This window comes from Melanostigma gelatinosum (genome assembly GCF_949748355.1).
Source record: "Melanostigma gelatinosum genome assembly, chromosome: 12".
Lineage (NCBI taxonomy): Eukaryota > Metazoa > Chordata > Actinopteri > Perciformes > Zoarcidae > Melanostigma > Melanostigma gelatinosum.
The window spans coordinates 4861950-4934038 of record NC_136645.1 but is presented as its reverse complement, the minus strand read 5'-3'; the positions used below and the strand labels follow the sequence as shown (position 1 = coordinate 4934038).

The following is a 72089-nucleotide window of genomic DNA, read 5'->3' as shown; positions in this document are numbered from 1 at the left end:
ATCAAAGCAAGCTATCTGGGACAGCGTTTCTCCCCCCTAAAGGTCCCTGCAGCAGTGAACACCTCCCACCACGCTGAGGGTTGAGGTGTTCACTGTCCAACAACACAAAGACAGAAAGGTGGAGGTATATATACCCTGTTTTCTCCAGTGATTGGCTGCAGGCTCGCAGACCACAGAGTTGTTCTCCATGCCGTCCGATCAGCAAACACACATTCCAGACAGAGTTGTCGAGTAAGAGGCACTAAATGTGGGCGAGTAAATGTGTGCGTGTTAGGCTGCAGGAGGAGGAGAAGAAGGAGGAGGAAAAGGAGGGAAGGAGGAGGAAGGGAGGAGAAGGAGGGAGGGAGCAAGGCTTCCTTTGAGGAAATGACTGCAGCGAGCGAATGAACTCCCTCCTGTCAGCTGACTGTCTGCTGCCAGCACTCTGACGCAGCAACTATAAACGTCTGCCTCACCCTCCTCCCGCTCGGATCAGCCTCTTTGGCATGCTTTCCCTCCCCCCCCCCCACCACCACCACCACAATCTGATCTCCCCCCCCCCCCATCTTCATCCCTCATTCTGCTGACGAAGCAGCATGACAGACTAGATAAACCATGTGAAAGTGATTCAGTTGTATTCACTGAACCAGGCAGCATCGACAGAAACCTACACGTGTTTTAGATTATAAGAAGTGAAAAACAAAAGCTAAATATTTGCCACAGAGGTATGAAAATACTGCAATCACTACCAAACAGGATGGCTGATCACCTGTAGGGCTGAGTCATGTTTTGATTGACCAACAAAACCCATATATGGATGATATAAAAACGGCGTTAAAGCCAACTCATCAGCTGATCGTTTGGTCTGATTTAACCGTATAGAAATTTTTATTTCAGAAAGTTTAAGTTAAATCTGTTTAGAGCCATTTTTGTTTCAATAAAAAGTAAAATCCTTGGGAGTTTGATTTTTGTCCTCATCTCCCATGAGGCAGTAAAGCAAAGTAAAGTGCAACAACAGTAAAAAAATGACAGCAGGTTTGAGGACAGGGAGATACAAATCAACTTGCATGGCTTTGTGTGTTACCAGCGTATATCTGACTTATATCCGACAATGGGACAGAAGCAGGGAGTTAGACTGAATCATCCAGGTTGTAGTCGCTGACGTCTTCCAGTAGAGGGAGCTGGTCTCATTTTATAAACCCCTCTACTTCATTCTCTTATGGCCCAATTCAAAAAGGCCCTTACTCATCAAAACACAGACATATAGATGCGTGTGTCTGTCTGTGTGTGGCTTCAGTTAAAGGAGCAAAGACCTGATGAATTAACTATCAAAAGCTAAATAGATTGATTTGATACGACTTAATTTACTATAACTAGAGGACAGGTCTACATATAACATGAAGCAATGATCGACCGATAAGTTTAAGAGATCAAAGCTCAGCTCTATGGCATTATAATAAATGTTCCGATTGATGGTAACTTGATGGATTTGTCCCTGGTAAATGAGACTGTTGAGGACGGCGTGTCCTCCCGCCGTGTCCCGGCTCTCTTATCACTCGGTGCTCTGCCATCAACAACGTGAGACCTCCAGCTCATGATAGGAGACGTGTTGAAAGAGCCGGTTACATAAAGAGAAGCACAACGTGACCTTTCACCGGGATCACTTTGCTCTGAGTCACAGACGACACGCCCCAGAGTCCCCCCCCCCACACCAGTTAGATTATTGATGGATTTCATTATGTTTTTCTAACATTTCCATGGTTGGAGGTTTCACCTACTTGAGTCACCACAGCCATCTTCAGGGCGTCGTCACACTTTGATTTATTGTGATTTCTTCAACATGTTGCTTTAGTCACGAGTCAAGTCTGAAGTATTGCTAAAACAAACGCTCATTTGATAAATAAATACAAAATTAATAATTTAAATAAGTTAAATTTTGACGATTAGTTTGAGGTAGCTTTTTAAATATATGTGTTCAATCATATAAACTTAATGTACTATATGAAACATTGATTATGTTAATATCTAATTATTGGTCATTCTAAGGTACTTTTGCCGGGTCGTTGATATCTGGTTTGCATTTACCAGACATCAGGTGCTGGACATTGCAATGACATTTAAACAAAATTTATTTTCAGTTACTGTAAAAGTAGTTTTGCTGTTACGAAATATACGAAAAGTAAAAACTACATAATTTACCAAATTACATAGAAGCAACAAAGCCCCTTTTACCACCAACAATTAGGCTAGTCAACAGAGACAGAAATCGATTGACAGAACTGACATTTCTGTTCAGATGGCAGCGCTGCACCTCCAGTTGTGTAATGAAGAACATTTGCAGAGCGGTTTCAGGGTCGGAGAATCCTTTGTGGGCCTGCCAGTGTCGCAATGCAGGGAGGCAGCGGCGGCTTTAATTAACAGGAGATCCCTCCAAAACACAGTTAAAGCGTCGCCAGCTCGTCCCACTGCTCCAGTTACAGTCTGTACCACTGTGGATGGCATTAATATGAGTGTGTGTGTGTGTTAACTGATCAATATCAGTTTAAATACAACCGAGTCATCCATTAAAATGAAGAGTAAGCGGTTTGTTGTGTTCAGAGAGACAGCAGAGCCCCGGGGAACATTCATCACTTTCTAAAAGCCCTGAAGAAAACTGCTCTGCATACGGCCTCTGAGAATAAATCTGTGATGCAATGATGTTTCAGTTACCTCAAGAGCACATTAAAAGTCAGCTACTGCGGTTTACAACGATGGCCGATTTTAAACTTGCCATGGATGTTAGAGGGGGCACCACTAAAGTTATCAAATGCACTTCAAAAAAAGCCCACATATTCCTGCTTCAAGCTGCAATTGACGATTACTTTCAGGAAATTGTTGTAAAAATGGTGATTATAAATTCTGAGGGCTCACTAGGAAGTCTTCAAATGTCTCAAGTTAATTCCAGAGCAGAGAGAAGCTAAAACCAGACGAACGTAAATCAATTTGACAGCAAAGATGGAAGAAATTAGAAAGGACTTTACGAGTGTTTGTAGGTGATAAACGTCTGTTTCACAGGACTTCTTATTTCTGCTCATCATGCATAAAATATCTTAAAATAGACTATAAAGATGGGCTCATGTTTCCAACAGAACAGAAATAAAAATGATCACATTTTACTTACCATATCTTAAAATGCAAAAAATTATAAATGACGTTATGTTAAATCTAATGAGACAGAAATGCACAAAATGCAGCAAAAGCAAAAAGAACTACAATGAGAACACGCAACCACACAAATTAAACAATGCAAAGGGGTTAAATATCAAAGAAAATGCAGAAGGGTTGATGCAAGAAAGGAAAACGGTGACACTAACGAGGAAGTGAAGGGATCTGAAGTGAATACTGGCAGCTGGTGATGGGGCTGGGAGAAAATAACTGAGGAGAACAAAAGAGTGAAGATGAGAATTATGGCGATGAACATGGACGTGCCAGTGATAACTGGGTTGGATGTGGTGGTGGTGGTGGGGGGGGGGGGGGGGGGGATGGTTTCCATGCCGGGACTAGTTTATTTTACCTGCTGTTATGTTCACGTTTGGCATCTTAAACACTTTGCCGGCCTCCGTGCTCTTCGTAGCGACCGCCTCGTCTGGTTTGCGGATGGGGGAGTGGACGAGCGGAGCTTGGGATGGGGGCTGCTGGACGTCGAGCTTCTCCAGCTCGGCCTTGCTCTTCTGGGGGGAGGACTGGGTGAGGAGGAGGTAGGAGCTCTGACTCGGAGCCTCCTCTTCCACCTTGGGAGGTGGGGCTACTTCGGTCACAGGTGGCGCTGAAAATGGAGGCACGTCTTTCTGCCCATAGCTCAGGTCATCATCCATGGGGATCTCTGGGGGCTTGGAGGAGGCAAACTTGGAAGTATCCAGAGCCTCGAGAAACTCGTCGATAACGCCCCTGGGTGGGCGCTCGATGAACTCGAACTCCTCAGAGGAGATTTCATGCTCGGAGACCTCCTCGGCCATCTCTGGCTCCTCCATCTCCATCTTCAGGTCCATCTTCTCGGTTTCCACCTGGAAGCTGGCGGGGTTCTTGGCCATAGCTTCCAGGACTGGAGACAGGGAGTCCGCTGTTGGCGACTCTGAATCTGAATCCTCAGCAGCGGTCTTCTTGCTCTGGAAGACAAGAGGCTCAAACTGATCCTTCACTTTCGGAGAATCGTGGCTTGAAAACCAATCTTTCTGCTCAATCTTGACTGGTTTCTCTTCCTTGACCATAGTGGGGGAGGTTTCCTCCGCCTCTTTGATGAGATCGAATGCGCCAAAGCTTGTGTCGTCTTCGACTTTGTCAGTCACTCTCACTTCCAACTGCTCAGTCATCTCCTTCAGCAGGGACACTTTAGCGTCAAAGGCAAACGGGTTGTTAGCGGACAGATTGATCGGAGGGTTGGGCGACTCCATCATCCTCCGTTCAAGGATGGGACTCTGCTCCGGACTTCCCTCTGAGGAGCCAGAGTCCATTTTGTCGGGGTTGAGCGGGGAAGACTTCAGGATGTCTGGAAGCGCCGGTGGCAGAGGAGAATCCTCTTCCTCATCATCATCGTCGTCTTTCAGACCAGATGAGAACTGGTTCACTGACTGCATGAGCGAGTCGGCAGCCATCTTGCCCGTCTCAAATGTTTTCCCCTCGTCTAAGAAAGATGGTGGAGCCTCCTGGGATTCTCCAGTCTGGCCATACTGAACCAGATCCGGAGTGGGACTCTCTGATATTTTTGAGGCCCTGTTGTCGGACTTGGAGTCTCCAAAGTTGGAGTAACCGCTGTCCGCCAGTGGGGAAAAGCCCTCAAATGGGTTGTTATTCTTCTTCACCTCATACATCAGGTCATCATCTTCATCAGAGTTGTTGTCATGGTCTGGCTCGTACCTGGAAGAGCTAAAGGGGGCCGTGTCCTTAGAGAAGGTATCCATGGAGTCTTTGGAGTCGTCTTGAGATGCTAGGAATGGTGAATCCCAGGGCTCTGTTAGGTTAGAGGCGGCAAGGTGAGACTCGGGAACCTTCATCTGGGGATTCACGGGGGAGGGGCCAGTGGAGGACCTGTCTGAGCTAATCAGCTTCTCCTCAGGTGAAAAGGAGACTCCACTGTCTTCACACGGATTATGAGGCCCTGGGTCTTTCCCTAAACTCAGGTAAGGACCAGCTAATGGATCTTCCTTAATCTTACTACGGCCCGGTCCGGAGCCGCCTTCTTCACCCACCCAAGCCATGTCCTTGGAATGAGTAGTGGGGGGTTTAGTGGAGAAGGAGGAGCCAAAGGATGCGGCAAATCCCAAAGCCGGTGGCTGGTTGGGACTCTCGGTCAGAGAGAGCTCCTCCAGAGAGTCGGGGGAGTGAAGAGGGGAGAGAGGAGAGAGGGGAGCAGGGGAATCACCCTTCTGCCCAAGTACTTGAGTAGAAAGGGAGGAGGGAGAATGCAAAACAGCACATATCAAAGACATACTCCATTCCTTACAGTGCCCACCACACCCGGGTGGAACTGGTACCACAAACATTTTAAGGAACGCGAGACCAGACAAGTGCTGCTAAGAGGTTGGCTGTGGCTGGTAGATGGTACCAGTTCTAAAAATCAGTACGAGTATAGAAAACAGTAAAGGGGTCACAGAGAGAAACCGAAGATTTAAAATCAATACTGAGGCTCATCTAATTTGGGCTGCTATCCAGATAAAGTTAACCTGTTCACTCTCATCCAGATAAATTGGTTATTGGAATGTAGTTCAGAGGACTGATCTGTTAATCCTGTATGAAGTTCGTTCAATAAAAGCGGTGGATTCTAATTTTGAAATAAAGGCCAAACGAGTAAAGAGTGGAAATCATGATCGGCACTCATATAGGGCAGGGTTTTTGTTTTTTTTTGAGGAGAGGTGGCCCACCTTCATTGTCTAATAGACTGTTATGATGGACATATTTTCGCCTTGAAATTTTGATGTCCAATTGTTGCTTGCCCTACTTGACTTACGCTGCTCCGTTTTCAGTTCCAAACAATCAAGTTTGAGTAAAATGTAAAAGGCCAAACCTACAAAATAAGACCCTATAAAAACATAGAACTATCTTTTGAGTGCTGGAAAAGCTAAATCAAGCAAACCTCAGGTAGGGAAGGAAACCAATTTGGCTTTAAATTACTTTTTTTGGACTACAATATGAAAGTTTCCAATGTTGTGTTGAAGACTACCTTCCACAGTCAGGAGTTGGCAGCATTTGTCTGGTGGTCTGCATTTACCACCCTGGTTTGTCCCCAGGTCTGGTGCCAATAAACTATGCTCAGTCCATCTTACAAACACAAACTATTTAGTGATGGTAGATAATGATTCCCCTCAAAGAACTCACAAAATATTGTTAAATATAATGAATCAATATTGTTTCTGTCAATCACTGAGGAGAATAATTATTCTGACTATACTACTTGTGTTAAGTTCATGGCAATCTACTCTAACAACAATCACGTGTGAGTCACAATGCAACACAAGCAAAGTCAAACATCCAATTTAGTGTTTAAGATATTAACCCACAAGCATCCGATGCAAACGCTAGAATACGTGACAAAAACCTACAGCTTCTTACATGCAAAGGGTTGTTTTTGCCACTTCATTGAATAAGGGAGGGAAAGTGAACCGAAGAAGTGGTGAAAGAAAATAATTTAAAAAAAGGAGGAACCGGTGGGGAAACAAGAAAGCAGAGAGAACTTGCCTGCAGGGAATTGCATCAGAGGATGAGGCTGAGCTTTAGAAGGAGAAGGTACATCTGTGGAGGAAACAAGAGAAAGCAGCAGGAAGTGAGTTTAGTGAGCCCAGAAGAGAAAAGACTAGGGGAAGGACAGATGGCGTCTTCATCATCAAGGAATGCAGTTAGTGATGTTTAAAGTCTAATGTGGAAAACCAGGTACAACATGACGGTAGGCCTACATGCCAGTAAGTCTCAGCTGGGACGTCTTAATTAGAGCTTCTGAGTGTAGTTAAAGAGGGAGACGTGGGTCCCCGCAGGATATTCTTCACCCCATTTTACGTTTAAAAAGCGCAACATTCATTGAATGTGATTCTGTATGTTTACATTGCTTACTCAACCCGTTCTCTCAGGTGTGTGAATATTTGTGAAAGGTTTCATTTGGTAGTGACGGGGAGGACAGAGCATCGGTGTCACAGCAAGACTAAAACAGACACGACAGCTCGCTGTGGAGAACGATAAAGAGGGCTGAAAGCACACAAGAGGACAACAGTCACGAGGAGACAACAGAAAGAATTCCCCTCTGATCAGGTGGAAGTGATTACGATAACTGGTTTGCAATCCTCCGATTTCACAGCAGTGAGCAACAAGAAAGAGGGCAACGCCGGCAATTCAGCTGCAAACGAAACAAGCTAGGGAACAGAATTGTAAAATAAAATCAAAACAACGTGAAATACTTTCATCGCGTCAACAGTGATGTAACTAACAGCACATTTTGACTCGTCAACAACAGGACTTCAGTAATATGATCAGTGATGTTACCAAAGTGAGAAAACTTCATTCTGCGCTCTGTAGGTTTAACCAAACAACAAATAGTTAAAAACGAATTAAGCTGAATCACATGAAGGAATGTTTCTGGTTGTGTCACCAATTTAACAAAACTGCATGTAGCAGGACTGTAAAAAATAAAAAATAAAAAATCCAGGTCCGAAGTGAGAGGAAATAAAGATGATAAAGAAACTACTCGTCAACTATGTGTACAGTTTTCCACGTCACCGAGAGAAAGCAAGAAGTCACTGTTGAAAAGGGTTTTAGATTCAGTGCTATTAACCCTTTCTGAGAATGTCGTATCCGTGTCCAGTGCAAGTTTACGTCCATAACTCTGCTTAAAACTCACAGAAAAGATGCTCCTTATGCAGAACCAGCCTAAGAATCATCATGTTTAAGTTTTCTTCAGTCTCAAAGTTAGTTACCAGCCAATTGGCGCTCTGATCCATAAGTAGAAACACACTTGTTTGGTCAGGTTTTCCACCCAGAAGGTTGACAGTTTACTTTTGTATTTACAACATTATAAATCCTGTAACATCCACGGCCTCCTCTCCTTCAACCACAAAAGTCATTAGAAGTATACAGAGGTAAGTGACAATAACCAAGGAAGTGCTCTTAAGCAAGGCACTAGATCGCCAAAGAAGATGGTAGAGAGCTTCGTTTGCGTCGAGCAGCTCCCACTGTGAAAATAAAGCAGGGTGGGAGACTCATATACTGTATGTATATTAATTATATCATGAGTGTGGATTAAAATCAAACTTTGACAATCACAGTCAAAAATCTGCATAAATGATAAGCAGTAGTGCATCGCGAGTTGATTATCAAATGTATTGGATTCACGTACATCAGAAGCTTCAGAGAATTTGTCTGCAATACAATTTATGCTGATCTCATGATCTGATCATCATTTGGCCAAATTGATTGTTCATGTCAGGCCTCTTTGTTTGGTTACCTCTGCTGTCAAGGTTTAAGTTCCAGCCATGAAGAGGATCTGTAGGATTGAACCAGACAAGGTTAATATTAAACGGGTTGCAAGTTTATCAAACATCAGATTAAATGGGAACCAAAAGGACCCCAAGATCTCTTCCAGTGTAGTTCAACATCTGAACCGGAGTTCTTACATTCAGTCTGAATGTGACAGAATGCCTCCGAACAAAGTGGTTCAAGGTGCTGGCGTGTATCCCGTTAAGAGTGAACAGACTCTTAAGATGTAGACGACATGTAACGGTAACTGGGCACCGTCTCAGCAAATGTTACCAGATTAGAGTCAGCATGACATGCCATCCTAAACATAGCTGGGAACAATTGCACACTTCTTCTGGCTGGAGGCCGTTACAGCCTGCAGCCGTTCAGGTGACCAACTAAAGGCCCAACTTCTTAGGTACAACTTAAAAACTGTGTGTTGGCCACACATTACAATTGTTTTTACATAAAGTAAAAAAAAGTATTTAAACAAAAAGGAAGTCATGTAAATTCAGAAAACAATTAACATCAAGAGATAAACCTCTACTGTTACCGTACATCTTCAGGAGAGATGAATACTTCATCACAGTACCATTAAAGCTACAATTCTCTGGTTCAAGCTTGTAAAATATTAGCATACAAATGTGTATGTATATACATATATACACACACACACACACACACACACACGTATAAAAAAAAAGGTTCTAGTGTCCTACCAGCTATGTACTGCAAGGACACAGCAGACACCATCGTCTTTATTTGTCTAATTATATCGGTTTCGGCTTACAGTGAATGTCGATAAACAAGTAAGAAATGTCAGATATGATTGAGGTCTCATTACATCATCACTTTTAACACCCTGTAACTCACTCCCTACCTATATTATGCTTTAATCATCAGATTTTAAAAAGGGACCATCGTCAAAAATGTATTGCAGATAGATTACTTTTCTTTTTACTCTCAAATATCATTATTGATCTTTAAATGAACGTGCTGGCAGTTTCTGTATAAATCAGTCTCAATTACAAACAACCTGGTGATTTGACCATTGTACCAGGCAAAGACGCCATGTGAACAGCATTTAAGGACATAATACACTAAATAAGTGTGTATAAGAACGTATGGAAGTAGTGACAGCTTAAATCTAACTCTTGCTAATATTGGATCAAGTTTCATTTCGGTAAAGATCTTGTAAAACTGCTTGTTCAGGCACATTTGAGAATGATACCTTCCTTTTTTACAGGTTTATAGAAAACTATATTTATTATCATTTTTCTTAGAGTAAAAAAAAAGTACCAGTCTCAAAAATAGAGAATATTTTCAATATTTCAAAGCCATAAAATCAGCTTTAATGTGATGAATCAGCACAACATGGGTAAATATCATCAGCTGTGGAAATCTCTCTGCTTATCACAGCGATAAGAGGCCTGATTTAAAACAGACAAACATGTGGTTCTCATATTATTCTGGAGTTTGACTCACTTCTAGACTCAGAGCCAGCTGCTGTGCTGGCAGAATAGAAACTACAGACAGAAGCCACCCAGTGTGGCTGATTTAGGTGGAGGGGGGGGGGGGGGGGGGTCTGACTCTGAGGCCTTCACCAGGATACAGAGGAAAACAACACTGGACGCTGCACATGGAGCTTTAATCCTCAGTGACTTGTTTGTCCAGAGCCTCCCCTCTCCATTTAATCCACCTGACCACTTCACAAGCTCTTCACAAATACACACTGACGGATGTGGGTGACCCAAAAATAAGATGTAGGCCAACGGAGATCGTTTATTAACCATCCTGTGAGTCACGCTGTCGGACAAGGCCGGGGGGGGGGTGGTGACAAAGAAACGTTTAGGGTGACGGGTGTCAGAGCGGGGCTCATCGAATGAGAGTCATGTTCAGGGAAGAGAAGATGGATTAAAGACAACAAAGGAAAGAAGTGTGTGGGGTGATATCTGAGTCATGTTCATCTAAAACACAATGATATGGTGCTGGTTTTTGAGTTTGAGCCATATTGCACTCAATTAAAATATTATTATAAAAAGTGAGTTCATGAAACGGCCTCTCGTGGACAAAAACATGATGAATGCAGCTTCTGCATCTCATGTTGACACATTTAACTTTTCGGCATCATATAATTACATAGAGAGATGATGAAGGAAAATATTTAAAGAATGTACAACCAGCCTTACAAGCCGTCACACGTCAAAAAGACCAGAAAGAAAGAACGAGAGTGATAAAAGCTGCGAGACCATCTCAGATGAAAAAGAGGAAACTAATTTAGAAATGAACAGAAAACTTAAAGAGTCATTATCCTGAAGTGCGGGAAAATAATAATAATGTTTTTGTCTTTTGTTCAGACTTGTGAATGCAATGCTTTGAGCTGCTGGCTTGTTCACCTAAACGGGCCTCGCCAAGCAGCCCCACCCTATCTCTCTGCTGCCTGGAGGAGGCAACACGGGCCTGTTAACCTGCTATCTGACACATCCCAATAAACAACAACAACAAAAGCATCAGCTCGCAATACACACTTCCTGAAATTAAGTCCAAACATTAACAAAAACGCCACTTGAAGACCATTCAGACCTGTGGTAGCAGCATTAGAGGAGACACAAGAAGGCCTCACGGGCTGAATTGTTTTTCCGGATTTAGGGTGTTGGTTTGGGAGGAGGAGGAGATGGTGAATGGCTGATAAAATGCCTGCGACACAGCGACATACATAACACAGATTGAAGGCGTTTGGAGGTTTAGTCTGGAAGTAATATGGGGAAAGGAAAAGAGCCCGACAGGGAGTGAACGCAGAGCAGATTCCTTTGTTGTGACTAATCTCTAGGTTACAAGCTTCGGTACACCGTGCTTCTAGCTAACGTGCTTCCATTGTCGGACAGGTCCCTAAACGTGGCCGCATTTTTTTTCCTACTTCATTCATCCACCATGATATTTAAAAAGTCCATCTCACGTTTGTGTCATAGCTATTTTTATTCCAACCTCCTCGTTTCTCTAGATGTATGAACTATACATGTTCTGGCGTTTAGCCTTACTAATGTTACCGTTAGCAACAGCGGACACGCAACGGGTAGAGTCACATAACAGACGCTGTTCAGTCCGGCACGATACTGACAAGTATAACGGTGGAAAACATTACATATATTCATGTGAAGTGTTCAATAAAAGACGATTGATGTTTGTGCAAAAAGGAGCAAGTTGTCAACACATCGTTGAACGCTTAAAAAAAAATGGTGCAATAAATGCACATTATGCTTCATGTGTGGAAACAGGTGGGCCGCATCTCTACAACACAACCTGAGCTAACCTGTTAGCTTATTCAACGGGTATATATATATATATATATATACACACACACACACAAACAATATAGGTAATATCGGACATGGATTTATTGATAAAGCCATGTTCTAATGTGCATAAAGACGTACACACGGCTGGTTAAAAGTGTGTTGTAAAAGGACATCTTTAGTGTCTGACAGCAGGTTATAGCTTCATGATGAATCTGCTTAAAAGGTAGCGCCGCTAACCGGCCAACCCCACTTTTAACGGAACATGACAGTTAACAAATCTGTGCTAACACTTCAATATGATTTAGTTAACTTTAACTGGGAATAAAGTTGATTAAAAGGGATAAAATGTGGCGCCACACCCCATTTATTTATATCCATTTCGGCGTCTGGACGAGCAAACAATGCTAACGTTAGCCTACAGAACTAGTGTTAAAAGATAGAAAATACAGGTTTAACTACACTTGACTCATAATATACCGGTGATAAAAATATATATGCATCTATTTAAATAGCTTTAAATCGCTCCAGTATTGAGTTATTTCAGTTTCGACACTCACAAGATGCTGGAGCTGGTGGTTCCTCTGTCACCGCAGGTTGCTCTGCTGCTTCTTCTGCGGAGGCTGGAGCTGCTTTCCTGGGTTCAGCCGCTGGGAGGACGTCGATCTCCGGAGAAGGTTCTGGCTCAGGGACCGCCTGTGGCTCCTGTGGCTCCGGCTCGATCTGGGAGGACTCGGGTTCGACTTTCGGGGCGACAACTTCGGCAATTAAAGAAGGGATGTCATCGGTAACGAAGGAAGAGAAGCTGGTAGAGTCCGGGATGGCAGTCTCCTCTGCCTCTGGCACCGGTCCCGTTACGCGCACAGTCTCCGGCAACGTTACCAACTCTTCCTCTTCTTCTGTGAACTCGTGTGGCGCACTATCTTCAGCTAAGTGGCGGTCCAAGGCGTCCTGAGCCCCGCCGACCAAGTCCACAATATCATCCACGCTGAAGAGGTCCTGTTTGGGCTGGTCCGGCTCGGCCTGGTAGTGGTGCACCTCTCCCCCGAACAGAGGAGTGGTGGAAGAAACGTGTTCATTGTCTGCCATTTTTCTTTTTATGTTTTTCCCCCGAACTGTCTTCTGAGGTGGGAAAAAAAGTTTCCAATCGGTTCGTTGTATCGGGCTCGGTTTCCTCGTGTGACTAAACTTCCACTGAAACCTCACCGGTGACTCTCTCCGGTACGTCTGCTCGTGACACCGGACAGAGTTGGACAAGTGCGCCACACGACAGCCGAGTCGGACCCGAGTTCCCAGATGAACAGTGAAGTTGAGAAGGAGTGGAAGAGGAACTCCACTGACCAATTACCTGCGGGTCAACCCCTAAGTGACGTGACCTGTGGCCAATCAGAGCACGTCTAAGGAGAGGCGGACCACGCCCAACAGAGTGGAGGTGTAACGGGACACCTCTACAATTTAGGAGCAGAAAGTTCAGTCTGTTCTCTGACATAACTTTAACTTACTTTTTTTTCTTTTTACTCCAACTCCTCTGGCTCCTGTACAGCCAACACGTGTCACACAGTAGCCTGGAATCAATACACAGAGGTTTTTTCTTCAGCAATACCATATAAATAAATAAAAACCATATAAAACCATGTAAAAAATAATTCCAGTAAACGTAAGTCATACTTCAAAAGTATAACCAGCAATGAAAGTATCATAAGTTACACAGAATGGCTCTTTCTGACCTATAGTTCTGACATTTATTAGATTATTACCTTTAAACTCCATGAAGTATGGTAGGGTGAGTAAAAGAAGCAAAATACTCTGTTACAAATAAAAGTACAGACGTATTAGCATCAACTACTAATCAAACATGACAGTTAATGTTGGCAAATCAATGTAGTACAATATTTTCCTCTGAGATGTAGTAGAGTGGAAGTATAAAGTATTGTAAAATGGAAGGACTCAAGTAAAGTACAAGTACCTAAAAATAGTACTCTTTTCTTTCTCCACCCTCCATGTGCAGCCAACCAACACATGTCACACAAAGACGAGCAGTACTGGAAGAAGTATTCTTAAGTTTTACTTTAGCAATATATACTTAAAGTATCTAGTTACCTCTAGGGACCATGATCTCTGTATTACATATTGTTCCAATTCATTCAGTAGATGTTGCACAATAAGTGAAGACGCCGACATCCAGCCATGACACTAGAAAAACTCGAAGCAGCCTCTCACTTCATTTTTTAAAATGCATTTTGTTCTGCAAATTATCTCCCTCTGCATTTCTTTAAATATTATTTGCTGTTTCCTGTTCCTCTTTGCTGCAAACAGAGATCAATAAAGTTTCTTTAAAGATCGTTAAAGGAGAAAATGAGTCTTTTTAGTGGGGGAAGCATGACGCTAAGGAGCAGGGGAACATGCTCAGCTTCAGTTTGAGAGATATAGAGTTACACCACATACTGATGACAGGCCAGGGTTTATATATAACATGTGGACGTGTATGTCTGTAAGCATATACACGACTCCTTCAGACTCTGGTGCTGTTCAACATGCTTCTTCAATGCTGAATGCATCCGCTAACAAGTGTTGTGTGTGTATCAAAGCCTGATTTATCTTCTTCCTCGGTGCCATAGAGCTCCATTGTTGCTCAGAAACTATCAATGAGAGGTTTAGGTTTGAGTAATAAAGAGGAAACAGTTTGGAGAGTCACAGGTTTAACCAACTCAACCACAGAGAAACTTACAGGTGATGCAGGAAGGGGATTTTATGAGTCAAGTCTCTCTCATAAAGATAGATATAAATGACAGAATCTGAAAACTTAGAAATATTGAAACTAGTTTAGAGTCTGAAAGTTTGAGGTTTCATGACAAAGGGAAACTGAATACAAACCTCCATGTGTCAGTATGAATATTAAACATTATTTAAGTTGATACACAGTGATATTAAAAACAGTTTTAGTTTTAGTTGAGTACTACATTGTATTTAAAGACACAGGAAATGAAAGTGTGACAGTGTGAATATTGGACGTACAGGTGTCAGGTGGACACAAACACAAAGACTCCTCATGAACGATCATGTTGCTCTGTAACTGCTGGAGGTGCAAATATGTAGGATCGGCGGGTCGATCCCCGGCTTCGTTAGCTTCCGCTTTGTCCTTGTGCAAGACGCTTAACCCCAAATTCCCGGAGGCTGTTCTGGCGGTGAATGATGACATGAAGTGTTGAAGCGCTTTGAGTGTTTGGAAGATTAGAAAAGTGCTTTACAAGTACAAGTCATTCACTGAGGGTGTCACAGGAGTGGACACCAGGCAATAGGACTGAATACCCAAAATAACCGAACACTGAGGCAGAAAGGGTCAAAGAAAAAAAAAGGACTTTACCAAATTAAGATTCTAATCAACAGCACGAGAAGCAAGCAAACAAATCCAGAGGAGCAACAACACTGGAGGCAGGTATCAGGCACAGAATCATGTATGGCTGTAAGTGGACAATAGAAAAAGGCTGGTTATACACACTGATGTGATGCTGTAGATGCAGGTGTGTCTGCAGGTGTAGGACTGAAAAATAAAACAACATACGGTACATACAGAGGAAATACTACACGTACAAACAAACTGGTGCTGTTTTACTTGATTGGTGACCCTAAAAGGATGTAAACACTGGAGGGATGTTGCCTCCGTGTTGCAGCAGACGGTTTGTTTTGCAGTGTGTTGTGTTGGAAACGGCAGTCAGCTGACTGGAGGACCCTGCAGCATAGTCACTGTCAGCACAACGGTGAGTCACGGCACATGACGCGAGCTCCTCTGTCTGTCTCACACCTTCCATCAAACACTCTGACTGCGCTCCGATCGGCCGAGGTCATCTCTGCAGTCGCTCCTTCCTCAGAGTACGTCTGCTACTTTTGTGAACGCGTCTTTTTCTCTGTGTTTCAGCCCTCCGTCCAGACTAACAGAATCTCCAGAGCACATTCATCTTGAGTCAATACACTGAATGAGAACGACTAAATGGTTGAATTGTGGTGTGTTTGTGTGTGTGTTGACCCAGTTGTTGCAGGCCGCTGACACACAGAGTTATCTTTAGTCCTCTAGCGGGGAGGCTGGGGATGATGGCAGCGGCTCGGTGGCCTAGCAACAGGTTTGGACTGTTTACAGTGTGTTTCAAGTTAACAGACGCCTGCAAGACCAGAGTGTGGGTGACATAAATACTTGTTAACGTTGTGCAGCGTGCAGATTTATACATGTGCTGTTTATATGTTGTTCGTGTTGTATAAAGACCCAGTGATGGAATGTACTTCAGAACAAATTTGAGTTCCTTGTACTTTACTTGAGTACTTTCATTAAACTTCTAATAATTATCTAATGATATAATAGTGGCTTTTACACGTTAAAGTTTCACAGTGTGGTCATCGTACCTTTACTGCAGTAAAGGATCTGAATACTTCCTCCACCACTGCAGCAAGTGAAACAACAATGACAGAAAGTATCCGGATGTGAAGACAGATCATCAGAAAGCATCCGTTCATTATGGTCTTTAATAAACGGTCAGTCAGTTTGTCCTCCCACATTCTGTTTATCACAACAACATGTTGTTAAAATCTGAATCGTTCCATCTGAAAGATGATTCAATTTACTTGCAGCACATTTTCAAGAAACAAGCTTCAGCCTTTGCTTCCATCTGAGCCTCCTTGAGGATAAATGGTACAAACATATTAATCATTTTGTCATTTAACAAGTTACAAATCTGTTTCCCAACTTTGATTGTTTCTATTTTGTGCTCCTCTTCTTTTTATTTCTGTACTTTCTGCTTTTTTTGTTTTTAGGATGAATTGCATTGACAGTGAGAAATGTCTTACTCTCCTCTTTAGGAGTGAGATAGCTTATTGATTAAACAAACGAGAAACACGGAACTCTTTACAATTGTTTTTCAGCCTTACAGTAAATACCTGAAATCAGCCTGTGAAATACCATATTTAGGTTTTTAAATGAAGAATAAACTTGCCTCAGGTTCCTAAACCTGAGGCAACCTAAACCCAATTCTGAAACTCAAACAGAAGAGGTGAGGACGGGGAAAAGTTCCTCACTTTCAAGGTCTGACACTCAAATGTCCTCACAAAAAAGTCCATGAATACACACGCTGGGGGACAGATGACGGGGGATTACACAGCATTTTTTACTTTTTTCTACTGATGCCAGAGTATTTATAACACTCGCTCGCTCGCACACACACACACACACACACACACCCCCCCTCCGGACTGGGAGTATTACATCAGGAATGGGCATCTGTTGTGTGTGTTGGTTCCAGTTGATATTTCCATGGATTAAAGGTGTTGTTGCTGTTGGTTTGGTGGAAAATACTCTGCAGAGCTGACTGATGGGAAATATCTCTGCGGTGTGGTGAGGCATGATGTTGATGATGTTGATGGTGTGTGTGTGTGTGTGTTATGATTGTTAATTAATCCATATATATGTGAGGGGAACGTCCAGGTTTATTTATATGGCAATTGTAGGCACATTGATTATTATAATGATGACATTTTACAAACGTTTGCATAGTTAAGAGAGTTTGGTGAATCCCAGTGGTGGAAGAAGTACTCAGTAAAAGTACAAACACTGTAAAAATCCTGCATTCAAGACCTGAAATAAAACGTATCATCAGCTAAATGTACTTAAAGTAAAATTATTCATTGTGCAGTAAAACGTTCCCTGTCAGTGTTTCTGCTGCATTAATGTGTACGTTGCATTTTCCACAACAGTGCCTCATATTTTATGGAATCATCGTATGTTTGTAGCACGTGCCTCTAAAAAGTTAACTTTTCAAGAACTCAGGAACACAGCCCTGTTTCCAGCTTTGTGATGACGCCTTTTCCATCTGACCCAAGAGGCTTTTTAAACAGTTTACACAAAGTGTTCACATAAACGAACACTTTATCCTTCAGTTCATCACAATCACTCAACATCAACACACCTGGAATTACATGGTTTTCACTGGACAGGAAGGGGATGAAAAACTGGCATCAGAACAGAAACTACAGCTGTCAGATAAATGTAGTAGAGTAAAAAGTACAGTATTTACCTCTGAAATGTATCGTACAAGTAAAAATGAGCTTCAAATGGAAAACCCAACTAAAGTACAATACCGTGATTTTGTACTTAAGCAGTGCTTGAATAAATGAACGCTGGAGAATCCGTCTTGAAACACTCGTACAAAAAAACAAAGATTAATATTCAACAGTTTACAATAACAACATGAAAATGTTCGTGCATGAGACCACATGCTTCTATGTTGAGCTGCAGTGATGGGATTGAAACACAGAGAGGAAGTTTGATCATAAAACCACAATATACAACAATAACCCTTAGACGACTGTGGATTCTGTCATCCATCATTTCTTTCAGAATAAAAATATGGAATATAAATCTACAATACATAATGTGTAATGTAGACTTAAAATGATGACGGATCTATCTATCTATCTACCTGTCTGTCTGTCTGTCTGTCTATCTACCTGTCTGTCTGTCTATCTATCTACCTGTCTGTCTGTCTATCTATCTACCTGTCTGTCTGTCTGTGTCTGTCTGTGTCCATCTATCTCTTTTGATCTGTGGATGGTTGTGAACGTATCCTTTAATACTATGGGAGACAGGAAAAGGTGTGGTTTGAAAATCAAAGAAGCTGTGTCATGCTGGGCCAGCATCACACACACACACACACACACAGCAGGAGATCAATATGCTGTAAATGGAGCCGAGCGGTTGTGAGTCAGCACTGAATCTTTGCATCTCTTTCTCTCTTTCTTCTGCTCTTCAAATATAAATTTGTGTGAAAATATTTCTCCTCTTTGAAAACCTAAAGCAGAAAATACAAACATAAATTGAACCGCTGTGTCTATAGTGAGCATCCAAAACGTCCAAAGACTTTGTTATAAATAACACTTTAACGACATTTTGTACTAAAATAAAGTAAATCAGTGGTGGAAGAAGTATTGAGATCATTGACTGAAGTAAAAGTAGCAGCACCACCGTGTAGAAATTCCCCGTTCCAAATAAAAGTCATGCATTCAACATCCTAGTAAACTTAATTTTACAATTACTCAATTACAAGTAGAAGTACCTCAAACTTGCACAAAATGCTGTTTGTTAGTTTTTCCGTGTCTTCCACACAGATCTTTACCTGGTGAGGACGATGACTTTTTACCTGTTGGGTTAGCTTTAGCTCAGTCTGTTAGCATATTCAAGACTCTCATTTTAAAACAAAGAGCTGGAAACATAAAGTCACCTTCGATTCTAATTTATCTTTCTGGTAAACTCCGACACCCTGGCTTTCTTTTAAGACCTCCGACTGCTTCATCTTCACGTTATTGGTGCCGACGTGGACGACCACCAGGGTTGCAAAGGATCGTATTTTATATCTTGGAAGGGGGGTCATGGGGAATGATTTTTGGTTGTGGTTCAGTGTAAGTTCAACACAGTGTTAAATGAGTTGGCTCAGGAGGATGCAGGCCAGCAGGACTATAGCGAGGGTTGAAAACCGGTTTGGAGAGGTGACTGCGGACCGGCCTGCCAGTCTTCCCACGCCGCTGATCAGAGATAAACTCTGCATCCCCTCCCGACTACGGCTGTTTCATCTGTTGTGAGCTCCTCTGTGTTTAAAGCTAAATACAAGCTTAACTTCCTGAATTTCACAGGCGAGCAGAGAAGAGCTGGACAGAGAGGATGCTGGGTAAACAGTCAGCCTCAGTTTATAGACTAGTGAGTGTGTTTGCTCAGTGTGTGTGTGTGTGTGTGTCTATGTGTAGCTTCATTCACAGATTGAGGCCTACAGACGACACAAAGCCTCTTCTGTTTGACCTGCCGAGAGTGTGTGCTGTCAGGTTCGTTGGACTTGTGAGGACTCGTGGCCTGCTGCTATTCTTATGAGGACATTTTGGGTCAGATTACAGTTAAACTGGGGCTATGTAAATTAGATTAAGGCTTAAATCTTTGTTTGTTATGATAATCCTCTAGGATTTAAGTGTTTATTTAGTCAACAAGGGATTTTAAATACAGACTTTTACTTGTGACAGACTATTTATTATTTGAATGTCGTATTTTTACTCATGGAAAAGATCTGAACGCTTGTTCACTGCTCACGGATATAAGAAGCAGCTTCAGCAGCGACACAGTTTAACAGGATATATCTGATGTCTGCTCTCTGATCTGTTTGGTGAGGAAACCCTCGTATCTACCTGCTCATTATCTCTGCTCCTTATCTGCCTCGTTAAACACACTGCAAACGGTCTGTGATTCAAAGCCACACTGTAACAGACTCCAGCTGTAAACACCTTCAATAAAAAGCATGTTATCAACCAGAGGCGAGGGCGTGGGGGTGGCAAAGTTTGTAAGCAGTTGTTAAAGTAATAGATAAAAGAATTGTGAAAGGTAGTACCCAGTACATGCAACTGAGAATCTTATCTTCGCTGACTTAAAACAAATACATAACATCTCTAAGCCACAAAGAAATATATGGAGACTTTACCGTCTTGCATTAAAAATGATATTTAAGTATTATCACAGACGCATTATCAGCTAAATGTACTTCAAGGATCAAAAGTACTTACTGTGCAGAATCCTGCTCCTTTCAAATGTATATAAAATATTATATAATTCAGATTTCCTCTTCAATAAATCAAAAAAAGTATTGCATCATATCTTAGAAGCATATCATATGTTTTATATGATAAAAAATAGCTAAAGCTGTGCTACTAGTTTTTACTCTTTTGGAGTATTTCATTCATAGAAGGTTTCTTTCTTCAAACTCTGGAACAAGATCACAACACGATCCTAAAGTTTCCTGAACTCATGAGGTAAATTAGGATCTACAAGAGGGTAACATCAGTAACACTGTAATTTTAACAGTTACGTGCTTCTTTGCTTTAAAAGTGCTCTTTGAATAAACTATGATTATAGTTGCTCCACCTGTATATGAGCGTTTGAAGGCCACTTTAATCTCAGTTTGTGAATTTGTTCGCCACCTGCAGGCTGTCAGCCGCCACTACATCGGCTTTTTACCTGAGTCATCTCACTGAAACAAAGCAAAGATCAAAGGTCTGCTAGATAACTGAAGGATCACATGTCTGTGATCAGGATGGTCAAAATGGGCACAGAATAGTGGTGACAAACGTCTCGCGCCGTTCCAGATTATTGTGATTGTTTAAAGAACGGCAAACAAGCCACAGCATTATTTTTGCCCCTACACCAGGATGACAATGTGTGGAGCCGGACCTTTCTTTAGCGCTGACACGGCGCTGTGGAAATAGTTCTGGCTATGCGAGACTATTCTGGCTACAACGCGAACACACAATGATTTTAAAAGTCTTTAAATTTCACCACATAAACATTCAAATTCATTGAAAGGTCCTTAGATTTGATATTTGAGTGTAAGAGATTCAGATATTACAAATGGAGTGAAACTTAAAGAGCTATTTGAGCTTTTACACAACAGTTACCAGAACTTGAGTGTTTTAAACAGGTTTTGAAGGTTTTCTGCCACAAACAGAAGAAGAAGAAACAGGTTATTAACAGCTGATGTTTTTTTGCTGCGTGGGATTTAGCTTTCTGTGATTATTCTACCTTTCAAGTTCAGTTTTGACAGGAAGACGTGCTCCGTGAGCAGGGCTCCCTCCAGGCCCGGGGTCATGATTCGGGTCCCGCTCTGGTCCAGCAGAACGGACAGGACGGCCCGGCTCAGGTCAGCCCGGTTCAGCTCAGAGCACAGAGACGCCACGACAGACCAGACGTCCACTGAAGAGCTGCTGTCCTGCAGGATCGCCTCCTCCACAACCCCTGAGAGGACCGAGACACACAGCGAGACCGAGACAATAATTAATAATTGTTGTGAGAGGATGTTTTTTAAAGCACAGAACATATAAGTGGACTGTGGCACATTCATATTGGGCTCTCACAAGCTGTTAGCACTGGTGGTTAAGGCGCTATCGACAGACAGACAGACAGACAGACAGACAGAGAGACAGACAGACAGACAGACAGACAGACAGACAGACAGACAGACAGACAGACAGATAGATAGATAGACAGATAGATAGATAGATAGATAGATAGACTTTATTTCAGACTCGGGGTCCATACAGGCAGATACATAAAAAAACAGACACAAACAAAAAGTACGGAGGCCTAGCAATGCCTTACAAAGAGACAGCTGTACCAATGTCGTCACAGCTGGGACTGGTAGCGTGTGGTGCTAAACCTTATGTTGGTTAAAACAAGTATGATCCCATTTACAGAGTCATTCAGTCGACAGATGAATTTGTACATGAGATTTCTTAAAACTGTTTGGAAAGTGTTGACTCGTGCAGCCACAAACATTTCACTGGCACTGCTCCATCTCGGTCTTTTTAAAAGTATTCTCATGGCGTCATTGTACGCGACTTGAAGTCTCTGTAGACTCTTTTTTTTGTAGTTTGACCACAAGTGTGCAGTGTAGAGTGGAGTACAATATGCTCTGAACAGAGACATCTTCACTCCATCTGTACACAGACCAGACTTGCGTGAGAGACTGTTTGCTTGTGCAGACATCATACCACATTGCCTGGAAATGTCGTTATCATTAGACATGTGTTCTGTTAAAAAATGACCAAGATATTTTACTTCACCACAGACACCAAGATTATTGTCAGACAATTTGAAGTCAGGGAAGTTTAGACATGTGTCCTCTTTAGTTGGACAGATCAGGATCGCACTCTTACTGGCGTTGCATTTGATGTCATGTTCCTATAAATAGCCACAACCGTGCAATGTCATGACAGCTGTTCTGTTGGAGTGTCTGTTGGAGTCTTGTGGTGGTGCTGCCAGTTCCACCATGATTTAAATTCATGAAACAGAATCAGGAGCATGTGCAGCTTTATGAATCAGGCTAAAAGCAAGGTTGTGTGTAGATTCGTGACTCAAATATGGCTCCTAAGTGAAAATGTGAAAACTATTTCATGCCAAAATCAGCACTGAGGAAGAACTGCATAAGAAGAGGCTTTGTGCCTGCTGACAGTCTGCGTTTACCTCGTCCTTTGCTGACAGCGCTGTCCAGGAGCTGCAGAGCGAGCTGCTGCTGCTGAGGGTCAGCCAGCAGAGTGGAACAGGCCACGCCCAAAGACAAGATGGCCGCCCGGCCCTGCTGAGGCGCCGTCAATAGCTGGAGGAGGGAGAGGCTGGGCGAGCGGTACAGAACCCACATACAGTCCTCAGAGAGAGAGAGAGAGAGAGAGAGAGAGAGAGAGAGAGAGATTATTGTCTGAGTTATGAAAGAAAACACACATTTGTCTTTCGATATCTGTGAGGACCCTGTTTGACGATCAAAATGTTGTCCAATAATAACTATTTTAATGGAGATAAAAACAGTATAATTCAGACAGCAAATGTATTGTTCAAACCAAACAGTCCTTTAAAATAGTGACGACTGGACAAAATGTCCTCACAATGCAGGAATGTCATCACCATGATGGTAAAACAGGTAAAACAAATACACACACACACACACATACACACAGACAGACCAGCGGTGAGGTCACAGCAGTGGTTCATGAACTCGGCGGCGCTGTGGATGAAGCCTCTCCTGCAGAGGCTCAGGGTGGTCTTCCTGCTGTGGATGAAGCCTCTCCTGCAGAGGCTCAGGGCGGTCTTCCTGCTGTGGATGAAGCCTCTCCTGCAGAGGCTCAGGGCGGTCTTCCTGCTGTGGATGAAGCCTCTCCTGCAGAGGCTCAGGGCGGTCTTCCTGCTGTGGATGAAGCCTCTCCTGCAGAGGCTCAGGGTGGTCTTCCTGCTGTGGATGAAGCCTCTCCTGCAGAGGCTCAGGGCGGTCTTCCTGCTGTGGATGAAGCCTCTCCTGCAGAGGCTCAGGGCGGTCTTCCTGCTGTGGATGAAGCCTCTCCTGCAGAGGCTCAGGGCGGTCTTCCTGCTGTGGATGAAGCCTCTCCTGCAGAGGCTCAGGGTGGTCTTCCTGCTGTGGATGAAGCCTCTCCTGCAGAGGCTCAGGGCGGTCTTCCTGCTGTGGATGAAGCCTCTCCTGCAGAGGCTCAGGGCGGTCTTCCTGCTGTGGATGAAGCCTCTCCTGCAGAGGCTCAGGGTGGTCTTCCTGCTGTGGATGAAGCCTCTCCTGCAGAGGCTCAGGGTGGTCTTCCTGCTGTGGATGAAGCCTCTCCTGCAGAGGCTCAGGGCGGTCTTCCTGCTGTGGATGAAGCCTCTCCTGCAGAGGCTCAGGGTGGTCTTCCTGCTGTGGATGAAGCCTCTCCTGCAGAGGCTCAGGGCGGTCTTCCTGCTGTGGATGAAGCCTCTCCTGCAGAGGCTCAGGGTGGTCTTCCTGCTGTGGATGAAGCCTCTCCTGCAGAGGTGTTGAGAAAATTAGCTTATATACAGCTTTAATCAGCAATTAGCTTATATACAGCTTAATTAACAGCTAGTTTATATGCAGCTTTAAGTAGCAACTAGCTTATATACAGTTTAATTAATAGCTAGCTTATATACAGCTTTAAGTAGCAATTGACTTATATACAGTTTAATTAATCACTAGCATATTTGTAGTTTTAAATAACCATTAGCTTATGCAGCTCTATTAACCACTTATACAGTGCTCACAGCACACACTAAGGCCAGAGAGAAGCAGGAGAAAGGTCACTGATTTAACTGCGACACAAGGAACAGGACGCCATCCTTAGAGAAGATAAGAAAGAGACAATGAGACAGTGAGACAACGCCCCCAGCTGAGCCCGGCTCTTCATACACATTCTTTCTCAGGTCTTGCAGCATGCATCACCTCACTCACACTGATGGAAACCAACGCCTACTGGGAGGGGCCAAGGTGAATGGACATTCACGGCTTCCAACCAGGTGTCATAACGTACAAACGTGCCACGCCTGCATCTTTGACTTTGGCCAATGTGTAGCAAGGGGTGGAACCCCTATATTAAGTTTCACGCTGATGTGTTTAAGCGTGTCTCATGGTGAATCTCTGCGAAGTTCATCCATTAGCACCCAAGCTTGTTTTTGATAGCTGGGCTGAATGACTCTGTTGATAAATAAATCTATTGCTTTGATTTAACTATACGCCTCTGAGAGCTTCTGTTTCATTCTTAAACCTGCTCTAAGTGTGAAAGACAGCTACAACATTTTTTTTCACAACAATTTGGTGACCCCGACGTGATAGATATGATACGGAGCTTCGGGTTGGAATGTTAACAGACCTCTCTATCTGTGTTTCAGAAAACAAACTGCGAGTCTCCCTGGAGGCTGGGAGCCCTGGTATTTGCCACCAGGTCGTGCCTGCAGTTCGGGAACAGTCTGATAGTGTCGACACAACTAACAAGGTGAGCAGAAGCCTATTTGACTGAATTCTGCGTATTGTATTATAGTCATAAAACTAAATTAAATCCGACTGTCCGAACTGTAAGTATGACATAGTCATTAAAAGTATTGTAAAGAATAATCAACCGAGCAGCAGGGTTGTTCAGCCCAGCATTTGGGGTTTTTTGTACATATGCGTGAATGAGTCCAGCAGAAGACGTTAGATAAAAGGCGAAAAATTATGTTTTTTGTGGCAGCGTGGAGTGAAGTAGTGTGAGACGCGGTCGCGCGCCTCTTCTGTCGCGGTCACGCGCCTCGCATTGAGCGCTCAAATCCTGCCACAAATAAAGCGTAATCTTTAACGTAATTATAAGACGTCTTGGACTACGAAGAAATTGCATAACATGACGGGGATATATGTATATGTTATTGATGTCATTGATAAACTGTATTGAGAAAAAGTGACTGCGGAATTCCCGTATTAAGAGCATCGAGTCTTCGGACATTAACTCGTGAGTAGCGATCCAGTGAAAAATAATGTTACTCTGCTTAGAGTTTCCTCGACGGAGTTTCTGGACGAGAGCACAGAAGTTGATTATATCGGTGTGTTGTTAATGACGGACGAGATTAATGAAAATGGCCAGAACGTGTACAGGTCCAGAGATGACCTAGGATAAAAAGCAGTTAAATTGTATTGTAGACGTGCTACCCTGATGGAGTAGTGGTTAAAATAACGGTCTTCGACGCGGTAGGTCCGGGATCGGCTCCCGGCTGTAACATTGTTTTTGACAATAAGCAGCGGCCGTGTGATGTATTAAAGAGCAGCGCTCTTTGATATGTGTGTAGGATAGGGACAGAATTGATTATAATTTGACTGATTGTTTGCTGAAAAAGCATTTGTTTTTCATTTGTATCGTGGTCGAGAGGTCAGCGGTACACAGTCTGTTTGATGAGGTTGAGAAAAAGAAATTGCTGTTGGAATATAAAATAGTGTGTCTAAAAGAAAAAGAGCTGTTTTCTGCGCTTCTGACTGATTTATATTTAAAGAGACAGCCGTGTATGTTCTAATGTGTGTTCATTGTTTCACTGCATTTGTAAAGATATTAATTTCCTTCTAGACCGTACTGTGTTTGTTTGCTGAGAAGCAGTTTGCTTAGTTTGAGAAAAAGAGCTGTCCATCTCATTTGAAGACAGCGCGCTTGTGACTTATTTAACTTCAGAAAATGGCAGTGCCTGTTTTAATTTGTGTTTATGATTTTACTTCAGAGAATGGCAGTGTACGTTTTGAGCTTGTGTTTATGCTTTGCCTTCAGAGACACAAGAGCATGTTTTAACTGTGTTTATTAGTTGCCTACAGAGAGCTAATGCTGAGGCGTACGTTTTAACTTTTGTTTATTTGTTTGACTGTATTTCTAAAGATATTCCTTTACCGTATTGGTGATCTCTGCGCATTTCAAAAATGGCAGTGTGTTGCAATTTTGTTTGAATGAGAGTTGATGTTTGAAGCGTAAATATGAGAGAGAGAGAGCTGAGAGCTGAGAGCTGAAGCCGAGTTGATTTGTGGCTGAATGTTCGTGCGTTGTTTCAAAGTTTGGTGTCTAGAGCAGGAAAAACACACATTATACACAACTGTTACATTCACACACACACATAAATCACTAGAATATGCTGAGAGACAGCTGAGGGTTAATATAAGTGTCAGTTTTACTGGCGTAGTTAAATTTATTAGCAAATTGTGTTCCCCAGGGACTGTTAGCAAAGTGTAATGCGGAAACACAGCAGTCACTCATGTAACCAGAAAAAAAAAAGTTTTAAAGCTGATACACAGCTTCTATTCTTCCAGCCAGACAGACGCTAAAAATTAGGAATGTGAAAGGTTTAAAGCTGATACAGACCTTCTATTCATTTAGTCAGACAAACGCTGGTGGGAAAATAAGGGAGGAAAAAGCTTTCCTGATAAGAAAGAACAGTGCGGCCTTAGATTGTGTCCACTGCAAGGACAGAGAGAAGACAATTAAAAAGGTGGGGGCTTGGTGCACACTAGAGGCCTTATAAAACATTTAGTTACATCCATTGCATGTGTAATTAAAACATAGACGTTCACACCTAGCAGGGGTATATAGGGAGATTTGTAAATAACATATATTCATACACTGTTAAATAATATGCGTTATACTTGTAAAGCTATATTGCGGAGTTGTGAGGTCACTGTATGAAGGTTTAAAACGCCGAGAGGAGCACTCCGTCATCCTTTCGTACGACAGGAACAGATAACAGTAACCCTGAAAGTCACGCTTGCTAAAACCATCAGATTAGGTCAGAAAACTGCCACCTGAACGCAGGAACAGAGTGTTCTGTTTAACTATTCACACAGAGACTTCGAAATATGTTTAGAACATTACTGTTTTCGTCTTCTTCACCCTAAGTGTTAATAATAAAATAGATCATCATTTCACACACACACATTCCAGAGAAAGCAAGGTTGTGAACGAGGGCCAGTGTGAATTCAGAGAGCAAACATGTCAATTGAAGGCATAAGAGGAGGTTTGGCTCCCTCTGCTGGCACTTCACAACCTGGGAAGAAAAAACTGTGGCCACTCCAAGAACTGCAACAGGAACAGTGGATAGGAGCTTTGGCTCCATCGTGTGGACATTTGGGAATACTGATTTCAGACTTTCTATTGATTATTGCAGAGAGGGACATCATGGCTGCGAAATACACCTCTTGTCTGTGCAACTTGGAGAATGATGTCCAGGATCAGAGCAGGATGAATGGAAGAATCAAACATTGGCCGGTGAAACAACAAGCGTACAAAAGAATGATAAAGAGATGGAAAGATAATGACATTTGGGATGGAGAACTGCTGAACTGTCCTCTCACTGAAGAGAATCTGCAACAAATAAGCGAAGAACACACTTATGATGAATACAGAGCTGCTGTGGAAAGAACAGATATGGAGCTCGAAGCACTAAAAGTGTCAATACAGCTGGCAAAGCTTGACGTGGCCCCAAAGCCTGCTAAAAAGAAAAAGAAACAGCACGGACGAACTTTCTACTGCTACAACTGTGGAAAACCTGGTCACTATTCACGAGACTGCCGCACGCGTGGTCAACAACAACAAGGCTCACCACATGGAAGAAGAGGAAACTATCAGAGAGAGACAGGCAATCAGCATCCAAGAAGCCAGAATCACGCTGAACAGCAATATCTTTCACATACCTGGCAACAACAGAGACACTGCTGCAACTATTAGCCACAATACCTGCGTCATATCCAGTTACAACCCACAGCCCACAGCCCACAGACAAAGCATCCTCCATCATGAAACACCTCAGCCCCCTTTTAGTTTGAACACAAGAAACAGAAGATGTGTTCACCATTCTCACATAGACTCTGTCACATGCATCGGCACTTCAAGAATTGACTATTAACTCCCTTTGCACCTAGAGGTTTCTGAACAAAAAGAGGGATGTTAATGCAGTTTTGTATCAGAAAAAAGGGGGAGAAAGAGACTCATCAAAGAATCCTCCTAAGAAAAATTCACGTTTGGAGCTGCAAGAAAATCGAAAAGAGAAGGAGCTGCATCAAAGAATCCTCCTAAGCAAAGAAATTCACATTCGGAGCTGCAAGAAAATCGAAAATTCAAAAGAATGCACAAAAGCACATATTGTCTATGAAACAGGAAGAATGTTGCTACAAAGGAGATGAAGGAAACACAGCATCCTATGCTGTGGTGAGACAATTCGAAGATATGGAACACTCAATAGTAGCATCAGGTATCCTACCTCAACCAGCATCAGCACAAATGGCAGATGAAGCTGCTAAAGAAGAAGAGGATACAGACCAAAACAGATGGTTCTGAAAACAGCCATACAAGAACCAGAAATCACTGAAGAAACACTGATTGAGATACAGAAGAAGGCTGGACCATACGAATGGTCCGAATGGCAAAGAAGAGGAGCAACAACAGGAGAAAGTGGACTTTGTAGATCCCATGATGGTAGAGTGGTAGCACCAGCAGAATTGTGTGTCTCACTGATATCAGAGGCACGCACGAAGGAAAGAAAGGAACATTGCAAAGAATGCAAGCACTGTGCCTCTTCTGCGACGAATGCACCACCTGTGGGGATCATAATGTGAAAAAAAAAACCGTACAAAACACCTATGGGCTCTTATCCTGTACCATCAGCCTGCTTCCAAGACATCAACATGGACTTTACTCATCTGGGTAATGGTGGACAGATTCTCAAAGTGGGTGGAGGCAATCCCAACTAAAAGAGAAGACGCACAGACAGTAGTGAAGTGGCTGCAGACAGAGCTGATACTCCGATAATGGTTCACATTTCAGTAATAAGCATTTGCAGGTAGTAGATATGGATCAGTGTATCATCCACAGTCACAAGGACTGGTAGAGAGGGCAAATCAGACGCTAAAATCGAAAAATAGCGAAGACATGTGTAGCATCAAAGCTGACATGGGTTAAAATTTTACCATTAGCTCTAATGGCAGTGAGGAGCGCACAAGGAAATAAGACGCATCTTTCACCACATGAGTTAATGACAGGGAGGCAAATGCCTGGTCCTCCAAGAGACGGTAGTCATATACATAGATATACATAGATACATAGATGTACATATACCTAGATGTGCAGCAAGTTGAAATGAAGGCATATGTGACTGCATTAATCATTCTCACGGAGGCTCTCTCCAAACAGGTCCAGCGAACCAGTGCAGCTGACCAGGAAAAGGTAAAAATCTCATCCGAGAGGGTGACTGGGTCAGGGTCAAAGTTCATAAGAAAAGTGGACTGACCCCAGGTGGACAGGGCCGTACGAAGTGAAGGAGGTTACTTCACACTCGGTCCAAGTCATAGGTAAAGCAGGAGCACCTTGGCACCACCTGTCACACTGTGCCCCAGCATCTGAGCCGTCCAGACCTCTAGCAGAGGTCCGAGGTAATCTGACGCAAAATGCATAATTTGTTTTGTAATCTGTAATTTGACTTTTCAGCAACCACCAACAGGTGATCCAATTAGCTACAGGACATGGAAACGACAATGTTTGGTTAAATTGAATTGTTGATAATGCTATAAAAACAAAATGGGTGGCTGTATAGCTTGTGCTGCAGCTAGACCAGCTAGGTTCACCGAACCAGCACCACTATATCCTGAATCTGACCCAACAGGATACGCATGCATGACAAATATGACTAAAATGGCTACTCCACCAAATTGCACTACTCTGGCATCCATATTTAAAGTACAAAACCTGACCCAACGCAGACGCAGACATATCTTAGCTAAAAGAGCAGCTGGAGCTGAGTTCAGTCTGGACAAAGGTCCAACCTACATAGATACAATCGGAGTGCCCAGAGGAGTGCCTAATCAATACAAATTGGTATATCAAATTGCAGCAGGTTTTGAGAGTATCGCAAGTATTATTCCATGGATAACTGTGAATAAAAATGTTGATCGTATCAATTATGTGCATTACAATGTTCTTCGTTTGGCTAATCATACTAGGGATGCAATAGAGGGTCTGGCTGAGCAGCTGGCCCCCACTTCTTTGATTTCTATGCAAAACAAAATGGCTTTGGAGCTTTTGCTCAATGTTTGGAGATCTGTGTTGCACTAACATCCCCAACAATACTGCGCCGGACGGTTCAGTCACAAAAGCACTGAATAGTCTGAAGGTACTGTCAAAAGAAATGCAGGAAGCATCAGGTGTGAATAATCCATTTGGAGATTGGATGGAAAACATGTTTGGAAAATGGAAGCACCTGATCTTGTCAATAGCAGTGTCAGCGGGAGTGTTCATTGCAATACTGGTCTCATGTGGATGTTGTATAATACCCTGTATTCGTTCTTTGGTTGGCCGTCCTATCACCACTGCCCTCTCCAAGGAACCATTACCACCCCCTCCTTATGGAGCTTACCCAGTAGGGGAAGAGCAGAACAGCCTGGTAGGGTCAGGAGAGGCAGAGGAAGACACCAGCGTGAGAACAGGGCAGGAAGGTAAAGAAAGTGACGTCCTTCAGACGTCAAGAGAGGGATTTGTTGAGAAAATTAGCTTATATACAGCTTTAATCAGCAATTAGCTTATATACAGCTTAATTAACAGCTAGTTTATATGCAGCTTTAAGTAGCAACTAGCTTATATACAGTTTAATTAATAGCTAGCTTATATACAGCTTTAAGTAGCAATTGACTTATATACAGTTTAATTAATCACTAGCATATTTGTAGTTTTAAATAACCATTAGCTTATGCAGCTCTATTAACCACTTATACAGTGCTCACAGCACACACTAAGGCCAGAGAGAAGCAGGAGAAAGGTCACTGATTTAACTGCGACACAAGGAACAGGACGCCATCCTTAGAGAAGATAAGAAAGAGACAATGAGACAGTGAGACAACGCCCCCAGCTGAGCCCGGCTCTTCATACACATTCTTTCTCAGGTCTTGCAGCATGCATCACCTCACTCACACTGATGGAAACCAACGCCTACTGGGAGGGGCCAAGGTGAATGGACATTCACGGCTTCCAACCAGGTGTCATAACGTACAAACGTGCCACGCCTGCATCTTTGACTTTGGCCAATGTGTAGCAAGGGGTGGAACCCCTATATTAAGTTTCACGCTGATGTGTTTAAGCGTGTCTCATGGTGAATCTCTGCGAAGTTCATCCATTAGCACCCAAGCTTGTTTTTGATAGCTGGGCTGAATGACTCTGTTGATAAATAAATCTATTGCTTTGATTTAACTATACGCCTCTGAGAGCTTCTGTTTCATTCTTAAACCTGCTCTAAGTGTGAAAGACAGCTACAACATTTTTTTTCACAACAGAGGCTCAGGGTGGTCTTCCTGCTGTGGATGAAGCCTCTCCTGCAGAGGCTCAGGGCAGTCTTCCTGTCCAGCCTGCAGGCCTCGTAGACGGTGGTGGCCAACGCCAGACACAAGTCAGCCACGCCGGGCTTCTTCTGAGCATGCTCAGTCAGGATGTCGCCCACATCCTCAGAGACGGTCAGTCTGGATAAAGGAGGATAAAGACTGTTAAGAGCCGAGCAGCAGCAGCTGATCATAAAAACAAACACTTGTTGTGTTTACTTGTTGTTGTTGACAGCGTGGGTGATGAGCTGCGTGGCGCCCTGCTCGAACAGTTCGGCGTCGATGCTGCGGCCTTCATCCTCTGTCACTGCAGGACGAAGGGGAAGATTAAAGGTGTTTAAATATAAAATAAATGTAATGGGACGCCTTCACTTTACCTAAGAGGTGACACACTGAATACCCCCGATGATAACATTTAGATTGTTACATGCTGAAATATAAAGGCAGGTTATGATAATTATGAAAATAACTTTTCGCAGTAGAAAATAACCTATTTTTTTTAACGCTATCTTTCTTTCTTTCTTTTTTTAAGCATTTGGTTGTTTCCTTTTTACATATGCCCCAACATACATTTAGACTAATACCAACTTAAATAACGATAGTTATCAAAAAAGACGTAAATCGACCACAACATAAAACATTTGGACAAACTAGGATTGCTCGTCTACCGCGTTGTTATGGTTACAGTGAAAGTGTACCTGGGGAATTATGTTTTTTTTATATATATTTCAGTTTCCTTTTTAATTAGATACAAATTATGCGCGGTCATATACATGTTTAGACCAACGTTATTACCGATACGTTTGACAAAAAGGTCACAAAAAAAAAAGAATGTGTTGATAATTTCGATCAGGCATTGTTGACAGGCTACCCACCCCGTGCAAACTCGGGGAGAAAACCCCGTCGCTGGCTTTCGGAAGCCCTCTTCTCATGATCCGCCATTAGGAGTGAGCCTGTGGTAAGATCGTGCTCCGTGTGTAAAACCGAATGATTACCACAAAATAACGATTTTAACGAGCATTTCTTTGCAGCAGCAACACCTCATAAGTATTGTGTGTTTTTCCGTGTAGGTGGGTTGAACGCCAGGATGCAGATTTTCGTCAAAACCCTCACGGGGAAGACCATAACCCTCGAGGTGAGCGAGCCGGGATGTGGCGTTCAATGGCTGCAGTTACCTCAAGTTTTATTTACTTGATTGTCAAATATGCGAATATTTACACCTATAATTAACCCCAGTAGTACTTAAAGCAGCTGCTACGGTGCTTAAACGTATTCAAACACCGCTAGAGTGGATGGTGTTCACTGTCGTAGCTTATAATTTAAGCGAAGTGGCTAAGCTAGCAGTTACGCATAGCACCGTAAACACGTGTGGCTGAAGCAGACTTAAAATCACCGTATTTCCACTTTTTAACATATATATTGATGGGAAAAGTTTTGGGCCTTATACCCCAAATGTGATGTCAGTATTGACTGGAAGAAGGTGTCATGACTGACATGTCTCTTTACTCGTTCACAGGTTGAACCTTCAGATACTATCGAAAATGTCAAGGCCAAGATCCAGGACAAAGAGGGTGAGTTACTTTAACTATTTATTTTTGTCATATGTGACGTTATTGCTTTGGTGGCAGATTACTCACTGCTGAGTTACTGTAGGCAGGAAACCAGCGGTGGAATGTAACTAAAGTGCAACTTTACTACGCATGTGTGGCACTTGTACTACCACAGGGGACATTTATGTACATCTATTTACATACATTGTTTTGTTTGTTGTGCAACTCACTGAAGCTACATGTTGAGCTGAGATATATTTGGCTTTTGAAACGTTGAGGGCTCCACTAGAAATGAAAATACGGATGTGTGTGTTTGAACAGTCTTGCTCCTGAGCTGTAATTTGTTATAAATTAAATAACTAGAAATTAACAAATGTCAGAACAAGAGATTTTCAAATATCTGATGTCTAATTGTAGAATCAAGCAAAGTATATGTATGTATGTATGTATGTATATATATGTATGTATATGTATGTTTGTTATTAAGGTGAACATTAAACATGCTGTGCTGCATAACTTAAGTATTTCCGTGGATCAGTTTTTACCTGAAACAGTCAAATTTGAGGTGTTAAGCTCAGCCAGGAGTTTTGAAATAATTGGATGTAAATCTAATTTTTCTGGCGCTACATTGGTTTTAATATTTAAATACACATCTGTCAGAGTCGGACTATCAGTGTGTTCTGTTTTCTTGTCTGCAGGAATCCCTCCTGATCAGCAGAGGTTGATCTTCGCTGGAAAGCAGCTGGAGGACGGACGCACGCTGTCCGACTACAACATCCAGAAGGTGAGACAAAAGTCCAGATCGGACCTAAAATATATGTTTTTATCTCTTATGAAAAATTGTTTTTGAAAGACCAACAAGCTAACTTCTCTTGTCTTCAGGAGTCCACTCTTCACTTGGTGTTGAGGCTGCGTGGTGGTGCTAAGAAGAGGAAGAAGAAGTCTTACACCACCCCCAAGAAGAACAAGCACAAGAGGAAGAAGGTCAAGCTCGCGGTGCTAAAGTACTACAAGGTACAAAATATTACATTATTTAAATAGTGTGTAATGTCATTCAGGTTAAACTACGTCATCTGTTTTGATCAAGTGAGGAAGCAACATCTGAAATACTGAGTTCGATCTTTGAAAACAACGTTTTACTAAGTTTATTCTTTCTGAACTAAAGTGTTTTTCGTTTGTTTCTCCTCCAGGTTGACGAGAACGGTAAAATCCACCGCCTGAGGCGCGAGTGTCCCGCTGACGAGTGCGGTGCCGGTGTTTTCATGGCGAGCCACTTCGACCGTCACTACTGTGGAAAGTGCTGCCTCACCTACTGCTTCAACAAGCCCGAGGAGAAGTAGACTGGTGTTAATAATAAAATAAAGACTCAAATGTTTTGACACATCTCTCAGTTTTCACTGAAGCTTTTCCATCCTATCGTCTTTACAGCCATGACTATACATTTCTAACCTGGAATCTATTCCCAGAAATACCATAAGTATCAACTTAAAATAATTTTGCAGTCTTAGATTAGAGCAAAAACTACAAATTTCCAGCGAGAAGCTGTGCAGCCTCTTTTCAGAGACTAAACTGAATATTTTGGCATTGGACTTCAGGAAATTAGGTTTTGTTTTGCCTTTTTTATTTCATAAAAAATATCAAATTTGGTTACATCTGGAAAGATCATATACAGAGGACTTAATGTTCAAGATGATGTTTAAAAACCTTAATACTGGGTCTATTCATAAAGCATTAACCTGACACGTAACCTCATTTACCTGTTTGCACTGATGCTGCATCAGACCGAATTTAAACCTAAGTTTAGTGGACGACCTGCTCACCTCAGTTATACAGTTGTTGCACGTCTGGAGTTCAAACATGACTGAGGATGATTACGGCATTTAAAGACAATCTTGGGCGCAAGGAAATAAAATTGACATTCCTCACTCATTGCTGATTATAGGTAAATGATTTGTGTCCTTTCGGACTTTCCCACCTTGTTCTTATGTTTGTAAGTTGTAGCAGCAGCTTCTGTCCAGCAGGTGGAGCTGTTCAGTGTTCAAAGGTCTGGAAAAAAAACCTGCAGAACAAAAGTAAAAACAAAATGTTCCACATTCCTGGTTTTAACTGTTTCAGGTATGACAAATAACTCCTGATCATTTCTGTCTTGTCAACATTCCGCTCCAGATAAGGAAATGTTGAGGAATCTAAATCATTTTTAAAGTAAAAAAAAAGTGATTTATCAGTTTAGATTTTCTCAGTCTTTACAAATTGACATTTTAAAATAATTTAAGTCACATCTTAACTTTGACTTCCCAGTCAATTTGTCTTTTCCTGGCATCTTATCAAAACAAAGCTAGGTTGTTTTGCCAAACATACTTTTCCCAGTCAATTTGTCTTTTCCTGGCATCTTATCAAAACAAAGCTAGGTTGTTTTGCCAAACATACTTACAATATGTATATTTTGGGAAATTGTTAATCAAAGCTTGACCATCTGGTTATTTTCAGTTTCATTACAAATTGCTTTGAAAATAAATAAAGATGGTCTGTTTTGTAACAATTCCATATGTCATACCATATTTGAATCTCTCTTCCTGTCAGAAACAAGCTTCCATGAGTCAAAAAACAAACCACAGGTGAAAGAGGCGTTTGTGTACTAAAATAAGGTTATTTACTTAAAAATCGTTACATTGGACAGACTGTATACAGAGTTTATCATTTCCTTGGTAAACTCACAAGGCCAGATGCTGTACAAAACAGCAAAACATTACAGATTTACATATTAGAGATTATTCCTATATACGTTGTCCTGCATATTTATTACAGAGAAAAACACGAAAGCCACTGCTCTCAAATGTATGATCGGTTAGCTTCATTCACGCACACGTGCACATCATCCGACCGCTGAGGAGAATAAAGGAACAGTTCAACATTTCAGGTCTGGACACATTCCAGTACAGAGATAGGCCCAGGGTGCATTTAGCCTAGTTTAGCACAAATACTGTCAGCATGGGGGATCTGCTAGCCTAGCTCAAGTGCTAACTGCTACTAAAATGTTACATTTTGTATATTTGTTTCTAAACTTGTTCAAAAACCAGATTAAACGCATCAATCCAAAAACATTTAGAGCACTTTATGGTGCTAAGCTAATAGCTTCCCCCCGCTTCCAGTCTTTGTGCTAAGCTAGGCTAAACATTCTGGACTAGTTTCCCAAATATTATTAGTGAGAAAGTCCCAAACTGCAACTGAAGTAATGCTTTTAATTATTGAAATAAATCAGATTGAAGAGTGAAACCTGAGTGGGAGGAGCCAAAGTTATTATAGCAACAATTTCAAGAGCAACTGGTTTTCTTTTATTTATAAATAGTCACGTACTTTTTTTTAAAACCATATTTAAAAATGTTTTGAAGTTTTAACGTCCGAGACTTCATTTTTAGACTTCATCTTTCCTTTTACTTAGTAGCCTGAAATGTTAAAAACAGCAAATTAAGAGATGTGGGCGTTGATCCAGAGGTTTTTAGGGAGTCAGAACGAGCTAAAGCGGAGCAAAAAGGACGTATTTACTTTGATATTTCTGCAGTTCTTGTTCCGGTGGACCACCATGGGACATTATTTCAGAAAAAATATGTATGGTAGTAAACTGTTAGAGACAGAAATCTTTGATCATGTTTGAATTGTGCCATGAATTACACACGTTTGTCCATTTAAGGGACCTCTCTATTGGTCCTTTAGCCTCCACCCACTGAGGTTTAACTCAACCAATCAGGTTTCTTTGTGACAGCGGAGCAGCTCAACCTCTTCATAACTGATCAAACCTACAGACAGACGGACAGACAGACAGACAGGACGGTAGACGTCTCTGTGGTGACTCATCGTCTCCTGGAGTCGGCTGGACGTCATCACCACTGCAGCACAGTCTTCTGTTGTGTTTTAAATCCTCTCGTGAGGAGGCACGGCATCTAATGACAACATTTATTTACACGTTAAAATTCACATGTTATAATCGTACCTTTTTTTATAATTAACTCTACTTTTTAGAGTGGAGATATATTTCAATATGGCAGGAGAACTCAGTCCTGAAAGTAACAACAAAAAAATCTGCTTTTTTTTAGCATTTTGAAACAGAAGTGGAGGAAGGTGACGAGGGTCCTTTAAAAAAAAAAAAAAAATAAATCTGTGTTCATTCGCAACGAGCATCGAGAGCTCTCCTTCTCTTCCCTCCATCAAAATTATCTTTATCGCCTCGTTTGGCTTTCACAGAAAGCGTCAAACCCGGCAGAGAGATGAGGAAGAGGAGGAGGAAGGACTCCATGTTTGTTTCCAGACAGACTGAAGATGGAGGAAGGAGAAGGAGGAGACGCACAGTTCAGCCCTGAAATGGGTCCATTATTGTTATCTCCCAACTTCTCCTCCTCCTGATGAAGAGGGGCTGCACTGAGCCTGAGCAGGTCGAGTGTGTACAGGTGGGACGAAGAGGAGGAAGAAGAGGACGAGGGCGGTCAGATCTTGATGTCCTGGGACTCCACCATCTTGGAGAGCGTCTTCTTCACTCGGAGGATGGTGAGGCGGGAGGCGGGGTTAGGAGCCCAGCACTCTGACATCAGCTTCAGCATGGCCCGAAGGCACTAAGGAAGGAAGGAAGGAAGGAAACACACACAGAGCGTTAGGAAAACATGTTTTTGTAGTTTTACCATTTTAATGATACATTTTCTATTTGATTACTTATTTATTATACTTTAGTTTTTTTACTGAGGCCTTTTGTTGTTTCAATCTCCCCTTTGCTGCTGTAATAATACTACTACCAATACATAATAATATAATAATAAAGGATAATCTTATGTTTCAGCAGTTTCAATTTCAGTCATTTTCTAGAAAAACAAATGACAAAATGTTTTTCTCCGTTTTATATCTCAGTAAAATGAATCTTTGGGCTGTTGGAAGTTATACCATTTTTCCCTGACATTTCACAGACAAAAATGTCCAAATTTGATGCTTTCTATCATCATATATGACAGATTTTGGAGTATTTGTTGCACAAAACAAACTTTTTAAATAAATCTCCTTAAGCTGTTGAAAGTTTTAACATGATATTTAAAATTATCTTTCTGTTTTATGTCACAACAAATGTAATATTTTTTGGGTTTTGGACTGTTGAAGTCTCACCTCATCACTGTTCCAGCGGTTGGACACTGTCGGCCGGAGTCCTTTCACGCAAACCACCTCCAGCATGTCTTCATACGACGGGTCAGAAGGAACCATCTCGTAGTACGGCAGCTGGTAGTCCTCCGCAATACCTGAGACAAGAAATACATTTCATTACACACATCTGGATCACGTCTGTTCAGAAAAAGGTAAAGTTTAGAGAGTATATTAGAACAAAGATATTGTCTATTAACATGCCAAATACTTTGTTGATTAATCATTTAATTGTTTGGTCTATAAAATTTCAATTTAAAAATGTATTCAAATGTTTTTCCCACTAATGTTTTAATACTATTTTGGTAAAGATGGAAGATCCTCTGAACTGTATGCAGTACCGTATTTTCACCAGCAGGTGGAGCCTCTTCATTTAATAAAGAAACTAACTGTAGTTCTGCTCTGTGCTGATTTCATTAGACAGGAAGCAGCCGACTTTAACTCAACAAGATTAAAGCTTTGAATGTTTTCACTGACCAATCACAGCCGAGCATCAAACCAAAGAACATCTGCACTTGCAGAAAATGACAGAAATGGGTTCTGATATTAAATTAAGGATGAAGCCAATGATGATTCCCTCGATTGACGACTGACGATTATTTTCTCACTCGGAACAGAAACTATTTGTTTACGAAAGACGAATTGGCAACTATTCTGATAATTCAGCTTCTGAATCTAAAAACAAAAAGTCATCGTTCAATATTTCAAAGATTAAATTAATAATGAAAATGATCGATAGATGCCTGTTCTCAACTAATCATCCAATCTGTAAAATATTAAGAGTTCTTTTAACTCGTTTTGTCGGACTTCAAGTCCAAAACCTTCGAATATTCAATGAAAAAAAAGCAAATCAGGACACCTGAGAAGCTGAAACCAGAAAACTTTTGGCTTTTTTGCTTGAAAATGACTGAAACAATTTAAAGTTAGTTACATTTCTGTTGATGGACTATTTTTAATTAAGAACAGACTCAAAATAATTTGAATTCCTCGTTAACAAAATTAAATACAGACAAACCACTTCATTTGGAAAACCTGTACATTCTAATGCAATCCAGTACAACACAAGAGTGTGTGTGTGCGTGTATGTGTGTGTGTGTGTACCTCCGGTGACGCAGCGTCTGGCCATCTCCCAGATGACGAGGCCGTAGCTGTACATGTCGGCCATGATGTAAGCCTGGAAGTGCATCTTGTTGAGGCTCTCGTCCAGGACCTCGGGGGCCATGTAGCGCCTCGTCCCGACCCGGGTGCTCAGGGGGACGTCCACGTCGTTAGTGTCGCTGAGCAAAGGACAAAGAGAGAGCGCCGTCAGTCACATGCCGAGGTCACAGAAGTCCGTACAGTGGACTCAGAAACGCGTCCGTCTACCTGTTGAACTTGACGGCGAGGCCGAGGTCGGCGATGCAGCAGGCGCCGTTCTTCTTGATCAGGATGTTCTTGCTCTTCAGGTCTCGGTGGGCGATGGCCGGCTTTCCCTGCGTGCCGTAGATCTCGGTGTGCAGGTGACAGAGGCCGCAGGCGGCGGAGTACGCCAGCCGCAGCAGGGTCTGCGTGTCCAGCGTGGTCAGCTTCAGGTAGTCGTACAGAGAACCGATCTCGTGGTAGTCGGTGATGAGGAAGAGCTGCGTGAAGGCGCCGGTGCCTTTGATGTCGGCCGCGATGAAGCCTGCAGGACGGAGAGAAGGAGAGAGAGAGATGATTGACAGGTCAGATCTTCACTGATAATGAAATATGGAAAGAAAAATGCAAGGAACTGTCGCCATGTTTACTTTCCTCCTGACACCTTCAGCTAGAGCTCATAATATATGTTTCTCCCTCTACACTCCAACATTAAAACGTACCAATAATTATGATAAAGAAGTCCCAAAACTGTGGAACTGCCTTTCAAGAACCTGTTGTAAAAGTGAAGTATAAATGTGTTCAGTATAATTGAGGCTGTGATTCGGTACCGAGGATGTTTTCGTGTCTCATCAGGACCGTCTGGTAGATCTCCGTCTCTCTGAACCAGCTGGCTTCCTCTCGGGTGAAGAAGACTTTGACGGCCACCTTCTCTCCCCTCCAGCGGCCGAGCCACACCTCTCCGTACCGCCCCTTACCGATCTGACGCACCATCTGGATCTGCTTGGCGATGGTCCGTTGCACCTGAGAGGCCGAGAGAGGAAGAAGAAGAGTGAGAGAGTGAGAGTGAGTGAGTGAGTGAGTGAGAGAGATAGAGACACACACACACACACACACACAGAGTCTTTGTTAAATGGCATTGAAAAAGTAACATTTTTGGTTGCATTGTACACGTTTAACTTTAGAGTCTAAATTCTGGGGAAACTTGGATAAACGTGTAAATACTGTTCCTTTAATTTTGAATGTGCATGTTTATGTAATTAATGTGATTGTCCTCCAGGTGCAGTGCTGTGTTCCTACCAGCAGGGGGAGCCCGGAGCCGCTGCCGGAGCTCTGTGATTGGTGGATGAGGTCTTTGAGGGACTCTCCAACCGGGATGAAGACCTCCTGCTCCAGATCCTTGTGATACCGCTGACGCTCACTCTGCCACTTGTACCTGACACACAGAGTTATATCAGTAAATACAGAATAACAGGCAGTTTATTTCAACCGACAGTCACTTCTACCTGAGAGACCACCTTCATTCAAAGGTTACATGGCCTACAAGTCTTAACATGATGATATCTTTCGGTATACGAGGTGCTGAGGATGACGTCCTACCTGTAGTAACAGACCACGGTGACACAGATCAGAGTGCAGCAGCAGACCGCCATCGAGATGAGGAAGGCCAGCCAGTGAGGGCTGCCGTCTGGAAAACAAAAAAACACTGGAGGTTAACTCTACGATCGCCTGATGAACACCTGAACCTCTCCGCTGTGGGGGAGTGTGGATGTTACCGGGGGGAGGCTGAGGGGGGAGGGTGGGCTGCAGGTCTTTGTTGCAGAAGTCGGTGTCGCAGCACTCGATCGTCCTCCTGGTCTGAGCGTTGGGAGAGTCCTGTCGATCACAACGATCACACGATCGATCAATTAAACATCGTTTTCTGTCTCACAGTTGACAGGAACACTGTCACAGTGACACAAGTGTGCGTGTGTGTGTGTTAAAGGTATTGTGTGTGTATGTGTGTGTACCTTGCACTGGAAGTGTGATCCTTCATACTTCATGCAGCCGGAGGTGAGGACGGCCTCCCCGTGCTCGTCCTCCTCGATGATGGCGAAACACTGACCGTTGGTCCTGAGGATCAGATCACAGATCAGTCATACGGATCAATAACAATGACTTTAACCGTCCGTGGCTGATCGGCTGTCAGTCTACCGTCCTTCAAGGCTGGACTGAATGTTTTCGGGGCCCTTGGTCAGATGTCGTCTCTACTCACTGGCAGGTGCTGTTGATGGCGTCCTCGGGACAGTGTCCGGAGCACGAGCAGCTGAGGAAACGGGCGGCGTCCTCGGGAGCAATCGTCGAGTCCTCGCCGGGCCGCCGGGCCTCAGGTTTCACCCCCGTCCCCTGCAGGACGTGGTCCGGGTTCTGACCTGCAGCTGGAAGGAGAAACACGGACAAGAAGTCAGAACCAGAACCAGGTTTAGAGTTTTATTGAATGTTTTAAATGAAGAAAGACAATAATTCTTCAGTCAATACAATATCTCATTTGATGGTCTCAATTTAAACTGTGTTAAATACAGGACTCATGAGGGGAGAGCTGAGAGATCAGACCTATCAGAGTGACTCCTGCAGGAGGTGAAACATTCCTCTATCAGCACAGGAGGAGGACCATAAAAGGACCACAGGCTATTTATACAACTGTGACTGAATCCCGTTATAATCTTTACATTTTAGGCATTTTTATTCTCCTTTTATTATACGCATATGAAATCATTGGCTGTACACGTTACGATGATTATGATCCCAACTAACAGACCAATTACCCTCCATGTTGGACAACGATTATGTTCAACATCTGCCGATATTTTCAGATGAATTGGTTCGTCTGTAAAATGTCAGGATATTGTTAAAGATGCAGATATCGACAATTAAGTTTCTGTTTAAAAATCACACAGTAAGCACATTTAAAGGGGGCCATTGGCTGCAAACACTTGGTTAAGGAGATAATATTCCAGAGATGTAAAGAGGTCAGACAGACTTAATCCACCTTAAAGGTCTTTTGTTTATCTCCAGTCCTCCTTTAATCTCTCCGTTACTTAGTATTTATTTTGCATCAACCTCACGTCTCTCCTCTCTCTCTCTCTAAGCTCAAAGTAAAAACAGAGTGAGGTGTGCAGACGTGCATGTTGTCATGTCTGGACATGAACTACCTGCACAGCTACACTTTGAGCTGCCCGTCTGTCTGCACGTCTCTCTCTCTCTTTTCTCTGTTGCCACCACAGAAGACATCGACTGTGACTCTGCAGACTGGAACGCAGGCGTAAGAGTGAGAAAGCAGAAGAAGAAGAAACGCCTGATTTTGATGAGCTTCCTCTTATTAAGCTGAGTCGGCACATTAGGGCTGAGGGCAGCTCTGATTGGCTAAAACAAAATAAAGTTATGCGTGCCTGGAGCGAGGAGGAAGGAGACGTGAAGGGAATGGTGGGTGTGCTGAGGCTGGAAATGGCTGCTCCATACACATGTGTGCTTAATTGTACCGGCAGCCAGAGTGGAGACTGAGGTCTGGCAGAGAGCACGCTGGGTAATCAGACTCTTAAAGTCACAGCGTCGTTTCAGGCCGACTGTTTATTTACAGCAGAGTGATGAAACACTCTGATCTGAATGCGCTCTCATCTTAAAACACCGAACTAGAGGAAGCTGTGAGCACAGACGCTCAGTTCCGCGTCGTAGCCGTCGGTGAGGTCCGCAGACACAAAGTGAACGGCTCAGCTGTCACGCAGAGAAACGTTACGACTGTGAGTTAGTCAGCAGTGACTCACTGTCTGCTAATAGGAAGCGGATGAACGTTTATAAAACTAAAACAGCTGAAAGAATGAATCAATCGAAGGAAAAAGAATCGGCACCTCTCTTGTTAATCAAGAGATGTAATTCAGTTGAAAGATTTGCTGTTTTTCTCCGTCACATCTTTAAGTTTGTATAATTAATATCTTTAGGTTTTAGACTTTACAACAGTTAAAGACATCCCCTTGGAAATTAAGCAGGTTTATGGATGAAAGTATGAAGTTAGGAATGTGGGTGACAGCAGACTGGGGAGCGTTTGTTTCAGCCGTTTTATGTTCCAGTTGCTGAATTTGCTCAGTTTTGGTCGGTGTGGTCTGCAGACGCAACGCTATCTGTTCTGCTCTCCTGCAGAGAAACTTTACGACGCTGAGCGAGTCAACAATGACTCACCGACTGCAAATACGCAGAGAAATAAAGATGGTTTGATCAAACTCAATGGACACTGTAAACGAATGGAAATAAAAGAGGGTAAAAGAATAATTAAGATGGAGACAACAAGAAACAGCACTTTGGGAATATAAATACCGTACTTCAGTCTATGAACCGTTCCCTCTCTTTGGTAACAAAACTGTGGTGGAGGAAGTATTCAGATCCTTTACTTCAGTAAAAGTACAAATACAACACAGTGAAAGTTCAGTGAATGTGGCCGAGCTGCTGGTAAAGCAGGCCACAGAGCGCTTGTTTTACCACCCGGCCCGTCGCAGTTGCTTGTTTTTTTTAAGTGTGGCTGAAGGAGAGGAGTTAAACGGTATCTGAAAGTCATCATCTCCTCTGTGTTGGAAATGTACCAGACTCACTCCGAACTACCCCGAGGTGATAAACTCCACCCGTCTGGTACGGCATGCTTTCTAAAACAAACAAATGATCTGTAAACACTGTGACTTCACAGCGGGGCTGAGGACAGGAGTGTTATTGTTGTTTGGGCTGAATGAGTGGCAGCTGCGACACGTTAAACTCGATATAAACTATCTGTTTGGGTTGTGGATGATATGATCAGACGGAGATATTTAGTTGTTTTAAGTGTGATGATTTTATCTGTTTTTGGGATGTCCGGCCTCTTATAAGACATCACTGGACTCTTGTTTCAGGCCACAAAACGTGTCAAAACGGTCAAGTAGTGAATATTATTTATAATCTTGCAAGTGTTTTCTTAAAGAAATGTGTTTGTAAGTCTGCTTGTGTTTATGCAACATTTAACATTTGACAGCTTTGGCTATAAAAAGGCGTTTTGTAGCCACATGTATACTATATACACTAAAGTAAGATATGAAAACAGTAACGTTTTGGTATCAGACACCTTTTAAAACAATTTTTTAATTCAAACATTAATTAAGGTTAAAAGGTGTAAATGATTTTACTGCTCGTCCAAACAGAGACAAATAAGACAAGAGGACAGAGAGGAAATAAGGACAGAGAGGACAGAAAGGAAAGAGAGGACAGAGAAGAAAGAAAGGACATAAAGGAAAGAAAGGAAAGAGGACAGAGAGGAAAGAGGACAGTGAGGACAGTGAGGACAGCTCAGCTGTCGACCACACTGAAACCCCGAGAGGATGATCGGTGTCTCCTCCCTCTGCCTCCTCTGACCTTGGACACAGAGGGGGAGGAGGAGGAGGAGGAGGAGGAGCAAGTGTACGAGACGAGAAAGAGAAACGGGGACAAACTGCCTCTGAGGCTGAGGGGGTGAAAACGATATCCTGCAGGATTCACTTCACAATCAATTTCCGATCCACTAAACAGAAAGAACTGTTTGTGTGTTTCTTGTTTAGTTCCACTGCAGCACACCGCTGACTCGTTCCTCCTCTGAAACATAACTGGTGCTTAAGCTGAACGGTCCTGATGACGGTCACCGTCAGAAGCTGGGAACAGTGTAACAGCACACATCTTCTTCATGCATTGATCCGAGCGTGTTTCTGTTTTCTGACTGAGAACAATGAAATAAAAGTAACTTAATGACCAACATCACAGGTCCATTGTTGTTTTTGTAAAAACAGAAGTTGGGTCTGAAGAGAGTAAGGAAGGAAACAGTCAGTGGTCCGTTTAAATTGTTCTGTAGGCGATGAGTACAAAGCATTCACACAATGCTTCAATCTCCATATCGCAAAGCTCATTATTAAGTTATTAAGTCACAAATACTGCCTTTTTTTATCTGAACGGCAAACACACGTTAACATTATTTATTACACAGAGAGAATCGCTTAAGAGTTGTAGAAGATCAGAATTGCTGCTTTAAATGAGCACCAACAGACATTGAAAGAGTCATTTTATGAGCTCTAACAAAGCTCGAGTGTCCAGAATCTACAGTGTGAAGCTCATCCTGCCAAAATGTCAGCGATTTGATGGTTTGATGACGTACTTGACATGTGGAGACTTGTTGTAAAATAACTTTTAGAGTGGAAAGTATTTCGGGAGGAACCTGGCGACAGCAAATAAACATCCTGAATATCCTCACAGACTTCTTTCTGTCGACCGTCTGAAGGAGGACCGGGACGCAGAGGAGAGACGGGTTCTCTCTCGTTACGAGCCGTCATCACTTCTGCAGGTCGACCGGAGAGGACGACACACAGCTGATGATCAGAGAGCGCGATCCATTCCTGATACAACACCCTGCACCAGTCATGTCACCTCTATCACCTGAGAGTAGCCGTACAGCCACGTATGCAAAGGCATTTCAGGGTATTTCAGCTAACTATTTTAGTTCATTCAACAGAAACTGGGACATCAGGAGTTGAAGCATTCTTACTTATGTCATGCTCTTATTTTGAAGGCCTCTATCATTAAAAAAATAAATAAAAATCTGATTCGAGAAACACAGTTGAAGCGTGGAAATCAGCCGCATCTCTCGATGTCAGTGTCAGAAAAGACCCAGTGAGAGGAAATGAACAGTGTTTCAAAGCGTCTCCAGAGGGACTGAAGGATATTTCCGGTGAACAATGGCTGTTTGGAGCATTTAGCGCCGCTGACAGCTCGTACAGCGGCATACAGGAAGCAGTTAATGTGCAGAGAGGAAACCAGAGCGGCAACAATCAGCTCAACAGCTTCCTGCAGGGGGGGAGGGGGGGGGGGGGTCCTACTGCCACATTCAGACCAGCACTGGAAATTTAAAGCCAAAGTGAGAAAAACTTTCGAGGGAAGACTTTTGAGTCTGGAAACATGAATAAACAAGAGGAGAAATAGTCCGATAGTCTGATAAGACGACAGAAGCGGTCTCTCCTTTTCCTCCACAGATTGTCAGTCACAGTCAGTAACACTGTGCAGAGCACCGCCCTGCTCTTATCAGCCGGCTCGCTGTGTTCGTAGGGCAGAAGGTGACCTTTCACATGTTCAGGGCGGCCGCTTTTGTGACACATCCACTCAGTGCTGACGAAATCTGAACAAAAAGCACATCTATGTTCCTGTTTTTGCCCCAAAAACTGAGGTTTAAAACATGTTATCCCCCCTTTGTTTCACATGAGGAAAAACTAATGCGGGTTGGAAAAAGCTATTTGTTTTTAGGTCTTGGATGCTACATGGACACCTTTCTTTTAATGCATTAAATACTGCAGTTTTAAGCTTGCTATTTTACTCAAAAAGACTTCCTCTTACCAAACACCATTTTAGAAAACACTACCGGTAAATCAACTAGTTGGTTGGACAAGCTTCCCAAACACATGATCATCTAGTTACTTCAGAAAGGTAAAGGAGTGAAAATGTTCCCATCAGGATCCGTTTTAGTTTTAGAGGATCCTCTATTGTTTCTAAAAGTCCCTCCATTATCAGCCAATTGACACTTAATCACAGCTTTAAGAAAAGTCCTCTGATACAGAGCTGTGTGCACAGGGAGGGGGGGCATGATGACTTTTAATGTTAATGTACTGCTTATCTCTCTGAAAACAAACCGAAGAGTTAATGAGTAACTCTACTCATGAAACTCCCTCCGTGTGTTTAAAGTCTATGACTGAAAAACAAGGATAGATCAGAGGCGATGTTGTAATTCATCAAATGGTTGAGCTCGTCTGATTTGCAGCGTAACGTTAGAGAAGTATGTCTCTCATGTCTGCGGATGATGATGTTTAAGATATTTCAAAGATGGAGTATAATATAATCCCCATATAAATGATTGAAAGAGCCGAGCAGTGACGTGGATGTTGAATGTCTTACCGTCAGCTCTGAGGGTCAGCAGCAGAGCGGCGGCCATCGCAGCCAAACAGAGCGGTAGACCTGCCATCCTGCAGCAGAGACCGGACCGAGACCGGACCGGAACTGGGCCCAGACCGGGCCGGGCTCTGTGGTCAGGAGCTTTCTGGTCCGCCGATACTCAAAGAGTCTTGATAAATGTCTTTAACAATCCACAGCAGGAGTCAAGGGAGGTGGGGGGGGGGGAGGAGGAGGAGGGGGGTGTAGCTCCAGCCGGCCAGAAGAGGCCTCAGAGAGGATGAGGATCCGCAGGAAAACGAGCAGGAGCGATGCAAAGAGGGGGGAAGACGATGGGATGGCGATATCACAATATCAGGTCTTCTTCTGTCTCACTGGCTCTTTGGGTCCAAAACCCTGAAGAAGGAGAAGATACACAATTAGGTTGATTCAAACATCAGCTGATGAAGTCTATGAGAACAGAGCAAGACTTGGTTTTTAAACTTCTAACAGGTGGTTTGGTTTAGTTGGGCTCCTTGTCTCTCCCTCTACACCCCCCCCCCCCAGTGTGCCGTGACCCCAGCCGGCCCGGCGCTGGCCTCCGACGGTCCAACTAACTACCAAATCATTTGTCCAGGGATGTTCTGCAAATTACAGGCGCTGGCCCTGCGCAGTGCTTATAAAGGCATGTCGCAATTAGTGGGTGCCGAAAGGGATGGAGGTGTGTGTGTGTGTGTGTGTGTGTGTGTGTGTGTGTGTGTGTGTGTGCGTGAGAGAATTAGTGGTGCTGCGTGGCCGGTGGCCGTCACTTTTCATTTGCCCGGGGGGACAAAGAGGCCCGACCTGCGACCCACTTTTCACACATCTCTGGCTGAGGGGACCGAGAACAAAGACAAAGACACAAAGACACACACACACACACACACACACACACACACACACACACACACACACACTGACGCGTGTATACGTAAGCGTGTGCATGTGTGTATTATGGCAAGTGAATGAGGGGTTAGCGTAGTGGGATGTGAGACAGGAAAAGTGTGTGTGTGGAATGAGAGGCAAGATAGGGAAACGAGTGGATGTATGTGTGGGCTTGTATTGCCCTCTTTGTGAGGACCACTTTTCAGCTTTAAACCATCGTAGTGAGGACATTTCTGCATTGTGAGGACAGTCTGAATCAAGACATAACATGGTGTCTCCAGCCACCTCTTTTCACCAGCAAGCAGTCTGATAACATGATATTGCTCGACAGTAAAAGCTATATTTAACAAAGACGTCAAACTCTCAGAACCCACGTTTTTATATAATGTGTATATATAATGTGTGTGTGTGTGTGTGTGTGTGTGTGTATAGTAACTGAAGGAGTGTGTATTGAGATACTGTATGCAACACCGAATGGGTTTTTATCTGCGTCGGCGTCACTGTGTCGATAACAGGAAAGTGGAAGAATCTGCACCTCGCTGGCACAACAAAACCTCTAGTTTATGTGTCTCTTTGCTCCATTTAGAGAGCAGACAACAACAAGAGCAGCAGTACCAGCAGGAGGAAGAGGATGGTGAGATAAAACACACACACACACACACACACACACACACACACACACACACACACACACACACACACACACACACACACACACACACACACACACACACACACACACACACACACACACACACACACACACACACACACACACACACACACACACACACTCAGAGAGAAGGAGGGCAAGACAAGGCAGGTTCAGGAAGACAGGAAGCTGCCTCCACGCCATGCAACCCCCTCCTCTGTTCTCCACACCCACCCTTTCCTAAATCAGCTAACACACACACTTCCCTTTAAAAACACACGGTAAAGTGATTGCATACACTGCACACAGTATACACACACACACACACAACAAATGATTACATCAGTCAAATTGAAATGTACATTTAAGAGAGGAAATGCAAGTCTACAAACTCTAAACCCTCAAGGCGTCAGGAAACTTTCACTCCTCCTCCTCCTCCTCTTCCTCCTCCTCGTGTTCAAACTTGTCTCTAATCCTTCGTCTGTTTCTCAGTCAAACAACAAACTCCTTCCCTCAGCAGCAGAAGCTGACAGAGAGCGATGCAGAGATTTACTAAATAAATGCCGATGCCAGCGTCACGTTTCTGCCGACTCATGTTCTCCGGATATCGATTATTAAATGCACGACGTTAAGATGTTGACATGCAGATTTTCAAATAATTAGCTATCATGATGAGTGTTGAGGTTACCTTATTATATTTCTAAGAATAGTATTTGTAGAAAGTAACATTTACTAAAGTACTGTAGTTATGTGTGTATTTATATAAAGGTTTGATACAAATGAAGGTCCTAGTGAATGTACAAATAACTGAAGGAGCTCCATACGAATGCAATGTTTGCTATAAACCTGCTCTGTCCTGTCCCTAGTCTGTCCCTAGTCTGTCCCGTCTCCCTCCTCCTCAGCTAGCAGGAGGTTAATGTAGCGTAGCTGCTCTGGCTACCTGGACGTGACATCAGAGTCTTGGAGGACGGGAATGAAAGGAGTCATTGTTAGCGGTCCCACCTGCACAGAATAAAACACCCGTATAGGGAACCACTGAGCCGTAGCCAGTTTTCCCCCCCTCGGGGGAAGGAATTTGAGGTCACACTGCCCTGGGGATGCTGGGAAATCTGCTGGGACAGAAACCCAAGCAGAGGGTTAAGAGTCGTAGAAGAAAGAGAGCTCTTTAAAAGCTTCTGGGTATAATAACTTTTCATTTGGCTGGAGAGGTAGCTGGCAATAAAAACTATTATGTAAAGTGATATTACACTGCCATGAGCGGTGGCTACTGCAGCAGACTGTATGAATACACAGTTATACTGCAAGTACTTCTATTATTACCAGGGTCAGTAAAATGACAATTAATCAATTCGTTGACAGAATTTAGTATGTTGATAATCGATTAATCAGCCATTTAACAAGCAAAGAGTTGAATCGTTCACTGGTTCCAGTTTCGCAAACTTGAGTATTTGATACTTTTCTCTGCTGTACATCATTTTAAATTCAATATATTTTGGTTCGAGGACAACATAAGACATTTAACATAATGCCTTGACACTTTCTTCAATACTAACTTTTGGTCAGTGTGTGCGTTCATTGGGTGAAAGGTTTTACGACATCAAAATGTTGGACAGCTTGTTTTGGAAAGCGCTGCAACTCTGAAGCAGTTCCAGCTCCTCGCGTTCACACGTGATTTATTAACTTTACCTCATCGAGCCGTTAAAATACTGGAAAATGACACTCGACCTTTGGTTTGGTAGAGAGGCATTAATAATCCATCTCTCGTACCCCCCCGCCCGTGTCCCTCCTGGACGGACTGAGGCGCGAGGGGCCAGACATCAATAATCAAGCCTTAATGCGTCTCCACTTCCTGCTCCGGGGGGAGAATGGCAGCAGACGAAATAAACGGCACGAGAGGCCCGATTGGAGGGCCGGCGGAGACCGACGGCTCCTGAGCTCTACAAATAAATGCAGTAATGAGGGAGATCGGGATCGCTGAGGTGGAGATTATTAACGGGACAGCTGGGATGGAGCACAGCGGGGTGACGGGACGGGCTGAGGCGTGTTTGTTTTTCTGCATTAGTTTCATCCCCAGCGTCTTATCAGACCAATTAATATGATTTTTATCTATTTATTCATTGATTCGTCTGTAAAATGTCAGAAAATAGTGGAAGGTTAATGCCAAAGGGACTTAAGGCACATTTCTAAATTAAATAGTTTTAATAAAAGGAGCATTGTCATTTATTTCAACAATAACAATGTTATTATGCAGATTTTCATCAGTTTCCAGAGATAATGAAACAGCTGCGTTGACAAATAATTTCGGAATTAATATAGAATCAAACTAAAGTTATGACTCAAAGGATGAGTTTGAATTTTGTTGCAATCTGGTTTGAAGATGAAAACGAGCAGACATGAACAGTCCAGACTATTTCTGTGTTTTTACACATTGGTAACAAATAGAATAACAACTTTATAATGTTTGGTCTGTTCATATAGCAGAATGTTTTCAGTTAGTTTCTCCTCGTCTGCTGTGAGAAACAACAGGACAACAGAAGACGATCAACTCAATTGAGAAGAAGTACGGTGGCCTGGATGTGCAAAACTAGACATCAAGTTTTTATTCTTCCTTTTACTGATATATTTTGTGTTTATTCCCTTACATTCCAGTATCTTATTTACCCTTTTCCTCTCTTTTTGTTGACTCTTTCCCCTCTTCATTGACGTCTCTTATGTCCTCCCTTCCTCTTCTTTCCTTCATCTTACCTCTTTCTTCCCCCAGTCTCCATTTCCATTTGCTTTCCCGTTTCCCTCCCCCTCTTCTCTTCCTGCTGCTTCTCATTTCTCCTCTCTCTCTCTCTCTCTCTCTCCCTCCATCTTGGCCCCGTTCCCCGTCCCCTCCGGGGCCCCCTCCTTGCAGGCGGGCCTCTGGGTGCTGCAGCAGCAGCCTCCCTGTTGCCCGACATGCCTTTCGGGGCCTGGGAGACTGCAGGCCAGACTTTCTGGCTCCACCGCCATTGTTTGCATGGCTGCTCTGCGCCTCATCCCCGGCGATGGATTAGCATAAGAATACCCAGAACCACCCAGAGCCTCTTCCTCCCCGCATCTTCATCTTCATCACCATCCTTTAGTAAATCCCACAAATTAACGTAGGATACTCTTCTTCTACCACCACGGAGTTAATGTGGTAAATGACACGATGTTTCCGTCTCTGGCTTTTAGGTACAGCGGGAATTAAACCCACAACCCAGATAAGTTTCTTGCGTCATCTATTAGATTACAGGCAACTTTAAATAGACATATAATGCAGATTGTCTTCATTTTAAAGATGAATGAAGAATGTGTATGATTTCGAAGTGGCCGTTTCCTAGAAATGCAGCCGTTAGTCTCCTAAAAGAGCGAGTAGCACCACACAGGTTTTTCCTTTTAGTCTTTGTCTCAGAGGGAATTGAACCCGTCAGTGTTTGAGTCTCGTTCGTCTCAGAAACACAAATGAATGCGAGGAGGGAGAGTGTGCCGCTCAGAGAGTGGGCAGCAGAGAAGCCTAACTTCATTATGCTGAGCAGCTTTAGCTACAAACTGGAAACATTTGCTTCCTCACATTCCTCCCTCTTCATTTATCATGTTAGAGCAACACAAATTACCCAGCATCCTCGGGGGCAATACAGGTTTATGGTCCATTTAAAGGAGAGCTGGGCGATATATCGATTTTATCAATTCATGTGAATGCATGGCTTTAGGATGACGTTTATAAAATGAAAAAGGATCTCTGCTTTAACTTTGGCATTAAGGGTAATGAACTGCTGCCGCTTCCATTAAGGGTCCAGTAGTTCATAGTAAACATGCTCGATCTCTTCAGACACAGATAACATATCGAGATGGGAGCGTGTGCCAATGAGGGCCGTCACCCATTATTCTAAATTTGAATATATATTTTTTTAAAAGGTAAAAAGACAACTCATATTTGGATAAGAAAATCATTTCTCATCCCTCGTCCCTTGCAGGCTTTTAGAGTGAGCGTCAGGAATAGGGCTGAGGCGATTCGTCGACACAATTGAGACAGACAGACATTGAGCTCGGCCACACAGTCATTAAGTAATAAACCAGCACAACATGGTTCCCTAAAGGTGATTTTAATCACTCTAATCGCCATAGAAAACAGGTCGATCCATCACCGGCACAGCGTCGCCTTTGCACCGCCACAGAAGAGTCATAAAGCAAACATACATAAAAACCAACGTTATGATCATAAATCACACTGATGAGTGAGCGGACACCAGAGGACGGGGAGGTTCCCAACACAACCTTCCCCAGTTAAACCAGTTAGCTCACATAAGACAGAACCAAGCTCCCAACAGCATCGGTGGAATGGTTTCAAGGGAGGTAAACAAAAAGAAAGATGTATTTTCTAAACAAAACTAACACGTCAATCCCCGAAAAAGCCAAATTTCCCCTCTAGGTTCCCCAGGTTTTTGGACTGAGTACGGTGCATCACTCTATTTAACAGCATGGCTACATCAACGAGCCATTAAGCAACAGGTAATGTAAAACACACCCCAACAGCACACACTGAAGCAAGTCACAGCACTGATAGCGTCCTCACTGTGGACCGAGTGCGACCTCGCTCTCAGAGACAGGAAGTTTACCGTTAAGCCCCGCCCTCCTCACCCTCATGTGCCTGTCAATCATTTTTTTCTGTCTGAGGTCAGCAGCATTCGGAGCCAATCAGACTCCGATGTTAAGAACTTCTTTTCTGGTGTTTTTGGAAGGCCATTTTCTGCCTCGGCTGCTGCCAGCGGGCCACACTGGTTTGATCCCATTATGAAGGAATGGAAACTGGACAGACGACTGGAACTCAGACAGCTTTCCCCAGAGACACAAAAAAAACTAACATAAAACTAAAATATAACTAATTATAGCAGACAGAATATTGGCTGTGTGTGTGTGGGTGTGTGTGTGGGTGGTCTGGTCCGAGACCGGACTCCGTGAAGGGAGGCCGGATGGTTTCATCCACCGTGTCGCATTGGAAACTACAGCCAGGCCACAGAGCCGAGCACGGACAACCCACCGGTATAGGTGGTCCTGTGTGTGAGTTTTTGTTTGAAGAAGAAGCTAAAAAATTGAATATATGCACCGATTTATGATCAGAAATATAAAGTTAGGGGTGAACACAAAATGGCAAAGTCTACAAAGACACACAAAAACAGGAATCAAGTAAATAAAGTGCAAAGCAGAAATACATAAAGAGAAAGATAAACAGGATCAGAAATCAGTTTACGCTCTGGGGCTCAACCTCCAAATGTCCATGTGTGTGTTTAGATCACAACCTCAGTATCCTTATAAATCTCTAAAATCGCAATTGTTTAAATTATGTTATCTTTTATATGTATATATCCTATCTTTTCAGGATTTACTCTTATTATTGGTTATTATGCACAAGGCACTTTGTAACTTTGTTTTGAAAGGTGCTAAATTAAGGTACTTACAGTGTAAACTGCTTATAATGAACATGGTAAACGTGACATTGGATCAAACAGCTTGGCACAGAATCAAATGCTCTTTAAATCATTTGTATTGTTTACACATCTCTCCCTTGATATGTGTGGTAACCCGTGTGTTTTCCGGCTACTTGAGGCTGTTGCAGCGTGCGCATTGAAAATCAAAGCAAGTTAAACGTCTGATGATCCCGGCTTTAGTCAGAAGCCACATTCAGGACGCATTCACCTCAGATACTGCTCATTTTAAAATCTTAAAACAAATGATAAGAGTGAAGCTGTGACTGTAAGCTCACCACAGTGACTCAGTCTGAGGAGTGTCGGAAGGAATTTATGAGCCCGACTGCAGATTTTCAGATAACCAGCAGAATCCAAACACTGCAGACCACTGGGGAGGCAGTAAAGATACACCGGACCTCACACAGTATCACGATATTCACTCGGTGGCCACTTCATTGAGGGCACCTGTACAATACAACAGCTCTGCCACAACCATGGACTGTGTATAAGAAGTCGTTTTGAAGCCTCTGGTTCTTTTGCAACCAGTGAACGGAAGATACCATATTTGGGCAGTGGAGGAGTGACGTAGAGACCTGTCAATCACAAGGCCTCCGCTGCATGGTCTATTTTACTCTCGCTGAACATCACGCATGTCGTGAAGAAGACTTGAAACCAGCAATTTAGCCCATAAGCTCATGTTCACGATGTTTACCGAGGTAATAAATCTGGTAAGAAGTCGGGTTAAGTAAGTTTAAGACACTTCAGCGTTGGCTTCACTCGTCAGAACTGTTGATGAATGTATAATAAATATGTAAATGAAATGATAGTCAATTATATTTGTACATTCAGGTGTTTTAAATGGTTTGTCCTCTCTCTTCACATACCTGAATATAATACAGTCCAGTACAAAATCACTAACTATGAGCTCAATGCTAAAACATTTCATTTATATTATTTAAACTCCTTTACGACAGCTTCAACTAAACATCTAAAACAGTATAAGCATCATAAAAGAAGCAATTGATAGTCTATTGATGCAGTGATATACAATTACATTGCCATGCTAATTTTTGCAGCAGGATTTACTCTGAAATACGACCCGACTTTTTGTATTTTGTGTGGATTCAGCCTAAAATCATCCGTACCTAAAACCTAAACGTCGTCTAACCTTCGTCACTGTGCCAGGACCAACTGTAAGCCGAGCCGGGCCGACCTAATCCGAGCCAGGCTGCAGTGTGTGGGCGAAGCGTGCAGGGCGGTATGTGTGTGTGCTGAGGGACATATGGGAGTGATTTTGTGCTGCAGACTGGCCGGCTCTGTTTGAAGGTCTGACAGCGAGCTGAGATTCAGACGCTTGAGTCACCTCATCCTGAAACAAAAGGCAGCACTGCTGCCTTGTTTTAAACACACAGTCGCCTCCTTCTAAAAAACTCATGATGTGTCAGTCCGTAGCACGGGCCTGATTATCACAGAGCTAACAGCTACCGTAACGTCAGCGGAGGTTGAACATTAGGGTGCGTTTGACGTCCTAAAAAGTAAAAATGAGTATTGGTGCGAAGGTATATTACAACTTATCATGATGTGTTGAAAGGAAATCTGAGTTTTTGATGAGAAACTTGAATAAATACAGTTGTAGATGTTTTTGCAACAATATAAAATAGATATGTTTAACTGCCAAACACGAGCACGAAGCAGCTTATAATGCGTGATTAAAACTACTAATGTACTAGTTCAGGAATGACAGCTCTATTCCAACACAACAAACGCACACTCCTTTCCGTTGTTGTCACATGACACAATAAACTAAACCTATCAAGCTAAAGGTAAGAATTCTTGGAAAGTCTGTCAATGTAGTTTCAAAAGGCCAAACGGCAACAAACGGGGAAGAAGAAGAGTATTTTGTGAGATGAAAACACATGAATTCACATCTATCTTTTGGACTGAAGACAATAACAGCGCTTGCCGCGAGCGAGAGAGAGAGAGAGAGAGAGAAGGTTGGAGGTGGACTTGTCACGACTGCGCGCAATGTTTCTGGAAGCATTTATTATTTTTTGCTGGCAGGTCACGAGGACGTGCAGCACTTTTCTGAAAAGTTTCAACTAGAAACGCCCGGAGCAGTCGCACAAAAAGAAAATCGTAGCGCTCTGAAACAAAGACCCAGGCGCCCAGAAAAATTATCTGTGGACACTCCAGGAGCAACACACACCAACCAAAAACAGACACACACACACTTTCCCCACATGAAGGTATGACTTCACCCTTCACACACATGTGGATACCCACACACACACACACACATAGCCTTCGGGCTCAGTGTAATCACGCTCTTCCTGCTCTCTTGGTTATTAATCAAACCAGATGACAGCGCAAATGACTCAATCAGAGCCTGTAATTAAAAGCCAGGAAGCCTCCTGATTGGCCAGCTCTGCCTTCGGCACAAAGGTCAAGGGGTTAATCTCAAAGAGGAGGGGGGGGAAGGGGGGGCTGGCTAATCAAGTAAAAAAAGGAGAGTGTATGGATGTTTGTGTGTGTGTTGGAGACACAAGGTAAAGCCACCCAGTGATGTTTTTCATGTAAACACAATAACCATCCTGCAGACGTTACACACCGACTGAAGGGGACTGAGCTGGAACAGCCTTCTGACTGGTGTGTGTGTGTGTGTTTGTGTGTGCATACCTGACTGGTGGCTCCATGGTACAACAGTATGTGTGTCAGCGCACAGCTCCATGGGAAATGTAGTCTTGAAGCCGAGGAAACCGGCCGGATTTAGTCCGACATCACAAGCGCCGACCTGTCAGAGCGACAAACGAGAATTATGAAACTAAAACGTTTGTATATTTCAGTGATTATCAAACACTTTGTGGTGACTTTACAGGACAAGCTGCTTCTCAAAGTTTTGTTAATGACACCTTGATTCCTCCCAATGCCTCTTTGATTCCTCTCAATGACTCTTTGATTCCTCTCAATGACTCTTTGATTCCTCTCAATGACTCCTTGGATCCAATTACTAATGGAAGCTTCTCTAAAACCGCTAAGGTTTCTCTAAAACTGTCGCCTTCTCTAAAACCTCCAAGGACTGATGAAAACACATGCATCCTTCCTAGGACCCCATCAAGGACACATACACGTCACCAACAACCCCTCCAAGAATCAATGGAACCTCCTCAGACCTCCTGGACATGAACGTGCTCAATCACTAGATCCCTGTTAATGTCAGTGTGTCAGCAGTTTGTTGCTGTTTGTAAAGAGATAAGTGGAGCAGTGTGGCTGACAGTCGGATCATCGTCCTCTTCCTCCTCCTCTTCGCCCCCTCAAACACAGAAGCCTCTTTATTTGACAGCACAGAGCTCCTCAAAGGAGGCTTTATTTAGTCAAGGAGGCAGACGTCAGGAGAGTGAGTTCATATTCACACCCGGAGATTTGAGAGGAGAGTCAAACACGAACCAGCGGGTTTACGGAGTCCGAGCATAATTTAATCATGAATGATGAGCTGAGGAGATTTCACACGCTGGGCCGATGTTCTGGACAGACAGATGTGGACGTCGATATTGTAGTTAAAAATAGTAAATAAATAACAATGCCATCTTCAGCTAACACCACCCTGCTGCCGCCTGAACCAACACACTCAGCTGCAAAATGTACTGAAGAACAGTGTGGAAAACTTTTGATGAGTTGACCAGCAGCTCCAGTGTGTGTGTGTGTGTGTGTGTGTGTGTGTGTGTGGCTCCACCTCAGGAGAGGGAAAAACGGCAGCGGTGGGGATTCAGCCGCTGAGTTATTATAGAACAGACGAGGAGAAAATAGATGTCCGAAGACGGGGGCTGACAGCGGTCACGAGGTTGGCGAAAAAACAGCTGCTGCCTTCTCTGTCCAGCGCACACACACACACACACACACACACACTTCATTTATGGATGGGAAGGCGGTGCCAAGAAAAAGACAGACGGAGGGAAAAACAGATCTCCCACACACAAAGGCGGACTGAAGCTCTGCACCAGAATATTTTCACGTGAACAACGATGCATTCTAACAGCTGAGTGGAAACAGCATTAAGAGGTTTCAATTATTTTGGTTGAAATGTTAAATGATTCAAACTGACAAGCAGCACGGAGAACATTCATGCAGCAGATCATGTTTGTTTACAACATCCGTGTTGACATTTTTAAATTGCAAAAGGCCTTATGGAAATTTCGATAAAGTTCGCACGTTGTGGTGCAGGGGGAGGAGCGAGTCTTCAACATCAGACACGTGCCGGATTCTGACTTTGTACAAACTCATAATCTATTCAGTATTTATTATTCTACTGTTCTCTACCGCGTTCTCCACTGCAGTTCTCTGCTGCTTTTATTTATCATCTTCTACTTTCTCGAAAGAAACCGCAGCAAAGTTCAGAAAAGAGCCGCAGTAGAGCACACAGTAGAGAACCACAGTAGAGAACCGCAGTAGAGAACCGCAGTAGAGCACACAGTAGAGAACCGCAGTAGAGAACCGCAGTGGAGCACACAGTAGAGAACCGCAGTAGAGCACACAGTAGATAACCGCAGTAGAGCACACAGTAGAGCACACAGTAGAGCACCGCAGTAGAGAACCGCAGTAGAGAACCGCAGTAGAGAACCGCAGTAGAGAACCACAGTAGAGAACCACAGTAGAGAACCACAGTAGAGAACCACAGTAGAGAACCACAGTAGAGAACCAGCAGCTTGTCATGCAGTAGATGATGATGCGTGTTCATCCTCAGTAGAAGCTGCAGTACGAGGCTCTGGACTGTTTACACTCTGAAACACAACCAGCAGCTCTTTAGAGGAAACACAACAGAGACACACTGACCTCATCTTTACGAGACATTCCTTCTGCTTTGTCAGACTCACTTTCATGTTTTCAAATTTACATTTAATCCTCTACACAAAGACAATCGGATGGCTTTAAAACATCACAAACATCTTTCAATTATGCAGATGACCAGCTGAAAACAGTCGTGATCAAAATTGCAGCACAAGAGGAACCAGATTGTTATGTTTTCATAATTAAACACACTTTATAGTCGTGCGTGTGAGCAGCAAAGCAAATACTTTGCTCGACGTTTGAACTAATTTCTCAACTAGAAATTATCAAATAAGTTCTCCAGACTTTCACAAACCTGCACATGCAGCGCGATATAATTCTATTGATCGACGTCTAGTTTCCAGAGTTCCACGTCTGTTCTGAAGCATCAACGCCTCAGAGGCAGCTGATGGGGAAATTTTCCTGAACGTCGGAGCGACGTGTCAGACGAAGGTGTGAAACCACCGTCTGACAGAAAAGCTGTGAAACCAGTCCTCCTCTGGTCAGGAATGCTGCATAAACACACAAATACTAGTGACAGCAGAGCTCCAAAGAACAAACACAGAGTTTCATAAGTTCAGTTTATCTGCAGTGGAAACATGTTTTTTCTGCTGTTAAGGAAGAGCCATCTGTCTCCATAGATCCATCTGCTCAAGCTGAAACTTAATGTATTACCTCTTGTTACCTGCATGCGTCCTTAAAAAGGTGAATTTATAAAACTGTAGAAACGTCAGAGGATGATCTCCATCCTGTCAATCATTTAATTGAGCTTTGCTAACAGGACGGCCCCGCCTACATTTTCCTCATGAACAGACCACACAGAGTCTTCAGTGTGTGTGTGTGTGTGTGTGTGTGTGTGTGTGTGTGTGTGTGTGTGTGTGTGTGTGTGTGTGTGGACGCTGGCAGGAAGTGGAAGCGAAGCGTTCAGATTCTGATCGCAGCAGTTAAAGCCACCGGCTTTCGCAAAACCAACAAGTGAAGACGAGAGCAGAGGGACGAGTGTGGAGGAGAGGAGGAGAGGCTAATGCCATCAAAGTCAACCGGCACCGTGAGCTAATTGAAATTAAAGACCAGAAACGAGGAGGCGGGGCGGGGGCGGGGGTAGAGAGGAGGACTGATCTTTCCTCATGGCTGCAGCCCGTCAGGCAGCCAAGGATAGAAAATAAAAACAGTTAAGCCTGAAAAACATCCTCCTGCAGTTCATCAGCCTGATGATGTTTGGTAGCAAACAGAAACTGGGTGTGTACAGAGCGCAGATTCAGAGAAACAATTCAGAAAACACACTTTACTTACAACACACACCATCTTCTGACTATCACTTTTCCTTTCTTTCAGACGATGACACAAAAATACAGAATCCGTAATACAGAATAGTGACTAAGGATGTCACAAGAAACGATACTTCGGTAACAAGTAGATGCCACAATTATGAAAACGTGACGAATGATGAGAACGCAGTGAACTCACCACCAACGGGCACATTGTTACTCCCTGATAATACTGCATCAACATCAGCTGGAGGAAAGCTAGTTAGCGTTAGCTGTTAGCGGCCGGTGGGCAGCACAGTCCTAACGTTAACGGAGGTTGCATTAAGTTTTATTGATACTCATTTTTACTCAGATCTTGAATGCATTATCAGGTGAAGATAAGTTATTACATCATGATGTGTTCAAACGTAATCGTGTAGAATAAATAGTTGTTTGTAGGTGGTGTTTCTGCAGCAATATAAAAAAAGATATTAAAGAGGGAATATTGTTAATATATTGTTCTCGAAAACAGCTGAACGGAAATTGTACGACTGGTTAATGGTTTCATGCTGCTTTGTCGTTTATATTGTTTAATATCGTTTAGTTTTCATGTAAGAACAACATGTTTGCTTTGTCACAGACATGTATACAAAAATGAACTTAACCTCAAATACTCAAGAACCAACAAGTAAAAAAGCCGTAAGCCGATCTGAAAGTGTCTCCGCTGAACTCCATTGTAGTCTATATTATATTTCACTGTGCGAGTAGATTCAGATAACAAACCCAACATCCAGCCTCATCCCAGCTCTCACGAGCGCCCTGAGAATGATCCAATTCATCAGCAGACAGTATCTGCTTTTGTGAATAAAGAAAATCAATGTTAAGTCGGTAAGACGGGTCTAATCCACACGGGGGGAGGAGACCGCTCTGTTTGTGGCGGGCTGACGGGGGTTGAGGGGTCAGCATTGAGGTCGGGGGTCACAGTCACTTCAGAGGGATCACTGCACCCATCAGGCCGGAGGATTACCGACCAAAGGAAACGCAAATCCCCGTAAGAATGAAGACGGAACGCAACCAAGGCGTCCAACGGCATCCATGTTGTGCTCGAGGTCCATTTCAGCATTCACAAAACACAGTTAAAGAACCACAGACTGGTTTAGGTTGTTTTTATGTCAGCTTTATCTTAGTTTTGAGCTTGTACCACATTTGTAAATATCTTATTCCAAAAGATTAGTTTGGTTTATGATGAACAATGAAACCTGGTTAGTTGACGTCAAAAGTTAAAGTCACACTAAAGGAGATCGGTCAAAAGGTGGCAACCAAGAAAGGAAAAGAAATGGGAGAGCAACCAACGATTATTTCATTCTTGATTGACTAATTGATCTCCAGATTGTTTAAATGTCCATTTCAATTTTCCCAGATGTCGTGGTTTTCAGATATCTTGTTTTGTCCAACCAACAGTCCAAAACCAAAAAGATATTCAGTTCACAGTTACAGAGAACATGAATTAATCTTCACATTGAAGAAACTGAAACAACCTCGACAGGTTTGCCACCGCAATGCGTGTCCAGATGTTGGGGGAGTTTCACTGCACATGTGTGAAACGTAAAGGAAACAAAAGTGTACATCACACTGAGACCAAACGAGAGAGACGAGCTAAAACACGGCTAGAGTTATTTACTACAGTAAACAACAACAACGAAGCCATAGTTTGTGACATGAAGGTAGAGAAAGCATTGTTCCTGTGGTTCCGTTAACCCTTCAGGTTTTTGAACTCTTGAGGAATGGCGTCCCCTTCGCTGCCGGTCACATGACCACACATCGCCAAAAGTAATCTCATTCCCCCCCCCCCCCCACTCGACGTCCTCCCACAGAACGAGGGGAAAGTTTTCCGTCCTACCCGTCAAACCACTGAGGGGAGGTGGGTCTGAATTATTCACTGGGATGGGCTGGGTGTATTTAAAGCAGAGATCAATACCATTAAGAGCTGGAGATTGTGAACGCGGAGGCTGCGTCAACCTTCAGCTGAAGCCCGGACAGAGGAGGAAGCATCACTGCAAAAATTAAACCAACTATTTTGTCACGAGTGACTCTTTGTGTGCTAATTGTAAAGCGGTCCGTGTTTCTTCAGGTGCAGTACAACAGCAGAGGACTATTGATCTAGTAGAACCTTCAGATGAGCTGAAATACTTTAATTCAACAAGTAGCAGTAGAAAGAGTAGTTCTCTCTGTTTAAAATCATTGTAAAGTGAACATCCTTTAGTTCTGGAGGGTTGTTAGACTTCGCCACACATTTGGAAAAGCTCAATCAATTAATCACTAAAGTAATCCGCAGCTATATTCAAAAACAAAAGGATAACTAGCTGCAGCACGACATCAATACCGATGTAGATGCAAAGCCATTGCCAGGAAAAACAAGTATAAAGTTAAAAACCTCCAAACAAGGCACAACATCATTAAATAAAGATTACTACCGTATCTGTTAAAGCCACAAGTGTCTCACAACGACCACGACGAGAGCCGCCCGCTTTACTGCCAGAAACACATTTTACTGATTCGAGTCTTTCTGAGATTTCTGAGCTTTTGGTCGTCTCAAGAAAACCAAAGTCTCCCTGTGTTTCACCTTTGCCACACATCCAGGAGAATGAAAACACACGGCGCAGGATATAAAATATCTCTGCAGGGATGGAGGAGAGAGAGGGGGGGGGGTGTCAGCTTTACTGCCTTTATTTATCTGCTATGCTGCAGCAAAGAGGCTGGACGTATGGCGGAGGAGGAGGAGGAGGATTGCATGTTTTCCTCCCTGGCTCAGCCACTCTGTCTCCAGGCTGCTGGGGGGAGGAGGAGGCGGAGGAGTGAGGCGAGGCATACCGAGCAGAGCGCTGGAGATGTGAAACTTGATCTCCTTCCCTACCACCTCCCTCCCTCCTCAACCACTGCCACCTCGCCAGAGAGCCTCCGAGACTCCCTGAGTAATCTGATCCTCAGTCTCTGGGACTGGAAACACACTCCGAGACAGAGAGCGAGGTGGAGGAGGGTAAGAAAAAGGAGAAATGGAGGAAAAAAAATCGAAACCGAGCCGAGGGAAAGCGAGAGATCCCCGAGCTCAGAAACACTCCCAGGAGACAGAAAGCTGAGAGGAAGTAGACCGAGAAGAGGAATGAAGAAAGGGGACGAAACAGAGATGGAAACAGAGTAGAAAGGACAGACTCGAGACGAGAAACACTCTGATCAACGTCAAGATACCGTCACTATAACTGCAGCACTACATTTGTAAAAACGGGCATTTTCCACATTCAAATAATCATATTCATCATTACTCAGTTTGGATGTGAGCGGTTACCTTCTTTAAGGTGAATCTAGTTCAGCTTCTAACGAGGAGCCAATGAAAGAAGTAATGTGAAAGATGTAGGAAACAAAGAGAAGGGTACAAAACGAAACGAGGGAATGTGAAGGAGAAATACATGCTGATGGATTTCAGTGTTTTTTTTAATTGAATGGGATTTAATAAGAATATCAATTGAGTCAGAAATTATGTGAAACACAAATAGGAAAGTTGATTTACAGTAATAATCTGTCCACTGGCAGTCTGGTGATAACAGAAAATGGTGTCCACCTGTGAAATTATTTTCGATCAGTGGCCACGTGAGTTTATTTACAAACACATAGTTTGTAGACTTGATTGTTGAAAGTGTGGATCTGAAAAGTTTGGTCTACCACGAACCACAAGGTATAACCTACCCTATAAGCTACAATGTCAACGCTCCAAGCGACACGTTACAAGATAAAAATGTACACAATACAGGCTACACGCTACAAGCTATAAGCTGCAATGTCTTGTGCTACCACAGGGTGCACGCTGCAAGATGCATGCTACAGGCTACAAGCTAAAAGCTACACAGGGTTTTCTAGCTGGCGAGTGAGTTTCCATGCATTTGATTAGCCAGTAAAGTCACTGACACTGGACTGTTCAGTGGAAAAATCTAATCTGTTATCAATTGTATTTCGTTCCGAGCCCTCTGTGGCAGCACGTCTGGTCTGAGGCGAGCGTTTCTCTGGCTGATATTTGATTTTTCCTAAAAGCAGCCCGGCCAGACTCCAGCAGCATTAACTGGTCTTTTCCTGGAGACTGGTCTGGTCCCAGTACAGAGGTGGTGGTGGTGGTGTCATTCTATGAGAATAGATCTGCTACAAACACCACACGCGGTATAGACTGAGCGACACCACAGACTAATCACTGAATGACAAACAATCAGTGGGTGACGGAGAGATATCACGGCATCTGTGTCCTCACGGATAGATGGAAGGTGGACAGAAAATGAAAGTGTGACGAGACATATTTTAACCTTCGTCCGTCCCGTCACTGCTGCCTGTAGAATACAGGTCAAACCGTGTCAGTGGCATTTACTGCCATGCAACATACAACTAAATAACAATGTTGTGCTAGAGCTGAGGAGATTGGTCAATGAATAGATTAGTCTTCAGTCATTTTTCAAGAAACATTTCTAAACATCCCGCAGTACCGGCCAGCTTCTCCAGACGTTCTGCTTTTCTTCGTTTCATGCGACAGTAAACTGCGTATCTCCAAACGGCAAAGACGCGAAGAAGAAGACAGAGGTGACGAACACTCTGCTGAACAAATACGCGTCCTCGGATTGTATTTAGTCTTTGGCTTCAGCAATATGTCGCTCTATCTCCCTCTCTTCTGTTGTGGCTTTAGCTCGCCCACCGTCAGTCACTCTGTTATTTCGGCAACACAGATCCTGGGCTTGGCTGAGGAATGTACAGCTGTCTGGCATATGGATAATACTAGATTTTAATTTCCAACAACGCCTCCCCCCCTCCAATATGGAGGAGGCATTGGACTGCAAAGGGATAGAAGTGCAGTGTCTTTCTTTTTTAATGGCAGCGCTGAAGGTACAAGACTCAAACCATTTTCAGTGCTTTTCAAGCTCATCATTGATCACATAAAAAAGATCTTACTAGAGTGATGGGGGACAAAAATGCATCCAAACATGTATCTGAGGATAATTGAAGGTCTGTGTTAATCAAAAGACACAAGTCTGTTTGTGTTACTCCATCGAAGCTCAACGGGTAAACACAAAGAGGGCATTCTGCGCTGGAGCTTCGTGTTAACGTCAGATAAACTTTGGAATATATGTTTGCGTAGAATGAAGTGTGAAGTTGTTCCCCGTCTCTTGAAATAGCCAGTACGGAGAGGACCAATGATGACAACAAAGCAAAGCCTGCTTCAACATTCACGCCAACGAATTTAGACGGATTTGATCAACTGTTAAACGTGACCGACATTTAGGCGGATGCGACGGCTGACTTACCGTCTAACCTGCAAAACCTTGATATCAAGAACACAAGTTAATTTACCAGACAAGAGTCTGATTGACGTTAAAATGTTCATGCATCAGCACACCGACTGGTGTCAGCTACAATCTTGCTCTAATTTAGTGTAACGTAAATTGCTCGTTTAGTCTAAAAGCAAAGATGAAATCTGTTTACATGGATGAATAAATACACCTTCCCCGGTACATAAACAGACATTCATGAGACCAACATATTCAGAATCTAAGATATTATTCTTTCAACAGTGTTTTCTTGATGCATAATGACGGCAATGGATGTCACATTAACAGAGCAGATCTGTTTGATGTCTCCTCTGATCTAAACAATGACGTCAAGATAAAAGCAAAAACAGGAACATCAAATAAAAAAAAGATATTTCTTGAAGTTTGGTCATTCAACGGAAGATGACTTGATGCAATCGATTTATTTTTAACTACGTATTTCCCCTTTTTTTCCCAGACAAATTGATCTCCACAGAAGTGAACTCAGAATAAAGGTTTAAGTTAAAAATAAACAACGTAAACGGTATCACATGAGGAACTGTAGACTTAAAACAGACAGAATTTTGAATTATGACAATATAAACCCAAATATTGTACCAGGAGGTGAGAGCAGACTTGCCACTTCAAGAGAGACACTTGTGATCACTAGAGCTGATCGATTGATCCACATATTGATTATTTGATTAACCCTTTCAGCATCAGAGTGAGCAGCCAGATTAATTCAGACCACAAGCGACACATTATCCAACAGTTAAAGTAAAACTATGTTTACTTTTAGCAGATAAAACTACCAGCTCACCGCTAAGACTGAAGCTGTGAACAGAAATCAATCCTCATCGATAGAAAGTGGAACTGAATCTTCTAAGAAAACAGAAATAAATGGTTTGTATTTAAAAAAAGAAGCGTCAATCACGAGAGCTGAACATTGGTTCATTGTGTTAGTGATACTGGTGACGTTTGTGTAAAACAGACATATGTTTTGGATGATGATGATCTATATAAAGACCGAATTCTTCAATTTTCTAAACACGAATACATAGACATAGTTACCGGTGAAGCCTTTAAAGCTCCAAATAACAAATATTGTCATCCACTGATACAATGATATTGTTCACTCGTCATTGTAATGTGTTTATTATCATTTTCATGGACTTGTATACATGATCAGTAATAGGAACTCTTAAAAAGGCTTGAAGACTGCGTGGGATCTTCTGCTGCTGTACAAAGTGCATATAGTTGGGTTTTTGCACAAAACAAATCACTTGTTTACTGTTTTATAGACTAAAAGTATTTAAAGTACGATACACTGATTACCTGATGATGAATATCACATTTAGTTTCAGCTTTAAATGTGTGCGACAATGAACTAATTCAGATTATTGGTCATTTTTTTCTGAATGGTACTTTTCACTGAGTGCAACAAGTGTGTTTCACAGAAACTACAAAACGTAAAATTAAAGTCTCTAAAATGGATCTAAGCCAAAGTAACAAAGCCCACATGGCAGCTGATCTGATTGTGTTTTGTTCTTCCTTCTCTGTTAAATTTAATTAAGCTTGTTTATCTCTTGAACAGAGCCATAAACAACACACAGGCTGGTACAACCAAACTGAAAACAATAACATCAAATGTTGATTTAAATGGTAAAATGTGATAAAAACCTGAAAACATGCAACATTATAAGTTATTTCCCAGACAAAGTTAGCAGACGATGCTAACAACATAAACTATGTTTTAGTGCAAGAAAACAACAACTTTAACGAAATCAAAACTGACTAAAAACCAGCATGCACTCCTCTTTGACCACAATAACGTGCACGCTAACTTGGTAGCACACGTTCAGGCTTTACTGTAATTACAGGCGAGCGATGTAAACTATGCAGCAAAGTGAGCTAACAGAGGAATGTGGCAACAACTCAGCAATTTCTTTACAAAACTACTGCAAAAGTCTCCGTGATCAACAATATTAAGTTAATTATTTGCTTGTTGTTTTAAACTGTGATTACAGACTTCGTGCCGCAAGCAGAAGTGAATCAAACTTTTTATATTTCCACGACAGCAGCCAGAAAGGGTCCGTCTATCTCCTGGCACACAACACACACACGCACACACACACACACACACACACACACACACACACACACACACGCTCCAAAAAAATCTGTCCGCCGAACTACCTGTTGTTTACGTTTTCCATGACCATAATACACAGTAATGAGCAGAATATATTCATGCATGTACATTTTTTAAATATCCATATTGTAAAGTATTAAAGTGAGGTTGTTTAAACTCGAAAAATACGTAAACACGGAGAGTGTTTGCCCCAGGGTTTAGACGGAGCCCAGAAGTAGGGCTCAGATCGGGAATGAAGTTTTGGGATTCTTCCCTACCTTTTCTCCTTCTTTCTTTAATGTATCTCTGCGTGTGCTGAACTCATTTCGACGCTATTTCTTCGTAGTAGTTCAAGTAAAAGTCCCACCATAACAACATGATAAAAAAACGCAATTTAACACGTTTGTTTCTCCAATATCTTCGCCGTCGTACAGTCCTCAAGCTCCCCGATCCAGTCGGTCTGTGGTCGGGGCTGCTTGACGATGGAGGACAGCAAATACCAGCCGAACAAAGATCGCCTATGATCGGGAAAGATGGATCACTCTGTTGTGGTTCAAAAACAAAAAGGCAGAATTTCCGGTTGGCAAAGAGGTGGGCTTTTGACTGACCACGCATGCGTCAAAGATGTACACCTTTCAGGTATCTTCAAGTGCGACTTGACTGACTACGCATGCGTCAAATATGTTCAACATGCGTCAAAGTGAGTGTGGAGTTTTAATTTTTGGATGGACTTTCTGAATTTTCAAGTTGTGACATCTACACACACAAGCTAGTTATTTATTTATTTATTTATTGGTTTATTTAAGGGACAGTGCACATACAAACATTGCTGTGAATGCGCAAGAGTTAGCCAAGAGGCTATTTAGCATCTGTAGTCCCAAGAGGCACAAAGTAAACCTAAAAACAGAATATAAGATTAAATTTACAAAGTTATGCAATATTGACCCTTTACAATGAAAAAACAATGAAAGAAGTGAAAATATTAATGTAAGTAGTATCATCAATCAGGATAATCTTATACTACATTGTTATGTACTGACAAGACATGCAACACAGAGGCTCTCACATTAAACACACACAAAGCAAATAAAATGAGCGATAAATATGTTAAACAAGGTGATAAATATGTTAAACAAGGTTGACAAATAAATCTGAGTTGACTACTGGGCAGACTCTATCCACAGATGAAGATGAGATTATGTTCTTAAGATCTGGAAAAACCTTGTAGTTCTATTCTAAGTGGATGCAACATTATTTTGTCAAACATTTGTCTTGATAAAGCTTTTTAAGAGTTGTTTGACAAAACATCTCCACTTAGCTTTCAACGGTCAATTATAAACCTCCAAGCTAAAATAATATATATGTAAAACAAAAATCTACGATGTTGTTTGCAAACCACCAGTGAAAAAACCCAGTATTATGAAACCCAGTATTTCAGTTGAGCTTCATTCTTCTGAACATGAGTAAATATCAAGAAGTATGTGACTCATTACTTTTGGTGTCGCGATATAGTGGGAGAGTGAGAACTCTTGTCTGTTATTCCTCCTCTGTGCTTCCAATCACTGCTGCTCTGTGACTGGGACTTTTATTTTGAAGATAAATTTAAGAGCGTCCGAGACACCCTCTGGTGTTGATTAAGGGAACATCATGTTCTCGAACCTATCTCTACTACGAGTAAATATGGAACAACCAAACTGAAGCCAACACTGCTTTGTCACAGGCAAATTTCATTTGGTCGTTAATTTTCTCAAATATGAGCGAAAAAGGCGAAGTCAAGACTATCTAGGAGAGGCGCTGCTGGGATTTGAACCCAGGATCTCCTGTTTACAAGACAGGCACTTTGACCAACTAAGCCACAGCGCCTCTCTGAAGGTCTTTTTGACAAATTTCATTTGGTCGTTAAATTTCTCAAATATGAGAACAAAAAGTTGAAGTCAAGAGTACCCAGGATAGGCGCTGCTGGGATTTGAACCCAGGATCTCCTGTTTACTAGACAGGCACTTTGACCAACTAAGCCACAGCACCTCCGTGAAGGTCTTCTTGAAAAATTCTAAACCATCTTTAATTTTCACAAATATGAAACCAAAAAGTTGAAGTCTACACTGTATTGTAACAGGCAGTAGGTCACCGAAGAGATTCAGTCTCATCCTTTCTCGTTTAGCGCTGAGATTATTTTTCTCTTTGAGGCGCTGCTGGGATTTGAACCCAGGATCTCCTGTTTACGAGACAGGCACTTTGACCAACTAAGCCACAGCACCTCTGTGATTGAGTTTTCCTTCAATTTTGAACTTTCGGTCATATTCACAGGTATGAAACAATAGAAACGAAGGTTACACTGCTTTGTCACAGGCACTGCTGGGATTTGAACCCAGGATCTCCTGTTTACAAGACAGGCACTTTGACCAACTAAGCCACAGCGCCTCTCTGAAGGTCTTTTTAACAAATTTCATTTGGTCGTTAATTTTCTCAAATATGAGTGCAAAAAGTTGAAGTCAAGGGTACCCAGGAGAGGCGCTGCTGGGATTTGAACCCAGGATCTCCTGTTTACTAGACAGGCACTTTGACCAACTAAGCCACAGCACCTCTGTGATTGAGTTTTCCTTCAATTTTGAACTTTCGGTCATATTCACAGGTATGAAACAATAGAAACGAAGGTTACACTGCTTTGTCACAGGCACTGCTGGGATTTGAACCCAGGATCTCCTGTTTGCTATGGCCACGCCTCGCTGATCAGTGCTGATTGAGGGACACCTGTGTGAGCAGTTGGATTGCTGAGCTCCAGAGCCAGCACGCTTTTTCTTCCTCCTCCTTTTTCTCTCTGCTTTAGTTTTCTTATGCGCTAAGAGATAGCCTTCTTCCTCAGTTTGGGTTCGTGCTTAGTACCCCCGTCAGTGTTACACTGATTGGGGGGAAGTTGTTTTTTTTCTCTCGCTTTTGAGAGCTATCCCCCGTGGTTTTCTACTGAGAGGGGCGCTTTCTTTTTTTTTCCCCAACATGACGGCCTTACAGGTGAACCAGACCCGGACCGAATTAACGACGACGAGCAGGGATAACCCCAACAACCAGGCGGTGGAGGAAAGCAGAGACAGCCCACAAGCTGTCGAGAACAGGCAGGAGCAAGAGTTAAAAAACCTTACTGTGAATGTGGAGATGGAGGGAGGTGTTACGTTGAGCACAATGGAGCTTATCAGCCATGTGCAGAGGCTGTGTGGAGCAATCCTCGCATGCCGGGTGATCAATCCAAAGCGATTCGAAATGACTATGAGCCATCCTAAAGGCAAGGACCGCCTGATGGAGGGTTTCAAAGTGGGCGAAACTAGGGTGCATGCGAAGGAGATTGCGAACGATGAGATGGTGGTCTCTTTTCTCAGCCTACCATATTACATCAGGGACCGATGCATCTTGGCAAAGCTGCAAAGCTGGGGAGTCATGGCCGTCTCTCCGGTGAAAAGGAGGATGTGGCCAGGGTCCAAGGTAACAGATGGCACCCGCTTCATGAGGGTGAGATTTAATGATAAAGTCCAGTCCCTCCCGTACTCTACTAAGTTTGCGACGGTGCTGGGCTTTGAGTATTTCCGTGTCATACATGACAAGCAGACAAAAATATGCCGAATCTGCATGCAGCCTGGCCATATCCAACGCGAGTGTCCGCAATTTTCATGCCACACTTGTGGAGTGCAAGGGCACTATGCCCGTGAATGCACAAACAAAGGCAGCAAGAGATGCACGGGATGCAGGCAGGCGCAAGAAAGCTGCGTGTGTCATGGGCTGGTGGAGGTGGTT

At 42.9% G+C, this 72089-nt stretch overlaps 3 protein-coding genes across 5 annotated transcripts in view; 1 reads left to right on the top strand and 2 right to left on the bottom strand.

Annotated features, from left to right (window-relative positions):
• The window catches only part of LOC306785972 (uncharacterized protein), a 25244-nt gene extending 12207 nt beyond the window's left edge, over nt 1-13037 (bottom strand). The window contains exons 1-4 of one of the 2 annotated variants that reach the window (XM_079280581.1): nt 12308-13037; nt 6691-6744; nt 3533-5392; nt 3266-3393 (exon numbers count right to left, since the gene is read on the bottom strand). In XM_079280581.1, coding sequence (XP_079136707.1) covers nt 3281-3393; nt 3533-5392; nt 6691-6744; nt 12308-12836 — 2556 coding nt within the window. In that variant the 5' untranslated portion in view covers nt 12837-13037 and the 3' untranslated portion in view covers nt 3266-3280. Of the gene's footprint in view, nt 1-3265; nt 3394-3532; nt 5393-6690; nt 6745-12307 lie in introns of those variants that run through there. The other variant, XM_079280580.1, reaches the window with a different exon arrangement.
• A 19822-nt stretch (nt 13038-32859) lies between these two features.
• On the top strand, nt 32860-34880 carry rps27a (ribosomal protein S27a). The gene is made up of 6 exons (XM_079279637.1): nt 32860-32903; nt 33016-33080; nt 33462-33516; nt 34194-34279; nt 34378-34509; nt 34686-34880. Exons 2-6 carry the CDS (start codon nt 33033-33035, stop codon nt 34833-34835), a joined length of 471 nt encoding a protein of 156 aa, XP_079135763.1. The 5' UTR covers nt 32860-32903; nt 33016-33032; the 3' UTR covers nt 34836-34880.
• A 1248-nt stretch (nt 34881-36128) lies between these two features.
• On the bottom strand, nt 36129-68763 carry LOC306785618 (bone morphogenetic protein receptor type-1A-like). 2 transcript variants are annotated; one of them, XM_079280054.1, is made up of 13 exons: nt 68585-68763; nt 57445-57559; nt 47746-48135; nt 42041-42203; nt 41796-41898; nt 41562-41661; nt 41386-41473; nt 41086-41221; nt 40617-40809; nt 40036-40333; nt 39772-39947; nt 38638-38768; nt 36129-38099 (listed from the first exon to the last, which is right to left on the bottom strand). In XM_079280054.1, exons 3-13 carry the CDS (start codon nt 47810-47812, stop codon nt 37974-37976), a joined length of 1581 nt encoding a protein of 526 aa, XP_079136180.1. In that variant the 5' UTR covers nt 47813-48135; nt 57445-57559; nt 68585-68763; the 3' UTR covers nt 36129-37973. The 2 variants fall into 2 exon arrangements, with proteins under 2 accessions (XP_079136180.1, XP_079136181.1); XM_079280055.1 differs by lacking the exon at nt 68585-68763 and adding an exon at nt 63311-63357.
• Between the last annotated feature and the right edge of the window lie 3326 nt (nt 68764-72089).

Coding starts and splice junctions, on each gene's coding strand:
- rps27a (XM_079279637.1), top strand. CDS start 33,033: ATGCAGATTTTCGTCAAAACCCTCACGGGGAAGACCATAACCCTCGAG. Junction 33,081..33,461: donor GGAAGACCATAACCCTCGAG/GTGAGCGAGCCG, acceptor ACTCGTTCACAG/GTTGAACCTTCAGATACTAT. Junction 33,517..34,193: donor CAAGATCCAGGACAAAGAGG/GTGAGTTACTTT, acceptor TCTTGTCTGCAG/GAATCCCTCCTGATCAGCAG.
- LOC306785618 (XM_079280054.1), bottom strand. CDS start 47,812: ATGGCAGGTCTACCGCTCTGTTTGGCTGCGATGGCCGCCGCTCTGCTG. Junction 40,810..41,085: donor GCTCCGGGCTCCCCCTGCTG/GTAGGAACACAG, acceptor TCGGCCTCTCAG/GTGCAACGGACCATCGCCAA. Junction 40,334..40,616: donor GAGACACGAAAACATCCTCG/GTACCGAATCAC, acceptor TCCGTCCTGCAG/GCTTCATCGCGGCCGACATC.